The sequence below is a fragment of the Cupressus sempervirens genome, chromosome 4 (genome assembly GCF_028749045.1).
Source record: "Cupressus sempervirens isolate cs-2001-9-10 chromosome 4, ASM2874904v1, whole genome shotgun sequence".
NCBI classification, from domain to species: Eukaryota; Viridiplantae; Streptophyta; class Pinopsida; order Cupressales; family Cupressaceae; genus Cupressus; species Cupressus sempervirens.
The window spans coordinates 724,703,690-724,775,778 of record NC_143121.1 but is presented as its reverse complement, the minus strand read 5'-3'; the positions used below and the strand labels follow the sequence as shown (position 1 = coordinate 724,775,778).

Genomic DNA, 72,089 nt, shown 5'->3' with positions numbered 1-72,089 from the left:
TTTCTAAGACAATGCCAGTAATATATTAACTAATGGTCTACATAAGCTTCTAAACACTTGCAATTTACAATAAGGCAAGGACTCAAGCTCACTTACAACTCTTGTTATGATATTGTTAATAGAATCTAGTGATAGTTTTTGAGTCTAAGTTTAGTATTAGAGTAATAAGGTATTTTCTTATTAACTCTATTTTACTTAAGCTAAACTTTAGATGTATAATAATTAATTCTTTTATTAATTATTAGTATGCAACCTAGCATAGTTTCCTATTAGGGTTTTGATTTCCTATATAAAGATGGATCTATATTTGTAATTAATACTTTTTGACAAAATGACAATTTTTGTTTTGCACATCAAGAATGTCTCATCTATTATGGATTTGTGAGTTCCAACCTCCATAGCTTTGCTCCTCTCTTTTTGTGATAGGTGTTTGAGTGTAGGGGATTCTTGGGAGGTGTGGATTGAGCTTTCTTCAACTTATACATGGTGTTAGAGCTCTAGACTTTCATGCCCATGTTCTCTTCATGAGAGTTTTTGAATTGGTTTTCAAGTATGTGTTTTCAGCATAAAGTTTTGTGTTTGATCTAGGGGACCTTCATTTTGGGTCACTTTGAGCCTGAACGAACATCGTCATTGAGCTCAGAGTGCCTAGAAACCCCCATTTCCATATAAAATTTGCCCAATTTGGATAAAGTTGTAGTCCGAGACAATTTTTTTGCACATAGGTTGTACAACCTAGGCATACATACATCCCAAAATGATAATTTAATTATTTTTCAAAACAAAAAGAAATGAAAACAATATCGCACTTTATTCAATGCGTTGTTTTTTCATTTTTGGGGGGTTTAATTTTTTAATAAAAAAATACTCTAGTCATTAGATTTTAAGGAGAGCACATAAGTTTTGTTTGGAGGGTTGTACCTGTCTACAAGCTCCCCAAGTCTATTGTCCTCTCTGACAACAGGATTGACTTTTTTCCCTAGGGCCCCACCCCCAGCTGGTAATGGCTATGCAACCATTTATTTAAATAATGTACCAAGGGGCAATTAGTAAACTTAGTTTTTTTTTTTTAAAGCATCCCCTTTGTAAGTTATTTAAATAACTAGCTGCATAACCATTTCCCCTAGCCTTGGGTCATGTACAACCAGTGCCCAAAGATTAAACAAAAAAGGGAGCACTAAATTATTCTTGGTTTTTGGCATAGGCCCAATGTACCCTTCGCCCATTGTCTGTACAAGTCCACACACTCCTTAAAATGGTCATCGACGTTTGATGAAGCAATTTTTGTGGAGCAGGTGTTGGACTTGTGCTATGGCCCTCCTTGCTTTTTTATTGATCTATGTCAACATGTTTTTGGGGCACCACACTTAAGCTCTGTCGTGTTGCTCGACCCCCTTGTCATCCTTTTTTTTGCATGACCCACGTCATGGACCTCAGCCCCATCATTTACACATGACTAGAGGGGTGGAGCGCCTATTTTGGGGGAACACTTATTTTGGGTGTCATGTGCTTTGATGTTTTGTACAATGTACTTTCCTTGCAAGCACTTTTGGAGGTCCACATGTAGTTCACGTCAGCAGGTCTTATACCATACGCAAGCCCTTTTGGGAGCACCTGCAATGCTGGTTAATTTTTGACACGTGCATTTTTTATTGAGTGTTGTCTAGGTTGATTGGGGGTGCTTTTTTTCCAACCATAACCAATTCTGATTTTTATGCGCTTTGATTTTGCCACCTCATATTTTGGCCCCTATGAATTGCTCCGAAAATTAATCATATTTTTTTTTACAAAAGGAGGCATTGTTTGCATGATTTTTGATGGGACAAAAAAGTGGGGATTTAATACCCTGTACATGTGCCTTTATTTGGCCTCATGGGGTGATGTCACATGGGCCCCTACCTCCCATACAGGTATGAAGACTTGCCCATATTGGCCTCACATAGCAGACACTTTCTATTCCCACACAACCCCACTAGCCACTAATTGCTCTAGCGATTTTCAGGTGCACAAGCAATTTTGAGGGTACATTGGTGGTTTGGCAAATTGATTGATGGTTTTATGGGCTCATGGGTGATTTTTTGCCTGTCCACATGTGTTATTTAGCATTTAGGTTAGATGTTTTGCAACAATATTTTCTCTCATGCAAATTATTGTCCACTAGATTTTTTTCTAGCCTCCAACCTACATTTTCCCGATGACCTAGTCTTTTTCCAGGCAATTTTTTTGACAAGGGTTATTTTTCAAGCATTTTTTTCCTCAATGGTCATTTGACTATCAAATTTGGGCCCATCACTTGCTGACATTAGTGCCTGCATCATTACACTTGCTTGCCCTTCTCACTCATTTTGACCTGCCTTCGAGTTTTGGCTCATATCTTGAGCATGCAAAATTCATTTTCTACAAATGAAATATCACTGAAAAGTTGGTTTCAAGCCTGTCAAACTAGTACAAGTATTTTTCAGTTTTGGTGTTTTTTGTGTCAGAGTTAGGGGTTCATTTTTGCACTCTAGGAAACATATCTTGAGCATCTAGTCTTTGATTTGGGAATTCTTTATATCATTGGAAAGGTCTTTCTATGCTCTTTCCACTGATGTTGGATGTTTTTCTAGACTCACTCTAGGTACATCCTATTCAATTGTTTACTTTTTGGCATTCTAGTGGATACCTTAGTCATTTTGGGTTCGAGGATCATTTTCATTGCTTCAGATTACTCCTCATGGGTTGCACTATCTATTTTACTAGCCTTGTGTCTCTTCTAGTCTTTTTCGACATCTATTGTATGCATTTTTGCAAACACATTGAGATAAAGTGTCATATTCCTTATGTATTTTTGTTTCAGCTATTCTATCTTCTAATTCGTGTAGTGTCATCTGAGGACACTAATGTAGATTATTGTATTCTCAAGATCCACCATATCTTGTGCCTTATTGTACATGCACTACTCTGATTAAGTTCCATGGGGGGTCAATGTTTTGCCTTTGTTTGCCATCTATCTTTGTCCAGTAAGTTTCCCCTTTGCAACATTAGCCTCATGTCATGTCCAAGATTGATCACCTCAATATGTTATTATGCATTTATATGTGCATCTTGATCATGGTTCCTTGACATGCAATTCTATTTGCCCACCTTTTCAGTTGCTTGTCACCTCAACCTTATGTGCATGGGGGGGGGGGGGGGTGTGGGGGTGTTCTTTTGTTGGTTCTTATGTATCCTTAGTTTGTTGGAGTGAGCTATGTATTTGGTATATGTTCCTATATACCATGCGGATGCACTCGCTGGGTATCTATGCATTTCAGTGAGATGAATCATTTACCAGGGACACTTTTTCTTTTCGTTCCTAGTTTGGATGCAACCTTTCATGTTTGATTGATCAACTATTCAGGCTTTGGTGTTTTATGTCATTTGTATCTTTAATTTAGTCATTTTCCTTTTTTTGCATCTTGATTCGAGTAGTGTCTCCTAGTGACACTCATGTAGTTTATAGTCTTCTCTACCTAGACAAGTTTTATTCCAATGGAGGTTATTCATATCGATAGTTACTTTTTGATAGATGTTTTGCTTCTTCTATATGCTTCAATAGTGTTCTTCATGATCACTCTTTTGATCTTATCTTCAAGGGCATTCTATAGTTTAAAGGCTTATGTAATCTTTCACTAGTTTTTTCAGCATTCTTTTCATCTCTTCTTGGAGTAGGGTTTTTCCCATGTGGTTTCATCTATTTCTCCTCTTTATAGAGATTTGGTTGTGATTGGGTACCTTTTCAGTCCTTGTTGTCAGTACTAAAATTTACTTTTAGTAGTAGTTTCTAATTTTTTAGCTACTCCCTAAGTTTATCTTAAGAGGGGGTGTTAGAGTAATAAGGTGTTTTCTTATTAACTCTATTTTGCTTAAGCTAAACTTTAGGCATATAATTATTAATTATTATCATGCAACTTAGGTTAGTTTCCTATTAGGGTTCTGATATCCTTTATAAGGATGGATCCTTCTTTGTAATTAACATTTTTTAATTGAATATCAATTTCTATTTTGCACATTAAGAATGTCTCCTCTCTTATGGATTTGTCAATTCCAACGTCCAAAGCTTTGCTCCTCATTGCACACACACACACACACACACACACACACACACACACACACACATAGATATATAATTTGTAAAGATGATAGACATAAAGTTCTTAAAAGTCAAATATTATATGTATTTTACAATCACACTTACAAATGTTATGGTCATCTCTAATAAAGTTATTTTCTCTCAACACCAAATGGTTTTGTTAACCAAATCTTGCCCAAGCATCCCATCACAGAACCAAATATATCCATAAAGTATTATTATTTTTCAAATTAAAATATTCTCTAAATAAAAAGCATAAAAAGTAGAATATCCAAAAAATGGTCACTGCCTCCTTTATTATTTTTTCATGTAGCACATTTAAAGATGTGAGCTTCACAAATCAAAACATCAAAATAAAAGGACAAAAAATAAGCAATGTGGGCCATATAGACATTTAACCAAGTCAATGATTTTCAAGTTTCTTGTAAGAAAAATAGTCAATAATGTCTATTCAATAGAAGAGGACATAAATAATTGTCCCCTATTGATATTATCAATTCAATTTTTTGAAAATCCATTAAATTCATTCATATATCTCATTTCAATCAAGCATTGATTTCAAGCATGGATTTCATTTCGTATTGTTTTGTCTATTTTGTCTCTTGTTCTATATTATACTAGTCACAACAACATAAGAATATGCAGCAACAGAATATTAGCAACAGAAGATTGCCAGTATAGATCTGTGATTCTGTTCTTTTTGAAGGGCATTCCTGCTGAAAGTGATTTCTTTAAATGGGCAAAGTTAAATTGGGAAAGCAAAGGGTGGGAAATTGAAGCCATGAGAGGGCTGGGTAAGGGTTACATTTCTTGCAAATTTAAATCTGTTGATGCTGCTCAAGCAATTCTTCAATATGGGACATAGGTAATATGTGGACAGATTTGTTATTTACAGGCTTGGACCTTAGATTTTCATCCCGAAGGCCATTCTAGATCAAAATACCCAATGTGGATTGAGTTACCATTCCTTAATCTAGCCTTCAGACCTTTTTTGAAAAATATAGTGGCCCAACTCGGGAGAGTTATCTGGTGCAAAAACAATGCTGATAAGTTTTCTAGCCTACGAGTACATCCAAGGGCTTGTGTTGAGATAGATTTGAATAACCAGTTGCCAGAAACTATTAAGCTCGTTGGGCCAGACTTTGAGTTTTCTCAACCAGTAGTCTACCTTAATAAACCCAATGCCTATTTTTTCTGTAGACAGGAAGGACACTTGATAAGAGACTGCCCAACCCGTAAAAGTAGAGTTAGTCTCCCCAAGGCCATAGCTCCAACCTCAAACCCTGAGTTACAATCTTCTCAACCTTTGGTAAGGTCAACTATAACTGCCCAACTAAATCAATCCAATCAGACTGCTAGTGAACCAGAGAGCCTAAATGACAATGTTACATCACCTACCTATAAAGAGGCCATAATGACATATAGTTGGAGGATGATTAGGAAAAGAAAAGACCATCCTGGGTCTGTTGCTGCACCTAATACAAGGTCTTCACCTTTTCATAATCATTCTTCACCGTCAACCAAAGCCAATGTCAAGAATAAGGAAACAGCCCTGTCTAGTCCTTCCACAAGGCATAGATCTCCTTCTCCTTCAAAGATAACCAACTCTGCTCAATCTGGAAGACATCGATCAAGGTCTCCTAGCCCTAAGATTAAGGATCAGGAGTATTCTGAGAAGTCTACTGTGCATGCAAACCGTTTTGATGTATTGCCACAGGAGGATGACTCTTCTACCTCCGTCTAACTATGAATTTTAAAACTGTGTCTTGGAATGTTAGAGGGTTATCCCTCTCGCACCGCAAATTGGAGGTTAAGAAAACCATTGTTAAATGGAAACCTGATGTTGTTTTCTTACAAGAGGTCAAGTTAAGTGGCCCCCGTCTTGCAGCTTCATTACTCAATGTTTGGAGAGAGGGAACTTTCTTCTATACATCGCATAGTGAAGGTAGGGGGGGGCAGTCTTGGGGCTGGCTTCTTGGATCAATAGGTTTGTCATTGATAGAGGGGAGAACCCTGCACATAACTGTGTGTGGGTCCTCTCTTTTATCAATGGCCAACCTATTGGTTTTTGTTCGATTTATGCCCCGAATAGTGCTAAAGAAAGATATGACTTATGGGATTGGTTGTCTAATAATTTACCTCAGGCTGACTGGGTTTTTGGAGGTGATTTTAATATGGTTGAACATCACTCAGATCGCAGTTGGTCCAACTGTGTAAAACTAAGCAATGATGAGTTTGATAAATGGCTTTTTTGTCGCAACATTGTTGGGGTCATAGATCCAATCAGTAAAAAATATTCCAGTCATCATCAAAATTGGTTTACTTGGACTAACTGTAGGATTGGAGCTGAACGGAAACTTAGCAGATTAGATAGATTCTACATCTCCCCAAACTTTCAACTTGTTGAAGGTCACATGGGTAACTTGGTTACTGTGGATTATTCTACCACTCTTTCGGATTACTTTCCTATTGTTTCCATCATTACTAAGGGGAATTTGAAAGTGGCTGAATCACAACTACCATTTAAACTTAACACCTCCCATCTAAAAATTCCATCCTGTGTTGATGCTTTGGTTGGGCTGTGGAAATCTTTTCCCAAGCCGAAAGAAGGAGAGTCCTATAGAGTGTGGTGGCATTTAGCTATCTCTAAATGTGCTGAGTTTCTGCGTGCATTTGGTAGAAGATTAGCATGGCAACAGAAAAGGAAAGAGAAATCTCTACAGGGCAAACTTGAACTACAACGAAAATTGTTGCATTCTGATCCAAGCAATGTAGTTATACAATCTTCCATAGCTTCCATTGAAACTCAACTTCGTAAGCTTGACTATTATAGAGGGCAAGGAGCCAAAATCAGAGCTAGATTACACTGGTTTAAAGAAGGCAATACAGGTTCTAAATACTTCTTTCAATATCTAAATTATAAGCATAAAAAGGAATTGATTGGGCCTATATTCGATGAGGATGGTCAAGTGCATTCTCATCCAGCAGACATCCAAAAAGTATTTCAGAGTTTTTATGAAAAACTTTTTAGGGAAGAGAAGCATATGTGGGATGTGCATTTGGTTTTAGAAGATATCCTTGAAGATGTTATCCCGAGGAAGGTGGACCCAGATTATGGTCATTATATTGATCGCAACCTTTCTATTGAGGACTTAGAACATGCTGTTTTTTCAATGACTCGTAACAAGAGTCCTAGGATTGATGGATTATCAATTGAGTTCTATCAAACCTTATGGGAGCATATTAAGGAAGACTTCTATTATGTGTACCTTGAAGCTATCAAAGAAGGATCCTTGGGTCCAAAGATTAATAGAGGCTTGATTAAGCTTTTGCCTAAAGGGAAAAATATAGACTTCATATCCGGTTGGCGCCCCATCACATTGCTGAACACATCTTACAAAATTATTGCAAAAGCTTTGGCATCTAGGATTAAACCAGTGACCCAAATGATAGTTCGACCTGAACAAACAGGGTTTCTTCGTGGCAGATTCATATTGGATAATCTTATGTTAGCATGGGAGGCATGTGAATGGGCTCGACAATCAGGACAAAATGCGTTGCTAGTTAAGTTGGACTTTGATAAAGCTTATGATAGAATGCGGTGGGCTTTTATTATAAGGATGCTACAGCTGTTGGGGTTTGGGCCCAATATTTGTAGGCATGTTAAGATGTTATTCAGCGATGCTAATGCTCAGTTAAGGGTCAATAATTCATTGTCTAAGCCATTTCCTTTACAACGCTCTATAAGGCAAGGATGTCCATTGTCTCCATTCTTGTATGTTTTAGCTGCGGATGCTCTTGGATATCTTTTGCATAAATACAACCAAATGGGTCTTATTAAGGGCATATCTATTCCCAATAATTCAGTGGTAATCAATTCTCATTTTGCTGATGACAGCCTGTTGTTTCTTCAGAACTCTGAGTCTGAAATTGAGCATGTGATGGAGGTGTTGGACCTATATTGTTATGTGTCAGGCTCTCAACTTGCACAACACAAAACAGAGTTCTTGATGATTCAGTCTGATCCTGTACCTCCTTGGATTCCTAATCAATGGAAGATTATTAAACATGGACAAAATACCCATTACCTCGGTATTCCCTTTGGTTTGGGGGTCACTCTTCGTGACATGTGGAGCTAGTTCCTTACTAAATTGAAGAACAAACTCTTTAATTGGGGCAACAAATATCTTTCCTTAGCGGGGAAAATACAGGTGATTAATCGAATATTTTTAGCTTCACACGTGTATTCTTCTTCTTGCTGGATGCCATCTAACAAATGTTATGATGATCTTACTAAGCTTATCCGCCAATTCTTGTGGGCTAAGTGGGATGGCAAGGCAGGTTTTAGGGCTGCCTCATGGCTTTATTGTATTCAGCCTAAACAAAGAGGTGGATTGGGAATATTAGATCCTAAGACGCAGGGGGTTTGTTTATCTGCCAAATGGATAGTTAGAGTTGTTTCAGGTGATGAACCATGGAAGATCCTGGTACGTAATAAAATTTCTTTTGCTGATATGAATAAGAGGTGGCACTCTGTGGGTTGGTTGGATAAACTTCTACTTGCTCCTTTTTTCCGTATCAGAGGTTCTCCGCCTTTGCAATCCATTTGGCAGGCCTGGCAGCGAGTCTGTAGTTGTTTGGAATGGAGAAAAAGCTCCTTACAACATGGTTTTAGCTTTGCTGGTTCCTCAATTTGGTGGAATAGGCTTGTTCAATATCATGGACAACCCTTAGCGTTATGTTTCCCTAAGCAAGCTCGATATCTTTTCAGCAAAGGTATTAAACATTTTAGTGATATTTGGGATTTTAATACTCTTGGCTGGGCAGATTGGACAGATATCAAGGTATGCTATGGTTTACTTAACAAGTTTGAAGGATTCGTAATTTTTATCAGGTCGCTTGTGCCCCAAGATCTCCTAATAAAGATGTGTACTCCCTTGCAATGTAACGTTCTCAAGGATTGGTGGTGGTTGGAGAAATTTCCGTTTTGCAGCTTCCCCCTAAAAAAAATATACCTTCAAATTCTCCCAGCCTTAAATTTGAACCCTCGTCTTAACAATAAGTGGAATTGTAAGTTTTCAGAGAAGACATGGATCAACTTAAGTTCGCAAATTTGGAAATCCAAAGCGGAGGCAAATGCTCAGATTTTTTTGTGGAAAGTGTTACATCAGAAATTACCAATTGGTGACAAATTAAGATTCCTGTCCGTGAAAGCCAATTCTTGCCCTTTTTGCCATCAACCTGAAAATTTGAAACATATCCTTTGGAGCTGTCCTAGAGTAAGAAAGAAATGGAATGTTATATTTCAGCGTTTTCCTGCTATTTTTTATCATATTTTGAAATGGAAGGAGGCAATCTTCGGGATTGGTTTTCATAAGAACATAGTTGCAGATTCTATGCGGCAATGCATTTTGTTACATATATGGAAAAGTAGATGTCGAGCACTTTTTACTAATCATTGTTTGCATCAGGAAATAGATATTCTAGTGTTTTACTCAGACATGTTGTTTGAACTAGTTTATCTATGTTCATAGCTGAAGATTAAGCGTAAAGATGGAGCACGATATCAGAGACAGCTGGATGAAATTAAATATCAGTTTTTGCAGCTACAAGAAGGTGAAATATAATGTTCCAGGCAGCTTCAGCAATTTCTTAGTTTCAGAGTTTAATTGCTCCTTTATTTGTCTCAGTGAGCTACTGTTCTAAGCCTTGTGGCTGGTTATGTTGCATGGTTATTTGTCTTAGGAAGCTGATGTTCTAAGCCTTGTGGCTGGTGTAAGTTATGATGGTTCAGCATGTTTTGTCTTAGAGTTTCATAACTATGACTATTTATTGTAATTCTTTTAGCTTTCTTCAATAAAAAAAAATAATTCATACTCTTCTAAATTTACCATAATTTATTTTATATAATGTGTCTATTTTAATGTTGTAGCAATTTCTTTTTCTTTTTTTTTGGCAAAAATGACAAAGCCATTATACTTTTTATAAGTTGTAGCAACTTATGTTGTACATACACATCATTTTTTTCCGTTATTTTGTATATGTTCTTCTATTTTATAGGATGTAAGTGTTCTAGGGCCACTATATTATATGTTTTCTTAATCATTTTGTTAGTGTCTATTTGAACTTCATAGTTATATTGTCAATGTCTAAATGTTGTTCTTTGTTTTACTATAAATGCATTTCTTTTGTAGGATGTAAATGCTATAGTCGTCGAAGCCAGTTTTGTATATTGCATATTCATTATATGATGTAAATGCATATTAGTTAAACACTCGCCAAAATAATTTCCCATTTTGACATTTGAATTATTGAAGTGGCAAGATAAATATTATTATCTTTGATCTAAGTGAAACCCCGTACAAACCCCAAATGCTAGGCCACTCTACAATGACTTTTAATTTTACTACTAATTCCCATCTCTTATTGTTGTTAATATCTTTTTGTTTTATAAGACAAATGTTGTAGCCAACATTTTGCAAGTGCATACATGGGGTTTTAGTTGTATTAGTAATTATCTATTTAAAACTATTAATACTCATATGTTATGTATGGTGTAAATATAAGTTCATATACGAGATATTTAGTTTTAACATTTTTTTCTACTTATTATACATTGTTAATTTTCATTTTAAATTTATGATGTAGAGCTTACATATACTATATTTGAAGTGTGTACATGAGGTTTTTAAATCTCTCTCTCTCTGTGTGTGTGTGTGTGTGTGTGTGTGTGTGTGTGTGTGTGCGCGCGCGCGCGCCCCTAATCACTCTCTCTCATTCTTTCCCCTTCCTCATTTCATAATTATCTCTATCTCTCACCCCATTTCCCCTTCCCCCTGTCTCTATATATATGCCCATAATATCTCTCTCATTCTTTCCCCTCCCTCATTTCATAATTATCTCTATCTCTCACCCCATTTTCCCTTCCCTCTCTCTATATATATGCCCCTAATCTCTCTCTCTCTCTCTCTCTCTCTCTCTCTCTCTCTCTCTCTCTCTCTCAATTTATTCTTTAAGATGTGTTTTTATAGTCCCTATTTTGTAAGTACATTTATAAGGTTTTTAGTTTACTATTAAAAGCATATGTTATCATTTCTTCATCATGAAAACGAAAAATAATCAATATGTAAATACCAATGCAAGAAGATGTTAAAAACAATTGTTAATATTTTATACAATAATATTGTCGAATTGTATATGTAAATTTCAAAACAAAAGTTTAATTTGAGCATCATTATTATTGATCTTTTGTTCAAGCATTAATGTGAACTACTATAATCAACTTACAAACAAAAAATTGTCATCGATGATGAAATTGTATAACTTAAAGATATAGTTTTCTAAATATACTAAAAAATCAATCCCATTTCTCATTATATAATAACCACAATAATATATTATGGAATTTCAAAATAAATTCTTGAGACCATTTGTTTCCTTCACTTTCTTTGAAAAAGTTTGAAAGATTTCAAAATTTAAACAACTTGTTCAATGTTGTATATTATCCTTTATAAGCGAAGACCATATCTCAAAAGAGGAGATAACATGTCATAAGAAGGTGTATAGTCTTAAAATGGAAGCACTTCTATGTTAAGAGTGTTTAGTGCTCCGAGTAAGTGGTCTGGGGTCATGTCAAGCACCTTGAATGGGTCTTTGCATGGATATGGTTGTTTTCCCCCTATTCTGCCTCTCTCTCTCTCTCTCTCTCTCTCTCTCTCTCTCTCTCTCTCTCTCTCTCTCTCTCTCTCTCTCTCTCTCTCTCTCTCTCTCTCTCTCCATTTCTGGCTTATTTCTGAAAAACTACTCTATGAAACTGAAGATTTTGACTTTTGGGTTAAGGACAACCTGGTGAGTCAAGGTTGACCTCGACCCTAACCTAGGTCAAGGACGACCTCGACCCTATCCTAGGGTAGGGTCGACCTCGTCCCTGACCCTAGGTTCATTTTTCAATTTTCTAGGAGTTTCGAGACATCAAGCTTCAGAAAGTTACTTTTTCCCACTTCTGGGTCAGCTGTTTCGGGTTTCAGAATGGTAGACTCTTAAATTGCATTTAATCTAGGTCTATTCCTAGGGGTTAAGGTTAAATGAGATTTAATACTCCTCTGTCACCCTTCTCTAGGAGTTAATGCCCTAGATCACTATATAAGGAAGCCTTCTTCCCTCATTTTGACATCTACAATCTATCTACTTTCCATCCATAATTTGATGATCGCATTCACCTACATGAAGTGAAGACCTACTATCTATCAAGCATTCAAGCATTCAAGTGTTCAAGCATCCAATTGATCAAGGAGATCCATTGTTAGCCATTGAATGATTCAATCTCTATGGAGCCCACTTGTTGAAGATTTCTCCATCCATATTCATTCAAGCTTTTTCCTATGCAAAGATACATTCAAGATTGGCGTTGAAGATCTAATGCCATTATTTCAGACATCCTACATACATTTAGAGCGTTCGTACTTGTGGATTCAAGGATTCGAATCCTCCACAAGGATTTCAATATAAGTAAGGTGAATTGTTTCATTTACTTTATTTATTTATATTACAATTTCAATTCAATTTCAAGGTTAATTCCAAAATGGGGTTTGCCTTGGTCAAACCCCCCATCCAAACAAACAAACCATTTTTCTTGCAGATACATGTTTGGAATAACAAATTCAAGAATAGATTCAGATACCCTTTTTGTCAAACTTGCGAGATTCACAAACATAAATTTTGTCAGAGTAGTGCACGTCAAGGTCGACTTTTCGGGGTACAATTGTACCCCAGGGTAGGATTGTGCCCCACTATTAGGGTGAAGGTTGACCTCCCTTCAAAAAGACAAGATTTATGGGTTTTCTCTGTCTTGACATTTCCAGTCCAGAACGAATTGCAGATTTTTCCAAAAACTGCATACAGACATAAAAAAATATCACTCCAGATTCAAGGTTAGTATTTTTCTTTTATCATAAGCACGTACTTCGTCATAATAGAAAGATCATATAATTCCCTCTCTCCCTATTTTCCATCACATGATCCATTTTTGCATTGATCACTTTCTTGTGCTTAAGCAATTTGGATCATCACAAAGAAATTAGGGTTAGGAGAGGAAAACCTTATTTTCTTGCTATTCAGAAGGTTAAAGACAACCACATGCTTCCAAATAAAAAGGTAGTTGCAATCAGAATAAATTAAGAAGTTGGTGTTTATGCAAATAACATTCTATAGCCAATTCATATTGTAGTTCAAGTTAGTGCACATACAAGAATGGAGAATAAATATCACTAGAATAAGAGTGGATAGAACATAAATTGGAAGGAGCTCTTCAAATTGTCAAGGATAGCAAGGCTTCCACAAGGAGAACAAAGAAACAAGGAATCTTGATGGTCACTATTACCAATTGGTTACTTGAGATAAAACATCAAAGGAGGATCCTCCAAGTATGTTAACAACAACTGATGACAATTTAGTTGTGGAATGATTATAAAAGAGTGGGATGAACCTAGAAAATATCAATCTCAAGATAGAGGTAGGCTAAATATATCAAACTAGGTCAAACCCATTTAATTGGATGGGTTATAGGTTAGTCCTAGAAGATTGGGTTTTCATGGACAAAACTCGTCTTAAGAGTTATTGAAGGCCTTGAAAAACATATGACAACCTCAACCTTGTCGTTACCTCTATTTTCTACTTGAAATTATTGAAAGCATATTACACAAATACATATGGAGCTTAATGAATTTGGAATTATCAAGAAACTAGTATTTGGGCAAGAAGAAACAATGCCATGAAGATGATGGTAAAAGGAGTGTGTCTATTCAAGGGTCGAGAATGGATAACTATTATGTCTTGTACTAATGATGTTGGAAAAAGCATACCAATATTTTATTTCCTTAAGGGTAGAAGACAACTTAGACATTACATTACTAATTATGAATTAGGTGCTTTCATGATAGTCCAACTATCCACATAGGGGTATGTGCACTAAGATGGTGAACGTATAAGTAGTCACCTAAATAACACAAAAACATCGATTACTCTTTTGTCAAATAACACAATATTTTACAACTAAAAAAATCCAAGCCTTCATATTTTTTGAGAAAATTATATTATGATTTTATCTTTAATCAAATTCTCAATTACTCTGATATGAGTGAGATCTAAGCTTTGTCTGGGATAGTCAAGGAGCTTATAAACTTGTATCAATCTTACTTTACCAAGTATATCCCTACTCACAATTTGGCCATGATACAAATCCTCCACCTCATCGATATAGTAGGACTCTTGATCATTAGAGGGCACTACCATTTGTAGAATGTCTACCAACGTAAAACAAAAGACATGATGCAATTTTGACAATTCAATAATAGAGAAATTATAGTTCAATGCTAATTTTAAAATTGTAAATTATTTTTACATAATTTAATTTATTGTTTCAATTACTCTTGTACAACCATCTATAAAGCCATGAAATGCTTCAAAGAGGCTTAGTTTGAGGATCCACCATAACTATACAAGTTTTTAGAGACATAATGTTAATTGTGGTCATTCAAGGGTTGATTTAAATATAGCTATTTGACATTTTTATTGTATACTAATATTGGGATGACATATGCCACTTAACATTTTGTTGAGTTATAATATATGCCATGTTTGTATATATACATACACAATTATTGTACATTTCAATATGTAAAAGATAATATTCAATCTAAACTGTTCCTGGTGCCCATGCCTGAACCTACTTTGAAATTTAAAGTTTGAATGTATATTTAGTTAAGAATGGTTAAATATGAACTATAGCATGTTATGGATTAGTAGTATTGCTCTTCAAAAAAAACTTATGAATTACAGTTGGTATTCACTCTAAGTTCAATGTGTTAATTTTAGTTTACATAGTCAACTTCACCTAATTCTATGATATTTTTTTATTGATATTGATCATAACATTGATACTTTGTAATGATGGACAACAAATAATTGAGATTCGACTTAGTTTTATGTTTTGCCTCCTTTACTCTTTGACATATTAAACATATAAACACATTGTTGACATGATTTCTTATGACTTAATTTATGTTAATGTAATTAGCATGGTAAATTATACCAATTTTTTGTTGAATGTGAATAAGATTTAAACTTATAAACACATTATCAGTTTCTAACTCCGTTGCTCTTTATAAATTGCCATCACATGATCTAACATATTACAAGCAAGGTTATGACTAAACAAATTACTCGCTAATTTAATGCTCACACTCAAGTTTGCATAAGTAAATAGGATACCTAAGAGAGGACCACGACTATGACTACGTCAAGGTTCAGTATGAACTTGTTACCCTTTATCTTTCCATTAATCCTTGTTTTCATATAACTTAGGTTCATTGTGAATGACTAAGATTCATTAGGGGTTTCATAGATTCATCACAAACCTGTTGGGCTCAGTAGGTTTGTCAAATAATGTCAAAAGTTTCAAGAAATGCAGTATCAAATTATTAATTTACTAAATTTATCAAAATAATATTGATTTATTAAACTTAATAAATTATTTTAATTAAATCACTATTCATCAAAAATATCTAAGCATATATCATAGATATTCTTATCACTAATATATTAACACCTATACATTTTGTTAAGTATCTTATTTTCTGATTGGTATTGTAGAATTAAGACAAGGATTTTTACAAGTGTGTGACCTAAATAATCACAACTGTTGACCAGAGAAATTTCGAAACACAAATATTTTGAACTAATTTGGGAACTCCGAGTTTGCTCTCAAACAGCTCAAATTTACAGTGACAAGAGAGATAAGTTCCAATAAATGCAGCCTCTTAATTTACTGGTTCAAGCAAATTTTTTAGCACTGATGAGCGGCTGAGTGGCTGAGCAGCTGTGTAAATGGTGTTCTGCCGGCCTTAGTATGTAAATCGTGCTGTTTCTCACAGACCTCAACTTCAAAATGTTTAAAAACAATTGATTTCCGGGAAGAAATGTTCTACAACAATTGAATTCCAGGAATCTCATTATGGTTTGGCAGCCTGAGATAGCTTTCAATTGTAGACTGGCAAGTCCACAAACAAAAGCCTATTGGCTAATTACATTGACATAACCATAAACTAGCACTATCTACATTACAAAGAAAAATAACTATATAATGACTTATTGAAGCATTGAAGAAGCCAAAGAATCAAGCATTTGTGAAGATATGTTTCTTTAAGACAAGATAAACGTTGAAAGCATTGTCAAGGAGACAAAAAATGGATTTAAATTCTTCAACCTGTTGTACTGGTGAACTCTCCTCAAGCAAAATGAATACTCCTAGTACCATGAGTCCATTGTAAATAAGGTGTGATAGTTGTCCTTAACCAACGAATAGTTGAGATTATGGAATAAGTTGTGAGGAAAGTCATCATTCCCATGCTTTTCCTATTGATGAGGATCTACTTGAGATTACCATCCCAAAAAAATCCTTGCTACCGAGAACAATAGTTAGTTGTGTAGAGATACAATTTTTTGACATTTCACACTCCTCAGCGTATCACAAGTTTCTTTAATATTCCTAGTTTCTCTGATTCAGGTTTTCCACTTTACTAAGTACTTTTGAATCAGTGTCATGTGTGCATGCTAATTTGTCTATGTATGTTATTGGTTATTAACTGTGCTTCTTGTAGTGCCAAATATTATTGGCTAATTGTAATGACATATTTACCTCGCAATTTTTGGAGAAGATTCCATGTAGGTAAGATAGTACTTTGAACCTAACCATATATACCTATTTATGATTTCAGATTTTGAATCACACTGAAGTTGGTAGTTTGATAATAGAACCCTTTACATGCTAAAAAGGGTTGTGACACCAGCTTCTAGTACCTGCCAAAATATTGGGAAAAAATGGATGATGCAATGCCCTATGATCTCTCTGACAGTAAATATTAACAAATAAGGCATCAACCCAGAATAAGTTAACGAGTTTCAAAGATCTATGCCCATAACCAGATTTTGATAAAAACTCACGATTTAAAATAATCAGGCATGGCAGATCTGCTAAGCCTTGGCAAACTTCCTGAGTGCTGGCATATCTGCCACAAGTCTGAATCAACAATTCAACTTGGATCACTTGGTATGGAGACTCAACCAGAATGTCTCAACTAGCCTTAACCAAGTCCTATGGCTATGTTTTGAACTTGCTAGCGTCTAAACTGCTAAGTAATATGTCCTCAGATATTTACAAAGAAGAGTTCCTTACATGTCTCAGTTGGCCCTGTTTATTTATCAGTAGTTGATTACATAGATATCTTCAGTGTGCACGCATGATGAACCCTGCTTTGTAATCTCGTGACCAGTTCCCACCAATCATAGGTGATTTCCATGGACACAAAGCATCATTAAAGCTCTGATAAAGAGTCTCTGTCCTCAACAGTTTCTGTGTATGATGCGTACGATTCAATGATTGCTTCATATATTTTGATTCCTTTCAAATATTCAGCTTCATTTAAGAACTGTATGCATTAAATTGCACAATATTTAGTAAGCAATTCCAATTCTCAAATGATATGAAGGAAAAATAACATATAGACATAATAGGGTCATGCTGATTCAAACCTCATTATGGTCATGAAGCAAGATGGGAGTATTTGCCATAGGAGAGAATCCAAATGCAGGAATCCCACGCCTTCTCACAAAGCGGGCATCTGTTGCAGCTGGGAAAATCTCAGGCTTATGAAGCTTCCCTCCAACTTTCAAGATGCCGGCCTCTAGCAATGTCCACCATGGGTTTGAATGGTTTGCAACTGTCACAAGTGGGACCCCTAGCTCGTTTCTGATAGGTTCTTTTTCCTTGAACTGAACCGAAAAACAATAATTATATCCCTAATATTGAATTATCCCTCTCATATGACACAATTTCTTGTAGACATTAAGGGCATCAGACTCTCTTAACATTTACAATTAACTGCATGCTAAAGAATACACTTAGCAAACAGCTCAAAAATTGTTTCTGTAAAAAATGCAGCACATAGATACAATTATAGGTGTAAGTGAATCACAAACGCATCTCTAGACCAACCTAATATTTTCAATTTTGTAACATGAACCTTACAACCATCTAATCATGCATAAAAGGATGCCTTTTGAATACCTTGGAATAAAAGGATACCTAAACAAGGAGAAATTGCAATTCAAAAGACTTAAGTGATACTGCACAAAGACCATCAATCAAGATTACTTCTTCCATATCACTGGAAAGGAAGAGACCACTTCAATGAACGAAAGAATCATTTATGGTGTTGAAAACGAAGTTGGAAACCTCATAGAAAGCCACAGTATGCTGTGAGATATCACAATATACACCCTTCATTGAATGGTTTTGAATGTGTGAACAACACAAAGAGAGCATAATCTGCATGCATATCTGCCACTTGCAATAATAAAAGTTCATGGGGAAAAAACAGCAGAACAAGGAATACGGAGTGATTACAATCTACATTATGTAGGCCAGCAATCTGAATTCACAAAGAAACTTGGTGACAATCGTCTGATGGCATGTGGTGCAATGATAGGGTTGGTGAATATCAAGATGTCCCCAAGGTTTGATTCTTGTGGCCTATGACCAAAAGAGTGAACTTGGATACACTAAAAGTGACACAAAGAAAAAGAAAAATCATCCCAAAAACTCTCATCAATATCAGTGGTCCATCATGGTCATAAAGCAAAGAGAGATGCTAAGACATCTTTCCTATGCTTGACTGTAATACCAAGGATAATGATAATCCAACACAAAAGGTCAAAAATACCAATGTAACCCCAGAACTTGGGTACGTCGGGACGTTGAGACAAGTTTCCAAGATGGGGGGAAAATGGGCCTCATTTCGGGGATGGCAGGGGATGGCGGCAAGGGGAGGATAGGGCAGGGAGGGGTGTCATATAGTATACATATAGAACTTGAAATGCTTGTAATGAAACGATGTTTCAGTAGAAATACAAAATTAAAATACTTGAACATAGCAAAATTGCAACATGAACTAGAACTATTCAACATGCAACATAGTAACATATTACATACCCAATAGTAACATTCAAAAATCAAAATTCAAATAGAAATTCAAGTACCCATCCCAGCGGCAGCATGGTTGTGGAATGGCAGAGGTGAGGGTACTTGGGTATGCAAGTACCTGGGGTGGGAACGTCTCGGGGACAGGTGCTTCGAGATTTGGGAAGAGGGAGGGAATGAGTCCCCGTGTTACACTGAAAAGTACTAATAGCATGACACTGGTTGCATTTATAAAACATGTCAAACATGAACTCTTCAAAAAATGTTTGGTAACTAGTCACAAAATACATGAGCTTGCAGGTCAGACAGCTGTAGATATGTATGGCTACAGTAATGATACGAGAGACTACATCTTATTCACCCTTGGAACTGTCAAGAATGACTCCTTAGCTTAGCAAATAAAGGTTGTTAGAAACTATCTGATAAGATCCAAAACAAAAAAAACCTGCATGATGCAAGTATGCCAATTCCTAAATCCATGACAATAATACCAGGACAATATATCTTTAATGAAAAGAAAGTAAAAGCAATAACAAAACTGACAAATAAGGAAGAAAAAACTATCCAACAGAAAAGTTTGTAACTGGTAAAATCCAAAGCAAAAAAACTGCATGATAAAGTTTTGGTTATAGTATGGTGACTCCTAAATCCTCTACACTAATGCTAGGACAATATGAAGTATGATTACCAAGATGGAGTAGGAGTCATAACCGGATTGATAAGAAAGATAACAAAGTTGATGAACAAGGAAGATAAAGACCTAATAATGCTTCAAACCAAGTTCCAAGAGACAGGATACACCTGCTAGCTTGCATGCTACTATCTTTTAAGACTACAGCAAAAGGACTCTAGTTGCATGATGTAATAATGGTAACATCGCATATGATGCTCAATAGAAAAGAAAGAAAGAACCGCAAAAGGGATTTAAAGTATAGCAAGTTACAACAGCTAATCAGGAGTGCAAAGGGAATTTCAGAACAAAATATGAAGCATCTAAAACTAAATTGAAAAGTGATAAAACTAGGACAAGTCAGTATGTATCCACAGAAGAATAGATTAAAAACAAAACATATAATAAAATAATCTTGAGCAAGGAATCTCATTGTTTAAGTGAGCAGCCAACAGTGTCAACATGATGGAGCTAACAGAAACGAAGGCTTTAGTCTGTATCACAGATAGTTGCATCCCCAGTCAATCATATAAAAAAGGCCAACATAGCATCTGATAATGGCCAGAATGATTTGGGTTTAAGTGTGATAAAAAGACCAATTCTTGACAACAAAGGTAATCCCTCCAGTGGTTCTCCTATCCAAGGCTGACAATGCTTCAGAAAATAAAATTATTAATGTTCGGTTTTCTTTACTAACCCAGGCTATGAATGAGGGAAATTGACCCTCATTGCCAAGTGCAAGAACCAGGGGCCTACCAAAGTGTCAACCTGCTTGGTGATGCAACATCTCATGGATCTATCAGCTACTGATTTAGCAATTACACTAATCGATGGGTGCTTGACAACCCCAATGGCTAAAGAGATGAAGAAAGGAAGTAATCAAGATAGTGGTCGTGGAAGTCCACATTAAAACTCAATGTACGAAAGGAGCTAATTCCTGAAAATAATGGAACAAAAAATGTGCATTGGACTGAGGAAAGGGCAATGCCAATAAGTTATTGCAAACAAACACTCAGAGATCAAGCATTACTCCAAACTTGTTAGATGACAATGTTCAACTTCAAAGCATGGCTTGGAGAAATGTACTTGCTATTGATAAGACTGTTCCAATGTCCCTGAGATTATACCAAATCTCTGGGGGAACTGTTCCTGCCAGTGGACACCAAAAAGCTCCAACATCAAGCGCCCATACAAAGAATGTATATACTCAAGAAATCCTAAGAGGCAGTGACTGTTTGTTAGTACACGCTCCCTATGCTCTGCAAGGTTGCGAAACTATCAATTGTTTTGCACCATATGAATTATTTAGGAGAGGCTTTGGGAAAAGGTCCATACCCTGCTACCATGAGCTAAAAGACTTGAACTTTAACTGTTTCATAAATCACATTGAATATCCCTTCTTCAATTAAATGCAGAGAATTTTTTTTTGCATTTTGATTTAATAAACCATGTCTTTGATTAACCCTTTATACTTGAGACGCATATTGCTTTGTTTTTCCATGGTTTCAGAAAATAATATTTTGCTGCAAAATAACCTCACCATAAGAACAGAGTTATTTAACTGTCACTGACAAAACTTTATCTCAGGCCTAAACATAAAAATACATCAAAATTAGACATAACACATTAAAGAGTGAAGGCAATATTGATAGATATCTTCAAACCTGAAATGTCATATTGCGTGAAGCAGGTGCCCATTCTTCTGCAATTTTTTTTTCCACATATTCAGCATTACTACCTAGTGAAAGACGGATGTCAAAACCTGCTTCAGCCTCAGATGGTTGAAGATTCATGACAAATCCCTACAAGAAAAAAACATATGTTTTAGTGGATTTTGTCAAGATATCAGTCCTTAAATCTGTTAAAGATCAAAAGTAAGCCATATCACACAATCTACAGGAGTGCAGGACTAGGACTGATAGCCAGATACAAAAGTTATCATAATTACAGTATTACAAACATATCTAAAACTGGATAATGGAAGATGATCAAGATGATCAAGATAGTAGATCTTAAATAGATCACCATCATTTCATCAAACAGATGGTCCTAGTTCAATGCCCTGAAGAAGTAGACCCAGCTTCCACGACCCAATGCAAGTGTCAGGTTAATATATGAATTGTACATGACAAGATAGATCCGGATTATCTTATCTATGAGCTAAGAATGACCCTGACATACATCTTCAGAAAAATAATCGACTGTGTTTTCGACTGCAGGAGTGCACCCTACATTGAAAGACAGAATTTCCATAACATTTAAAGTATGGCCTGAAGACACAATCCTTATATAGGATGGAATCATAGCAGGAAAAACATAAAAGTGATTATGGGCATAAGATTACAAATGTATCAGATGCATCAAAATGAAAACTCACCATTAGAATCTGACTTCTTGACAAATTTGAATCGAAACTACTTACACTAGTAGATATTTGAAAATGGTGAATAAGACAATGAAAATGCCCAAATGATTAAATCCAGAAGATCACTTGCAGAAGATAATGCCTGTGGCAGCCAATGTCAAAGACTCACATTGACATTAGCAGGTGCAGGCGTAACACATTTAGACTTGGAGAGGAAATGAGAGTTGTCAGGCAGAAACAAAAGCAACTGACATGAAACCAAAGATCTGAAGAAGCAAAAAAAAAAAAACGTTGAAACTAGAAGACATGGGTGGCAGAATTAAACAGTTGAGGTAATAAAAGACTTCGCCAACAAGTAAACACAGAAATCGGTGCCCACTTGTTGATGTGAATTTTATTTCACTACAACATACAGAATCAAAAATTCAATGTTTTGGAGTGAAATATCAAACACTCAATCCTCTCCCTTGAAGGTCATCTCTCATGCTAAGCTTGCAAGGTGAGATCTTGAAATGACTTCAAGGTTCCTTCTATCGTGGACACTTGCTCAGTGAAATAATGTGATATGTTGGTACACACTTGGGGATTTTTACGATGTTTCTCAAGATTTGACAATGCACTTCTAAGGATTAGGCTTCAAAATGTGCAATGAAAATATTGTTTTTGGTTTCCAAAATCTTTGACTTCTCAACTTAAACCTAATTTCCACTTCTACTCCTAGTCTTGAATGCAAGGACTTGTGAATGGCTTGGACTTAACTAGGTCTAGCTTAATCAGCAACTCTACTCACCTAGTGTGTGCTTCCAAGGCATTCTTAAGGATTTTCAAATCAATACTTCCTCCTTAATGCCATGAAATAGATGCAAACTAAAGATTCAATACCAATTGAAGTTAAGTTCTATCATTCATTGGCTAACCACACAAAGCATTATTACAATCCGCAAGAAGCTAGTGGCATAGATTTCTTTGAGTCATGTAAGTGAACGTACACAAGTACTTTCATTCAACTAGACTACTTGAAGCAAATTCTACTCTACTTTACCTCAAATTGGAATGAAAAGCAACTTGAAATGAAATCTATTATAAGTAAGGATGAAGATAACCATGCAATAAGTCAAACTTGATCACAACTATCACCATGCAAAACACATCAATGACAAGTAGAGCAAATTTGGCATTAGTTTGCAACAATTTTACAACAAGGTTTACAAATGAGAGGAGCAGTCCTTATATAGGGAGCTCAAATACAATGGACGACCAAGATTAAATCAGAATCAATGGCCTGAATTGAAACCTACAACGCATAATTAGGGTTCCCACCCCATTAGCCAATGAGATTCAAGTATCCCAAAAAGAGACAAATAGCAAAATTATATGAAAGTAGCAACCAATGAAATGATACCACAAAGTTGGGTTAATCAAAATTAAGCACCTAGACAACCAACCAATGAGAAAATAATTTGCCACATAGGCTTACATCAAATTATCATCAAAAATAATATTTCCGTTATCACTTTCTTTCTTTGCCAATTTGATGGACTTGGACACCATGTTGTTGATCTCCATTTCAGTTCAGGCTGCAACAATTGTTTTCTCCCACTCAGATGCATTGCCTCCTACTAAAGTCATGAGAAGTCTACGAGATGAGAGACTTTCCAAGAGCTCACTTCAAATGATACCATTTTCTCCACGATTGTAATATCTCAATCTTTCACATAGGATTTGCAAGTTCGTGCTTTCTTCACTCAGCTCTTCAAAGTTGAGGCAATTGCAGTTACAGTCAAAGTGTTTGCAATTATATTGTAAACAGAAACACCAAAATGAACAATCTTATTGCTTATCTTTTCCAAAACTTCTAGCCCGTGAACTAGAGAAAAGTACCATGCCTCTATTTTGTCCACTCCTCCCACCTTAATCACCTTACCTTTTATCAACAATCACTTAGGAGTATCGGCCATAGCCTGTAGTTGGGGTATACTTCTATCTTTGAAGCAAAAACTCATTCCAAAGATTGATGAAAGCATGAAATTTGCCCATAAGTGCGTGAGTGCCTAAAAGAACTAAACAAATCTTGGAAGGAATGCTAATCCTTCCTGGACAACTCTATCCACCCAAGATCAAGTCTCCTAAAGTGTAATCCTATCACTCTCTATACTGTCAATATCTTCTCTATCAAGGGCAAGTAGTTGTGTAATTGTGTGATCTATCTACTGGATGGGTTTGTAGGCATTCTTGTAATATGCTATCAACCTCTAGTTTTCCTCTCTATACTTGTTCTTCTCCACAATTTCTTTATCCACTCTCCTCTGTATGGCTCTAAGAGCATCTTAGCCCTCCTCATATTCCATCTCTTTTGTAGTGGTTACCAACTCAAGCTCCACTATCTCATACTCTTTGATCTGAATGTTATCTCTAGTTTTATTCACCTTAGGGATAGCAATTTGGACTTTGCAAGTCCTGGAATCATCTATGATCACCTTACCCCCTCTTCTTACAAGTGGACTCTCCTCTTCGTGTTGTTTAAGATCTTCAATATTATCAATCAGTCTTGCCTCAACACTCACCCTGCATCATAGACCATAACCAATCAACTGTTGTGCATTCTCCTAACTCTAGATTAGGCCCTTTTCTCTTTTGACTCTCAACTAGGAGGATTACAACCTCTTTACTAGACCCTTCATTAGAAGATGGTATTTGTCCATCTCGAGGAGAATCCTTGATATCAACCATCACATCATTAATGTCATTTAGTGAGGGAGATGTTCCTTCAACTTTGGAGGCACTTAATGGAGAGTAACCTAAAGAACTCTAACTTGTGCTATCTTTGTTGAAGTTGATGAAAAATCAACCCCACAGTTCCCAAGAATCACCTGCATGCAAACACCTATCACAGAAAGAGAGAAGCAAAAGCTATGGAGGCTGAAATTTCCAGATCCACAGATGAGATATTCTTGATGAGCAAAAAGAGGAATTGCTATAATCAAAAGTGAATTGATTTTACAATGAGAGATCGTCCTTATAAAAGAGATTGAAACTCTAAAAAGGTCTAGCCTAGGTAGCATCATAATAATTACTAAAAGAATTAATCATTAGATGTGTAAAGTTTAGCTTAAGCAAACTAGAGTTAATTAGGAAATATCTAATTACTCTAACACCCCCCCTTAAGATAAACTTAGGGAGTAGCTAAGAACTTACAAACTACTACAAAAAGTAGATTTGGGTCCCAGGAAACAAAGGCCTGATGAGGTACCCAAGCACCACCAAATCTCCATAAAGAGGAGAAATAGAGAAAATGACACGAGAAAAATTCTACTCTAAAAAGAGATGGAAAACATGCTGAAAGAAACTAGTGAAGGATTGAAGAAGCCTCCAAACTAGGGAATCTCCTAGAAAATAGGAACAAAAAATGATCATGAAGAACATCAGTGAAGCATGTAGAAGGTGCAAATCTCTGTAAAAATTAATTGTTGATCTGAAGAACCTCTACTGAAATAGAACTTGACCAAGTAGAGAAGACTATAATCTGCATTGAATTAGGAGGCACACAAAGGCAAACAACTAAACTTGAAGATACAGATGGCATAAAACACCAAAGCCTGAAGAGCTGATCAATCAAACATGGAAGGCTGCAACCAAAGTAGGAACGAAAAGAAGAGTGTCTATGGTAAATGATCCATCTTACCAAAATGCATAGGTACCCCAGCCACTGCATCCACCTAGTACATAGGAACAAATATTGAATACAAAGCTCACTCCATTGAACCAAGGAAGCATGAGAAACAAGAGAAGAACCCCCCTAATATAGACAAGCATGAGGTGACAGGCAACTGGAAAAGTGGGCCAAAAGTACTGCATGCCAAGGAACCATGATCAAGATGCACAAAAGAGTACATATGTGTGTATTGAGGTGATCAATCTCAGACACATCATGAGGCTAATGTCACGAAAGGGAAACTCATTGGACAAATGAAGATGGCAAACAAAGGAAAAACATCAACCCCCCATGACACTTTAATCAAAGTAGTGCATGTACAATAAGGCGCAAGATACAGTGAATCCCAAGAATACAATAATCTGCATGAGTTTTTTCAGATGACACTACTCAAATCAAAAGACAAAACAAGGCAAAACTACTAAAATGAAAATACAGATGCAATATGGCACTTTATCTCAGTGTGTTTGCAAGAATGCATACAAATGATGTCTAAATAGACTAGAAGAGACATAAGGGTGATACAATAGATAGTACAACCCATGACGGATCATTTGAAGCAATGAAATCGATCTTTGGACCTGAAACAAATAAGATATCCACCAACATGCAAAAATGGAAAAGACTGAATAGATTGTGCTTGGAGCAGAATCTCAGAAAACAACAAGCATCACTAGAAAGAGCTTTGAAAGACCTTTCCAATGATATAAAGAATTCCTAAATCAGAGATTCGTTGCTCAAGATGTCTTCCAGAGTACAAAACTGAACACCTAACTTTGATAGCAGAAAAAGCCATCAAAAAAGCATCAAAACTGAAAATCACCTGCACCACTGTGATGGGCTCAGAACTAGCTTTCCAACGATATCTCGTTTTCGGAAAAGGGAGTCTGTATGCTAGAGATATGAGCAAAAAACTGAAGGTAGATCCAAATAGAGCATGAAGGAGTGACAGGAACACTGATGCAATGCTAACATGGCACTGCCGTCAACAATTGATGAGCCCAAATTTAATGGTCAAATGACTGTTGAGGCAAAAAAAAATAGTAAATGACCTTGATGTCGGAAAAAGAACATCCAGTATGTTGGGAAAAGATAGTTTGCCTGGAAAAAGAAGGGTTGATGTCGGAAGAAAAATATGGTGGCCAAAAATTTCAACATGTGCCAAAAAAAAATCTCCTCGCCATTTCAAATGTTCGCTTTAAAAAAAAATTGGAAACACTGCCACCATACAATAACTTGAGACCACCAAGAAATTCATGGCAAATCTACCTAAACAAAGCAAAAGAATAAACTTCCAATACTGCAAAAATACCAAAAAACCACCTTGGGCATGTGAAACCACCATGCAAACAACAGAGGGGTGCGACAATTAATAAAAGGCGGGTCCCACATAATCTGACATGGTGTACCTAGTGCTGACCGAAGACTAAGCTTCCAAGGGCTGAAAAACTCCAAAGAAGAGGGGCAAGCGCATGACAGTGATTTTAGCAAGGATTCCGCTGGTGGAGCCCATCATTGGTGGGTTGCAGATGCACATGGCAGAGGATTACCATTTGGAGCCCGCAAAAAAATAAAGAGCGCCAAAAACTGCACAATCATTCCAATATGTTCACCCAATCTCACTAGACAACCAATCAAGGAGAAAAAAAAATGCCAAGAAATGTCGAAATTGTTGAAGGTCAAAGGAGGCCGCCTTTCTTGGAGAAACTGCCAAAAATGCTTTGGTAACCCCAAAATTACTGTTGGTTAGGCAAAGGCCATGTGGCATGATAGTAGAAGGATGATGTGTGGGAAGACTCCCCTTAATAAAAGTCGCTTCCAAAAATCAAACCCACCAAAACACTTTGAGTCTGCACCATAGTCAGCGTCCACAAATCACAGAGGGTTGCTTTTATCCACAACCGCCACAAAATACATTTGCAAATGGGAAAGAGCCCAATAATTTCTATGAGTCAAGGTAGGAACCTGAAGTAGAGTCCGAGATCTGCTCATTACAGGCACAAGTCTCACATAGCCGCATTCAAAATGTGGATTGGACTATGATGGAGAGCTTGAGGTGTTGAGTCAGCACCGCATGGAGGAGGGCATGTGAAAAATTCCGCACAAGTGCAAAGTGCATGGAGAAAATTCAAGGCATGATGGGAAGAGTGCCAACAAAATAGGGAGTTCACTGGCTAGCAAAGTGCCAAAAAAAAAATGCATCAACAATTGCACAAAGATGCTTCCCAAGGCATTGACATAACCCAAGCATGAAAAAAACAAGTTGCGGTGCCACTTAGGCAGGGTAGGTATGAGCTTGGTAGACCTGCAAAAGCTGCTATCTTTGAAAAACACACTCCTCTTTTTAATAAAAAGTGCCTCCAAAAAGCATGTAAAAGATGTTTATTTTTTATAAAATCCTCCATGCATTTTTATCTTTTTAAAAAATGGCATGCAAGTTTTAATCATCAAATGCCATGCACACTTTAAAAAAATGCTTTCTCAATTTTTGGAATATTGTTGTCTCGTTTTTCGTGCCCAGGTCAATACGGCCTGGGTAGAAAAACATTTTTCCTTAGTCAACAGCATCCAAACTAGACATATTTTATATGGAAATGGGGGTTTTTGAGTGCTCTAAGCTCAATAGTGATGTCCAATTGGGCTCAAAGTGCTCCAAAAAATAGGTCCCCCCAAATCCAATACATAACACTTTTGAAAACTGAAACCCTGTGAAAGAGAAAACTCAGATCTAAAAATCAATTCGAAATCTCTCATGAACAAAACAGGGGCATGAAGATCTGAAGCTCTGATATCATGTTAAAGTTGATGAAAAATCAACCCCACAGCTCCCAAGAATCACCTGCATGCAAACACCTGTCACAAAAAAAGAGAAGCAAAAGCTATAGAGGCTGGAATTCCCAGATCCATAGATGAGACATTCTTGATGAGCAAAAAGAGAAATTGCTATAATCAAAAGTGAATTAATTTTATAATGAGAAATTGTCCTTATAAAGGAGATCAAAGCCCTTAAAAGGTCTAACCTAGGTTGCATCATAATAATTAATAAAATAATTAATTATTAGATGTCTAAAGTTTAGCTTAAGCAAACTAGAGTTGATTAGGAAATATCTAATTACTCTAACAATCTTCTGATTTTGAAGCAATCTCTTGATGCACCTCTTTGCTTTTAGATTACGTAGTTTTTCCTTGCTTTGAAGTGGTACTTTCTTTGGCTGGAGGAGTTGTCTGTCTTTGTCTCTTTGCTTGGGGCTCCTTGATTTTGATTCCCTTCTCGATCGAATTGTTGCTCGAAAAATCTCTCTTCTTGCTAGGTTCCTCCTACTACCCACTTGATGCTTGAGGCTACTCTGATGACTCCTCTTCTTCAACCGCTTCAAATAACTTCATTTTATCATATGTTAAAGGTACTTTACTTTAAACCAATTCCATGAATCTTTTGATCTAAACACTCCTAAATGTCAAGAGAAATGGGAATAATCAACGTGTCAAGACTAATCTTCATCTCATCTTGACAATTAATCATCTCCAACTCATGATTTGTGGAGGTTTTGAAGTCTCCTCTACTTTACCGTTATTCTCCAACTGATTGGGAATTTCTACTCCTTCCACTTGTGTTCTCTAATCTCATCTACAGTCAACCTCAAGAATATCCTCTTTTTGACTTCAAAATCATCACTCATATCTGACCAATAATCCTCCAAATATGGGATTTGGATATATCAATTCCCATGTGCCTTCTCAATTTTTTCCTTTGGGGTTGATATTTTGTCTTGACTCCTAGAATTCCAGTCCATACTACTCCACAGATGCATCTCCCAACTCAAATCCTACTAGAGATGGATCTCACCACTAAGATTGAGCAAGAACTTAACTCCTTGCTTGCTTTTTAGTCTTTGAATTTTGTCGTAGGAGATGAGTTATCTTGCTCTTGGATGATTATCTTTTTTGTTAGGTGCCTTGGGAAAAGTGTATTCCAAAGAATTCAAAGGTGTGAACTTGTTATTTTGGATGTTCCATGATTCATATTCATCAATCAAATTCTTTGCTTCCTTTGAAAGTCTTCCCCCTGAGGCCTCTCCTAGATGCCTTGAAACCTTCATAGTGAACACATCATTGAAAATCCTAAAGTCCTTGATATTTTGGAGGTGCAATTGTGGATAACATGTGGGCACTATGTACTCTACCTTCTCGATTCTACATCTTCCCAAAGGTTTCAATCCTGAAAGAATAGTCTAGCTATCATGTAGACAAGGTAGGATGTCATACCAAATGTCATGATGTCCTTTACTATTCCCAACTGATGATCAATGTTGACACTAATAATCTTTGCCTATGCAAACATCACTTCTCCTGATAGGATCTTGTCTATGACGTAAAACATCCATGGTTTGAATGTATTGCCCTGTGGCTCTCCCATCACCATGTTCAATGTCACAATGAGATTTCCAATATCTTGCTCGAAATCCAATATGGTTTATTTCATGTTGCCAACTTTCAGTCTATCCCTTTTAAGCTTTTAGTTGTTGGCATTCATTGCAATTTTGTCCAATTGCTTGTCGAGATAGCCTCTAGGTGACTCACTTCTCATCAAGTTTCCAAAACTCCCACTTTGCGTCTTTTCCAGGTTTCCCTTGCTTCACTTTTCCTTATTTCTCCATGAGGGATTCTTGTCATTCCAATGCATTTGGAGCTTAGGTGATTTAGGATTGGTTGGGATATGGTCTGAGCATCTTCCCGATGAGAAGTGAGTCCTTTTTTCCATGACATTTCTCTTGCTCCTGCATTCTCGTTTCCTTTGCATTCTAAATCATCCAACTAGCTACCATCAACAAGGAACCTGAAGATCAAAGTAATGATAGTAATCACAGATATACACCTGCTTGACTTATGATGAGAAGTTCTAGAAGAGTGAAAGTTATAGCTAAGAAAGTCTCGAGTCAAAGTTCCGAGGTCCAAATCCATTTCTATGCAAGGAAATGGGTCTGCATGTTTTTTGTTGCTCACCCGATGGAAATGAAATCGTCCAGTTCTGTTTCTGAAGCCAACAAGGCTCGTGCTCTATTCAAAGATTTTATGCATCAATGGGACCTAGGTGTGATGCTGAAAAGGAATAAATCTAAGCTCGTGATGGAGAACCCATGCTCGAAATTTCATCTCAAGGATATACAAGGTAACTAACCAAAACTAGGGAAAATGCTTAAAAGTGGTTCTTCCTCCGAAAAGTGTTCGTCTTAGAGGTGTTTTCCGTCCTTTGGAAAGATAAAAGGCTACTTCTCTGAAAGACTAGAAAAATAAAGAGCTATGCAAGTATAGTATGAGAATATTCCGCAGACATGCTAGAAAGATGCTTTCGGTAAAGTCAGTTGTAAAGGTGCATTTTTGATATAAAGGAGATCAAGTGTTTGGATACTCGATGCAGAGAATGAGAAAATGAAGTGCCCGAGGAATTGAAGGATTATTGCTTAGACTACGATCCCGAATCAAAGGAAAAATAAGCTTACAGAAAGATGGATGTACACTTTCTCCTCCGAATATAAAGAATTATCATGTGAATCCTTTTACAAGATTTTAAAGTAAATAAGGGACTTTCCACTAAACTGAAATCCCTTGGTTCAGTAAGTGGCTTTCCACACTACTATATCACTTTAAGAGAGTAATTTGGTTTCCGGTTTCATGGATCCTTACATGCATAGAAACAAAAAGTTTTTGAATTAGCCATTAATTATCAAATTTATTGCAAATCCTACCATTATGATTGTTGGTTGTGTTTAATTTCATTCGTGTGGCGCCAACGTTTAGATTTCTACATCTATTTGATCGGATTTGCCTCAAACTTGCTTCCTCATTGTTTTAACAGCTATTTATCGAGCAGATTCCCCCCCCCCCCCCCTCTTTGAAATTATAAGCAAATGGCAATCAGAGCAGCAGGTTATGATAGACTCATAGGCTTGGAAAGTGAATTGAAGGATCTCTCTGATACTTCATTCAAATTCTATGACTTAGGTGACCTCTGTAGGAGGCTTAACTCTCGGCCCATATATCCAATTACCCAGAAGTTGAAGGAAAGCGGAATGGTGGAAGCTGCTGGATTTCCCATGGTTGTGCAGGCTCCAGAACTAGGAAGAGAGTGTATCGAGAGATATAATCTAGAAACAAAGCAGATCTTGCTTCCTGATCAATCTATCCTTCTCTCGATAAATAAGGTCTTGATGCAATCTGCATTCGGCGTGCCAGTAAAGGAAGAATACTGTGACATTGATTTTGGGTCCTTTGCATCTATGTTTAATGAAAAGAAGACTTTGAGAAGAGAGGATATGCATAGAACCTAGTTCCAAACACCTTGTTCAAAGAAGAGCAAAATGTCGAAAACTCTTTTTGGAACCAATTTGAAAAGAGAAATTGTCGACATCTTGGCACTATTGCTGAGATTGAAAGGAAAGGAAGAAGTTCTGGATTTCATTGAGCATCACTTCTTGGTGCAAGCCATATGTGCCGAAGGACTGCTGATCGACTGGGCCAAAATCATATGTGATGAGCTCGCCTCGTGGTTAAATTCAGCTAAGGCATTCAAGCAATTCTATATGTCCTCATATTTAATATGTCTTAGCCACGTGTCACTTGTGGCCGGGTCTTCCTAGAATCGAAGACTATGATGAGAATACGAGGGTGTATGAGTTCTACTCTCGCCTTCAGCTGCAGAGGAGCTTCGAAGAGTACGTGAAAGAGAATGATGCCTTCACTCTAAGATTAAGCCAGGAATCGCAAGGCTGCCCTAAGCGAAGATTTTCACTAGAAGCTATTTCGGCTATAGCCTAGTTCGGATGCTCTTTCATCCAATTCCCACACTTCTACCTACAAATTGGTGCTTTTTTGATGGGTTTCCCAAAGGCTCCCTAGGTACCCTGAGGACAAGGTTGTTCTTGTTGAATTATGTTGACAAATACTAGAAGTGAACACCTTGTGTTCTAAAGTAAAGAAAATAGCCAAAATTTCCTTCCCAATAGTAGTTGGACCCTATTCTTGTGCTTCTAGATTTGATGACCAGAATCTAGTTAAAAGTTTTGAGAGCAAGATCAAAATGGTTGATTATGAGGTACTCAAGCCTCAATATGACCTAGTGAACTTCGTGAGAGATCATTTGGAGCTGGGATATGATCACAGATATGTTCCAGACATTGAAGATTATTGGGTTGGATGTCATAATGAATACCAAACCAGGGAGAGGTATTGGTCCAGGCTAACAATTGATAATATTAAGTTATATAATAACTCTGTTGATGTTTCTGATATTGCAGATGATGGCTCCTATATGCATCCCTCATCGTTCGAGTAGATCAAGGGAACTCCCATTGTGTCAATCCTGCCTAAAGGTCCTATTATCGATACAATGGAGGTCTTAATTCATGGGATTATCAAAAGGATGGAGAAATGGGTGGAGTGGACCAAGGCGAGAAAGAAAAGAACGAGAAGTACAAGCTCTACTAGTGGAGTAGCTTCCGAAAATGCTTAGTCAACTGCAGCTACTTCCTCCACTACTGCCACTTCAACATTAGCAGGTCCAACACACTCCATCAGTCGGGGCGAAGATCAACCTCCGAAGAAAAAATGTCCAGATTAGCCCTACTTGTGGAAGAGGATCTCTCCCGAACATAGGAAAAGTTGGGGATAAGGGGAAGGATAAAGAGCAAGAGCAAGAGAAATTAGTGGCCAAGCCTTACTCCCCTATCCAAGTCATCAATCTTGATGGTGACACCAATCCCATGGATGGTCAAGAGCAAGACACATCCCGGCATGATGATACCTTGGCCCTCTCAGTTACTAAAGTGACTACTTTCCCCACTACCACTCAAAGCAAGGAGACACCCCTAGTGGCAAGGAAGCTCTTCGATCCTACAACCCTTCAGTCAGCGATTGATGTCCTCTCAACCGAGTCATGGTTGGAAGAGACCATTGATAAAAAAAAGTGAAGATATGAGGAAGCTGCCCCATCCAAGGACCTCATCACGCAAGCAACTTCCTCTCAGCTAAAATCAAAGAAGACAAAGAAGCAGAAGTCTATAGCAACACTAGCCACTGATCCCTCTACTAGTCATATGTTGATGGAGATAGCAAAACCTTAGAAAGAGGGCAAGTTCCATGAGCTCACTATTAATGACTTTCATATCAGAATGGTCAACATTGGTATTCCCATGCATGATTTATATGGTTATTATATGGAAATTAACCAATGAAAAGATAAGAGGACAAACTAGAAGAATTAAGGGTGGAGAAAGAGGTACTCAAGGCCTTGAATAAAGAACTAAGGGCCTATATCAAAGCTGCACTTAGGAGCACTTCTACTGTCTATTACGGTTTCTGTCTGTGCTTTTCAAGATAGTGCTAGGTTCTCTTTGTTCCAGGGTTTGTTGTGACTAGATATTAATCATCCTACTACAACCACTCTCCAGTCTGCAGATGATCATCTCTACTATGACCAAGGTGTTTGGTTTTTCTTTGAGCGCTTCCAATTTGTGCTTAGACATCATTTCATGTGATTGGTGTCTTCTGCATTCGGATTTCACAGCTTTGTGCTCTTTCCTTAGTGTGAGTTCCACTCATTTTTCTGCTACTGATGACGACTACAACTGGTAATATGTCATAGCCACAACCTCTAACCTATCAGAGGCTTTGTGATCGGGTCTTTAAGCTAGAATTTGATAATCAGGTGCTCTTCGATCCTACTACCCTCAGAGCAAGGAGACACCCCCAGTGGCAAGGAAGCTCTTTGATCTTACAACCCTCAGTCAGCGGTCGATGTCCTCTCAACCAAGTCATATTTGGAAGAGACCATTGACCAAAAAAAGCAAAGATATGAGGAAGTTGCCCCATCCAAGTACCTCATCATGCAAGCAACTTCCTCTCAGCCACAATCAAAGAAGACGAAGAAGCAGAAGTCTGTAGCATCATTGGCCACTGATCCCTCTATTGGTCATATGTTGATGGAGATAGCATAACCTTAGAAAGAGGGCAAGTTCCATGAGCTCATTGCCAATGACTTTTAGAGCAAAATGGTCGACATCGGTATTCCTGTGCATGATTCCATGGTTAATATATGGAAATTAAGCAATGAAAAGATAGAGGACAGACTAGAAGAATTAAGGGCGGAGAAAGAGGTACTCAAGGCCTTGAACAAAGAACTAAGGGCCTACATCAGAGCTGCACTTGGGAGCACTTCTACTGTCTATTGCGGTTTCTATCTGTGCTTTTCAAGACAGTGCTAGGTTCTCTTTGTTCTAGGGTTTGTTGCAACCAGAGTTTGCTACGACCAGAGTTTGTTGCAACTAGAGATTAAGCATCCTACTATGACCAGTCTCCAATCTGTGGATGATATTCTTTGCTACGACCAAGGTGTTTGGTTTTTCTTTGAGCGCTTCCAGTCTGTGGTTAGACATCATTTCACGTGATTGGTGTCTTTTGCATTCGGATTCCACAGTTTTGTGCTCCTTCCTTAGTGTGAGTTCCACTCATTTTGCTACTACTGATGATGACTGCAATTGATAATATGTCATAGCCACAACCTCTAACCTATCAGAGGCTCTGTGATCGAGTCTCAAAGCTAGAATCTAAAAATCAAGTGCTAAGAGAACAAATTCTATCTCTGAATGAGACCATCATTGAACTCAAACATGCTATAGGATCATATACCTCTCAGATTAAGCATTTATCTAATACCTTCACTTCTGAAACAACAGGGTTAAAATCAAATCTGGAATCCATTATAGAACAATTTGAGGGGCTAGATCCAATTAAAATACAACAATCAGAAATGGGAGCAAAACACTCCTCTCTCATTTCAGAAACTGAACAAAGAGTTAAATCTTGGGCTTCTATCTGCAATGCCTCAGTTATTGTTGCACCTTCTCTGAATCTGGATAAGATTATTCAAGGGAAGATTGAGGATGAGCATGTGAGATGTGCTTGTGAGCTCAACCTACGAGTCTATGGTCTCCCTCCCACTTCCAATCCTCTCTTTGTTGGACGCTCTTTCCTTACCAATCAGCTTGGTCTCTCTGACATTGCTTTGGACAAATGTTGGATTGGTTACGGTGACACCCTCTTCATTCGGTTTTTCAACTCTTCGAATAGGCTTCGTGCTCTCTGAGAAAAGAGGAAGTTATTCTCTCTCCCTTCAAAGATCTTTCTAGATGAAGATCTCCCAAAGGCTCAGGTGGCAAAGCTGAAATATGCTCGTGGCATTGTTGCGGAGGCTAGACATGTTGAGAAATGGACAGTTATTAGGAATCTCAAGGCAATTGTTCAAGATTTTCCCCCCAGTGGTTGGGAAGCGAGACAGGCTAAGACCAAATGACAGTCTCGCCAGTAGTCAGACAAGAGGGAGACTCCCATTTGCTCTCTTCTTGTTAACTGCTAGAATGGTAATGGTTCTTTATGGTCATTACCTAGTATTTTACATGATGTAGTGGGGTCTATTGATATACTTGTCATCACTGAGACCCACAAGAGTCCTGTGTGTCCTCTTCCGGGGCTTACAGGGTATCAGTGGTTATTTGTTTGTAGAGATGAAGTACATGCTTTTGGTGGGGTCCGTGGGTCTGGTGGCATTGCATGTTTGGTCAGAGATTATATTTTTAGTAGCACTTCTATTGTCCACTCAAATACATTTGTCAAGTTCATGTGGGTCCGTATTGATCGTAAGTGTCACTGATAGAGATTTTTTTATTGCTTTTTGTTATTTCCTGCTAGCTTCTTCCAATTATGCTATCCATGGTATCGAGGATGGAGACCCTTTTGTTGACCTCAGTGAGAGTTTCTCTTAGTTTGCTTCTTTAGGTGACATCATCATTCTTGGGGATTTCAATGCGAGGACCAGAGAACTCTAGACTCCAATATATGACCATGGCTCTGATTCCATCTATTCCACTAAGATTGATCCGACTGCTATGGGTCTTCAGTGTATTTCTAAGGATGTTCTTGGACCAATTTCCTGTTATGGTCGCCATCTTTTGTAGCTTTGTGAATCCTCTGGGCTTGTGATATTGAACGGTCTCTCCTACTTTCCTGGTTTGGAGCTCTTTACTTGCTGGCCTCATTGTGGGGGTGCTAGTGTTGTTGAGTATGCCCTCACCTCTCCCTCCTTCATTTCCTTCATTCACAGCTTCACCATCTTGCGCCTCCCTCTTGTCAACCATGCTCTCCTTAGTATTCATATTCATATTTCTCTACTTTCTTCACCTTCTCCTCAATCGCCTCATCTCTTCTCCTCCATTGCCCATCCCCCTGCTTGCTTTTGCTTCCTTGATGGTGATAGTGAGCTTTTTCCCTTTCATCTTTCTAGACTCCTCAATCTTGAGTGTTTTACTGATTCTTGTGAGGCCTCCTCCATGTTTGATATGCTTGCTTTGGCCATTTGGAAATCTGCCATCCTTTCCATACCTCACCATCCTTCACTCTCCCTCCCTCGCAAGCATCATAGCACTTGTCCTATGAACCAATGATTTGATGATGATTGTAAAGCTTCTCATCGTTTTGTGTGTGCCACTTTTGAGGCTCACTCCCCCGACTTTGCTCACCTTTGGTTGTCTTATCTTCGTCTTCTTCGCTACAAGAAACATTCCTTTATTGCTTCCCAGTGAAAATCCCTTTGCTCCATGTCGATCCGCAATCCCTTGGCGCACCCTTTTCCCTCGCTGTACTCCTCCATCTTCCATTCTTGACTTTCGCTCTCTAACCTCTCACACCAAGACTCTTTATGACATTCCTGGACAGCCTTCTTGTCATCACATCCCACCTTTCTCTCACTTGTTCACCCCTTTTCACATTTATGAGGCCATCAGATCTATGAGATGCAGCAAAGCAACAGATGAGGAGGGGTTCCAAGCTGAAATCTTCAAGTTTGGTGCCTCCATTCTAGGCCCCTATCTCTTTGTTCTCTTTAATAAGGTGATTTGTATTGGTTTTTCAATTTCCTGGTCCAAACATCTTATCTACCCAATCCATAAGACCGGTCCTATTTCTGACCCTGGGAATTATAGGACCATTATGATCGGACACACATTTGCCAAACAGTATGCTACAACCCTCAATGCTATGTTATCTAGAGAGCTTGACATTAAAGGTTGCACAACTAGAGGTCAAGCTAGTTTCCAAGTAGATTACCAGACCATGGATCATATTTTCACTTTACGAGCTATTATTTTGGAGGCTAGACACAAATCAGAGAAAGTTTACTACTGCTTTGTTGATTTTTGCAAGGCCTTTGACTCTGTTACTAGGATGGCTTTATTTCAGAGGCTTCGGGAGATTGGGACTACTGAGATGTTACTAACTACTATCATGAGATTATACGAAACTGTGGTGGGAAGATTCAGGACTCCTGAAGGTTTCTTAGTTTCGATCCATAGCACCATTGGCGTTAAGCAGGGATATCCTCTCTCCCCCACTTTGTTCAGTTTGTACATTGATGAGCTTGAGGATTTCCTTTTGAAATCTTCACTCCCTGGTGATCGTTGCTACTTACACCAAGTCTTGATCTCCATTCTTTTCCCAGGTGATGTGATTCTTCTTGCTTCTTCTCCAAAGAGTTTACAGAGACTTATGGATGGTTTGGCTTCTTTTTGTGTTCAGAGACAGCTTGCAATTAACTTGGGTAAGGCTCGTGTTATGGTCTTTAATTGCTTAAAGACTTCTCATCTTTGCTTCTCTTTTCAGGGATAGGAGATTGAGATCACTTCGTCTTATATGTATCTTGGAGTGAAGTTTTCTAGGCCCCGCTTCAATTTGAGGCCAGCGATTCAGTCCAGAGTTAGTAAGGGCATGGGTTCTCTTGCTATGCTTGAGAAACAATGTTTCAAACACCATTTCCAGGACACCTCATCCAAGTTATCCCTCTTAGACTCCTTTGTTCGACCAATTGTTCTTTATGGTTCTGTGGTTTGGGGACCTTCTCTCCTTGGTTCCGATTAGACCTCGATCGAGTGGGTTAGTACTTTGCTTCTTCGACACATCATCATGTCATAGGTTCACTCCTCATAGTATTATTTTTACCGAGTTTGGTGCTCATCTTTTTAGTCTTGTGGCCATATTTGATCTGATTTGGCTCCTTCATTGCCTACGTGGTTTTGCAGATTTAGTTGGTGAACATGATAGATACTCCTATCTGGCATATTGCTCCTCTGTTGCCAATGTGAGTTCTAATACTAGCTCTCGAGCTCATTGCTGGTATGTTCAGGCATCTTCTTTGCTGAGCTCGATTGGAATTGATATTGATCGCCTTCCTCATCAATTCTCATTTAATGCTCCTGCTCATCTCCTCCCATCTCAACAGCAATTGACGAGCGTGTCAGACTTGATATTTATAGATAATATATTACCACTACCTGCACTAACCCTCATGGTGGTTTAGGTCTGAGGATGGCCTTCCATGCGGAGCATTTTTTGGAGATTATTGATGGGATTATTGTTCGTCCTAATTATCTTTCTTGACGGTGGAGCCATGCCCTGCATATCTCTTTGGGGTCATTCAGAGTTGGTTCTCACCTTCTTCGTGCTCAGACTGATCATCATATTGATAGAGGGGAACGTATCTGTAAGTTGTGTACTCTTAATGAGATTGAGACAAAGACTCACTTTATCTTCTGCTGTCCTATCTTTTATGAGATCAGAGGGAGATTTTATTGTTTGTTCTGTGATTGTTGTTCTCTCTCAGCCTTCTTCCACTATTGTGACCAGTGATGTCTTGCTCTTTATCTTCAGGAGGCCACTTTTTTTCATGCTAGTACTTTACAGTCACCACTTCCTCACAGGCATACATCTGATCAACTTATTACTACCTTTTTCAGATCCTTATCTCCTCTATGGGGTGTGAAAAGGCTGTCTAGTTCTACCAATTCTACTGCCCATTCTAGATCTATCAGGCCCCACAACGGTTATTTACGTCAATGACATTCTTCCACGAGTTCACTGCGACAGTCCAGGGCTCCTATCTATTCACAATCTTATCATTCTATGACTAACTTCTTTTTACCAAGGAAGGACTCCTAGTCTTTCACTTGGCCTCTCTCTCTTTTCTTGTTTCTATTTAGCTTTTCTCACACACTGTTTGGTGCCCTTGCTGTTGATAGCTTTATGGTTGTAACTCTCAGTCCCATAGACCCTTCGTGGTCTTTTGTTGGACACTAATAATCTTATCTTATCTTATCTACTAGTACATTTGATCCTAATGCAGAAGAGAACAAGAACTTGCTTTTAAAGCTACAACAAGAAAGGCAATTCGGTCAAATTGGCTGCTCATAGATTGATCAAATGAAGGTCCAAGGTCCCCCTCTCATCGAGAATCTTGGAAATCTATTGTTAGATACTAACAAGTTGAGGGAAGCAGTGTCTAATCGTGAAACTACCATACACAAAGCATCAGATAGACTGACGGAGCAATTGGCCTTGTTGCTAGAGGTGATTGATATGAAGACTAACATCGCCATGACCCACGGGATCCTCAAAATAGGTTAAGAACCATTGCTTCATTGGAAGCAATTATTGGAGTTCATAGTGGAAAGCTCTGTAAGATCAGGAAATGAGCTTAAGAATGTGCATGGTTTTGTACAGAAGGTCATGGAAATTTTTTTTGAATACTTAAAGGTCTTGCATATGGAATCGTATGTATCCAGTAACGGTCAATTGGTGGACATCGAGCGAATGAAAGCCAAATTCCTAACAATTGTCGATGATGCCACTGATCCAGTTAACTTCCAGGTGTCAAAGATCCAGGAGTTTCCATCAGCAGATTCCATCTTATGAGGTCGTTAGAGTGGAAGAGCTGACTTGATAACATCATAATCCTAGGTGTGACGAACTGGATAAAGTAATCGATGCAATAAAATCATATAGAGCTAAGGCTGTGACCCCAAAGAAAGTTTGATGCTCTGATATTCTCTCAGACAACTGTCACTCTCTCTTCTTTTCTCAATTTCTCTTTTGTAACCATTTTAGGTAGTAGGCTTAAACTCTATAGTGGTCGATGACCAATCAAGTCCTATTTTTAGCTTCCTTTGTTCAAAGATTCTCTTCAATGTAATTTTTCTAGAGAGGCCTATATATGCAACTTTTGGTGAAATTAATAAGATCAGCAAATTATTTTCTGGGCGAACCCCTGTAGCTGGGACTACCATGTGACTCTGAGTCTACATTTTAATTTTGTTGTTCATTTAGTTGTATAGTACTTTGGATGAACATGCTGTAAATGAAAACTGAAAGATTGCAAATAAACTTGGTTTTGTTTCTTTCATCTTAGTGGATTGTAAGCTTTACTTTCCTCAGTATAAGTATTACTTTATTCCCTTGTGTTGTGCACATTAGTTCGTGTGTATTTTATGGATTGTATGAGAAGCCCGAGATTTGATTAATGAAGTAGTTGAAAAGGGGACAATCCGGGTATTGTCAAATCTCAATTATTCTAGCAATTCGAGCATTGCTAAATTAATCACTCTCTCTCCTCATGCTGTGGTAGGTAGTCTTGCATGGTTTCAATTTTCCATCTAAGATAGAATAGATTGCATTTTAGGAGTTTAATTTGAAAGTCGCCTAGATTGTTTGAAGCTTTAGGCAATTTGGTTCTGCCTCTTCTGCTCTCTGGTTAAGAGCATACCCCAAAAACGTAAAACAAATTCATTGCAAATCTTGCATTTCAAGGGAGTCGTACCTTTCAATTCAAGGGTCTTTGATAGATTACTATACTGACCCATTCTGATGTTAGCTGCTTTGTTTTTCATTTACCATTGGGCACATTAAGAGTCAAGGTATAATCCATTGAAATTAAGGAAGATGTAATGTCCCCATTAATAGGGTTAGTTTGGCAAGTAATACTTGCAAAATAAATGTTAATCACAATAATAATAAAACTAAGTATATTATTCTACCCTCTAAGTTAACTCCAATCTTAAGGACATTTCCAGATCGGGCTTCTTAGCTCATAGTTACCTCGCCATCATCCCGAGAGCGCACCCCTTAAGATTCTTCTTGGATGGGCATCCTCTATCCAAGGCCAACGACATATGCATATGTTTGACAACATCAGAATATTCTGGCACATCGATTATCGGCCATGGTAGACAATCTTAATATCTCCATGCTCCATGCTTCGATATTGAATCTCAGCCATGGCGGAGAATGTAGATATTAATATCTCACATGCTCCATGCTTCGAGTTCACGTTGATTCTCAACCATGGCGGACAATGGAGATCTTAATATCTTACATGCTCCATGCTTTGAGTCTCATTAATATCCATGGTGTTAACCCCATGAGCTAACACAATATTATCCACAAGTATGGTTCATAAATAAATTCATAAACATAATTAAACAAATATAATTTATAAACATACCTTTCTTACCTTCTTTTCCAAGAGTCGCACCCTTTCATAATACAAATCTTTTGAAAAGTTACAACACTTCATAGTTATAATCCTTTCGAAAAGTCACAACTCTTCATAACTAAAATCCTTTGGAAAAGTCCCAATACTTTATAATCAAAATATTTTTGAAGAGTCACAACTGTTCATAATTATGACCCTTTCAAAGGTTCACATCCTTTTAACATCATTGAGACCTTTTCAAAAAGTCACTTCCTTATTTTCTTCATATTACTTTCCTCTTCCATTTTTCCTTTTGAACTCCTCTCCTCTTCTCTTTCTTTTCTCTCCTCTCTAAAATAAAGTCTCTTCCCTTTTATATCTTAATTTGAAGGAGTCATGTCTATTTGTTAAATCTTTCTTGACTTTTCATTAGATTTAGTTAATTTATATTATTCTATGTTATATTATTTATTTACTTATTTGTGTTTATTATTATTTATTATGAAATTCTATTTAGAAAGTCAACATACTTTCTACAATTTTTTTTTTGATCGGTAAACGGTCGAAGCCTTCTATTATACTGATAAAATTATAAATAATTACAAATTTTTTCCATTCTGACGGGCACTAGTAGGAAAGAATGGAGCAAGAAAACCTCCAGTCTAGCCCAGGGCCGAAGTCCTATATTATATAAAAAATAAAAGGGGCATACCCCAATAAAATTGATCAAATAATTTCAATTACTCTCTGCATACATTTATACTTCAGTTCTTTTAGTCTTGGCAATCCACCAGTGCTCCGAGAAATATAGTCTTGGATTTAAAATAATAGCCCTGATTTCATCAGAAACACCACAAGCTAACCACCAAACAAAGTTCATAGTTAATCCAAATTAGAATAAAATCAAAACCATCAGATTAATCCATGTAGGGAAATAATAGTTTTTGCCAAAGTTTTCCGATGAGTGATCCTCAATTGAAAGTAAGTGACTAGATTAGTGGTAACGAACTGCTCTTCTAAGTTTGTTCTTAAAAGTTAGAGTTTTGATAGTTTGATAGGTTTAATGCAGAAATTAAGGGTGAAGGTTTTCTGATGCAGATTTGAAGAGTATTCTTTCTAATGATAGTTATAATTGTTTACTTTATTATATTGTTGTCCCTATTTCAATTTAATATGAGATCTTTGAGTTTGATTATAGAATCTTACCTGCCCGTGCCACGTTTTAACTTTGAAGTTTGAAAATGGGGAAACACGTGATAAAAAGGCCAGCATCATGGAGGAGTAAAAGGAGAAAATTCGAAGAAAAAGATAGAGGCAGAAAGCTACATGTGAAACAATAACAAACATCAACATTGCTAATGAAATCAAAGCCATAAATCCAATCCGGAGCTGTTTGAGAAAGATACTAAATAAGTAAGACGAGTGTATTATATTGCTTAGGGCTGGATTTATAGAGGAAGCTGAATTACCTATTCAACGACCGTAAAAATATTAGTAATGTAGACTATATGACTACTTATAAAAATGCAGCCTTACATCATTCATTTGATAAAACCTACAAAACTACTTTAGGGCAAATGCAGCCAGGCTAAATCTAGCAAACTTAACTGAATTACAGAGAAGCTATACCCATGACTAGGAAAGGATCTGAACTAATTATCAAAATTGACCCGATATCCCTACTATGATTCTTAATTCTGTTTTTGTAAACCATAATAATTTCTGAGGCTTCATGGAGGTTTATAGCCTTTGAAGTCAGCGAAAATTCGTAGGCAGTCCTTCCTCGGCTGGATTTGTCGTAGTTTGGGAGGCAAAACTCCACTGCTTCCAAGTTCGAGAGATCTACCTCTAGATGGATGTATGCGTCAAAGGCCCAAAGATACTTCATAAGTCACTCTTTGTCTGGGTCCTCTATTATTCCTCTCCATCTTAGCAGGAAATGAATGCTTGCTTCCATCCTTAGCCATTCTCTAAAGAAGAGAATGTTGTCTCTAATGACCAAGCATGGGCGCCTAGGGCTTTTGGCAAGTTTTGGGCTACCCAATTCATGTTCCAAATAAGCTCCAAGCAGAAGGATTTTCAGCTTTGCATCAATGTTGGCCACAACCACCTCTAGACCTAACAACCAACATGGGTCAAACAGATTGTAGCTTAGCCTAACAATATCCCATTTCTCTACACCAGCCCTGGCAAGGCAACCTACCCAGAGCCCCAAGATGTCGCTATTGGTTCGCTACGAAAAATCGTAATTAAAGACCCCTTCCCCCAAGGCTCTACTGACTGCAATACGACTCATATCATCTATCGGCCTGAAAATCCTATTCCATCTTTATTGTTTTACTGGACCGCAGAATGCCATAGTATGATTTTCGTGGGCATGATACAAACAGATATTAGTATCCATAGGGAGATGTTATGACAGACCCGAAAACTACAGTGCAAGGTGGGAACGCCAAAGCTTAACTCTGCATAAATATAGAGCTTGGGGGGAAGAATCTAGAACAGGGTATGGTGACGCCATCACCCTAAATTCGTTTGATTACATCACTCGATTTCATGATTAAAGGGATACTTGAGACTAGGGAAAAAGATATTCATCATGTTCTGATATGTGAGCCCGAGTTTATGATTGATAGGAAATCATGATCCCATAAGTCTAGTTCGGAGGGAGTACTAAAAAGAGTTTAATGAATATTTATCCTGGCTAGCCTTGATTAAATAATAATTGATTTTCTCCATCTGTTCCTTTGTTTGCTAGGCTATCTTCTTCCATGTTACCTTCTCTGTAAATATGCAAGAATCTTACTTCAAATTTTTCTAATAGTTTTAAGGTTGCTTCTAGTCTAGAGTTTATAATCCAGTTTAGCGTTCCCCCTTTCCTGAGAGCGTTTAATATTATCTATGAGTCTCCTTTGATTATAATATTTTTAATGCTAAGGTTAATACAAATTTTTAAACCTTCTTCTACTGCTTCTAGTTTTGACATATTATTTGTTGTAATGTCCAATGACTTTGCTCTTTTTACTAGCCAGTTCCTTATTTCTTCCCTAATTATACAACCTATTCCTGCCTTACCTGGGTTGCCTCTAGAAGCCCCATTGAAATTCAGTTTTTTCCATCCAATCGATGGGGGTTCCCATTTGCATTCTTTTCTAGCTATATGATTTTTCATTTTATATGTGAGGGGTGGGTTAATGAGGTTTGACCATTGTTTTTTAATCTCTGCATCCCATTCTCTGAACGATCCTTCTTCTTTGGAGTTTTTTCTTTGATCACTATTCATTACTTCTGTAATGGCGGCTTCAATTTTGATGCAAATGGCTTGAGAGTTAAGTTCTTGATCTTGAAAAATGCATCTATTTCTTTCTTTCCAAATTTCCCAGATTAAGATAGCTGGAGTGATATTCCAGAGTTTCCCATATACTTTCTTGGTTGAATCTTTTGGCCTTCCTATTAATTGTTCTTGCTAACTACTTGATAGGGGGGCTATCCAGTTGAGTTTAGCTTTAAGCCATATCCAACATTTCTGTGCATATTTATAGAGATAAAGGAGATGTTTTGTTATTTCTGAACTTCTTTTTACAGAGTATGCATCTTGATGGACCTTCAAATCCCATTTTTTGGATTCTATCTATTGTTAGGATTCTCTTTGGACGGCTGCCCATAGAAATATGCCTGCTTTAGGAAGCCCTGTTGGGTCCCCAGCATAGATTTATTGGGAGGGTGCTTACTTCCCACCTTTGAGAATTGGTAATTTGTTTATAACCTTCTTTGACTTTATAAATCCCATCCTTTGAAGCTGCCCAAATGAGTCTATCCTCTTTCTTTTTAGCTGAGATCGGACAATTTTTAAGGATATTTTCTAAAATCTCTTGATCTGCTTGATTAAGCCCATAGTTGGCAAGAGATTTCCATTCCCAAGAAGTTTCTGTCTCGGAATGAGTTACTTATATAGAGTTTTTCACTTTAGAACCCCAAATAGTCTTTAGGTGTGTTTTAGCATCGAGGGTTGCCTCAGAGTGATCTATGGTGGGGTGCCCATTCCACTAGCTCTAGTTACTATACTTTTCCCACCATATTTTTTGTCTTTTTTTAATATAGCATCAAAGTCTTCTCCTATGATGATGGTCTCATTCGGTTTTGTATTGATGAATGAATTAATTTCATTCCAAACTGCTAATTTTTTTCTTGTTTGAGTAGGCCCGCAAACATTTATTACAGTCATCTATATATTTGACTTTGTGTTGATGACTTTGCTTCCCATCCAATTAGTGTGAGCGGATATGTCTCCTATATTGACTTTTCGAGTGTTCCATATGATTTCGAGTCCACCTGAGGCACCCTGTGATTGTTTAAACTTAGATTTCCATGTTCCCAGTTTCTAGCTTAATTTTATGCCTTCTTCTTTGCTTAACGTAGTTTCTTCAATTAAAATAATTTCTAAATCGAACAATACGAGATTATGCTTTAATAAGCGTTTCTTGCTAGGGGCATTTAGGCCCCTAGCATTCCATGTAGTGATTTTCATTATTCCTTGGGAAGGCTCTTCCCCTTCCCGCCTTGTAGAATTTTGAGGATCTTGGTTTGTTTCTTTACTTGTCCTGCTGCCTCCCTCAATTCTTTTAGTGATTTTCTTCCTCGCTTCTATTTGGGTTTTCCATAGTTAGGTGCCTTTATTCCTTCCTAATTTATTAATAGACCTATATTTTCCATCTATTTTGTTCTTTTATAACTTTCCCGACTATGTCTGATTCTTCTCTTACCTAGATGTCTTCTGTTAGTATTTCTTTGAGTAGCACTTTATTCATTTGGTAATCTTTTGCTTCTAAGGTTTGCTCTTTTTCTTCTAATCTTATTTCTTTGATTCCATTTCCCCTGCTAGGACTTTCCCCCAAAGCTCCGAAGTCATCCCATATTGCTTGCTCTTCATTTTGATTTTGCAAATTTGTTTGTTCTCTAACTTGCTTTGTTTCTGAGGTTGTTTTCCTCGATTCTGTTTCTGTTCCTCTTCCTTCTTTGTTTTGGTTAAATATGTCCTTACCATTGCTAGGAGTTTGCCAAAATTTGTAACTCTTCTTTTTTGCTTTTTTCTTGATAGTGATATTGCTCCATTGAGCTGAATCTGCCGGTGGGATACTTAGTTTTTGTTCTGATATCTCCAATGTTTGGGCTTCTCCTTGATTCCTTTCTTGCTTAGGTTCCTTTTCTCTATGGTTCTCTTGTTCCATCTGTTTATTACCATGCTTTCCCTCTTGGGCTGCTGGTGTCCCTTCTTCTAGTTCTTTGATCTGGCTATTTTTTCTATTTTTTGATGTCTCCTTTGTATCTATTATCAACATCCTTTTTCCTTTATGCTCTAGGTGAACAGCTTCTGCTAGAATACTTTGATCTATCAGATCATTTTGTAGTAACAAGATCTCATGTGATAGCTTATTCATTTTTTTGATATTGAGTTCCATTTCTTCTATTGTTTCTTTTTCCATTTGGCAATGCTTACACTTTTTGAGTTTATCTAATGAGTGTTGATAGCTCATGTTAGTCATCCATCCATTTTTCTCCTCACCTTCTCTTTCCAAACTTTCCTGCTGATGCTCCTTGACTGTCTTTGTATTTCCCATATTTTGATTTTTGTTCTTTTCTGATGCTCCTTAATTGTCTCTGTTGTCCTTCTTTGATGTTCTTTTTGCCATGGTTTTTTCCTTTCCCTTGTCTATTCTTTTCCTTATCCTTTGACTTCCTTTTAGATTGTTCTTGATATGCATATTGTTAAAGTTTGTATCCTTAATTTTTCCTATTTCTCCTATATATTCTCTAAAAGTTAAGTTGTATATCGATCTATTTGTTATGATTATCCTAGTTACTATATTGCTTAGATCCGTTTTCACCAAGACTCTAATTTTGCTGTCTTCGATTCCTATGAGGAATCCTAGAGATTTGCCTATTCTTTTAATGATGTTATTCTCCATTAGTTCCAGTGGTATGTCTGTACATTCCATCCATTTGATTGCATGTTTATCTTTATTATTGTTTTCATTGAAGTTAGGTTGCCATGCTATGAAATTAATGTGATGCCCTTTATAGAAACAGTTTGATAAACTTAATATTTCATGTTTTGATTCTATATTCTGGCATTATATAAACCAATGTTTATCAGCATAGGGGGTTATGTTACTTACCTTCTTGCCCCATCTCTTGGCTAGATTTTGTTCCAACTTACTTCTAAATTCCATTGGCCCATTCCAGTGCGCGTAAATTTCCTTCTCGGTGCATTCCAACCATCTAGCTTTGCTGTGAGTATTGCTGATGATTATAGTGTCGTTGTTCTTGATTTCGGCTGGGTGCCCTAGATTAGGGCTCCTTCCTTTGCTTAGAGTAATTGCTTCTTGATTTTTCTTCTAGTGCAGGGGGGGTATATACCCCCTTTGCTAGATGGTTTGCTCCCTTCTCTACATTATTTTTGGAGATGATTACTTCAAAATCATATTTTCCAGTTCGTGCCTGTATGCTGATATGCTGATCGATGATGGGCCTAATGGTATTCTGTTGGACTTAGAAATCGATTTAGGCTGATCCATTTGCTTTTTGTAGCTGATCTTCACCGATCTAGGATTTAGGTCTTCCAAAATTGAATATTTCGTTCTAATGAAGAAATCCTTTTGAATCTGCATTCTCTGAGCCATATTGTCTTCCTTGATATGTGATGACAAGCATCGTTTACGCCTGTTCTTGTTTTGAGCAATCTGCCATCCATTTTCGTTATTGCTATTTTGGATTTCTTGGATGACTGTGTTTCGTTCCGCATGGAGTTGAATTAGGTTTTCAAAGCTGTTTGTTTTAGGTTTGCAAATTCGCTTATCCTATTGATTCGAGGAGAGAACTTCGAATTGGTTTCGTGTTTGCAGAGAGCCAAATTCTTTCTTTTGGTGCAGATTCGCCTGATGGAGAGGGGCGAATTTATTTCCGTGACTATGTTTGAGTGAGTTTTCCTTCAGGAGATTCACAGATTTTGTCATTTTGCAGAGCAGAGCTTTTTTTTTTTGTGAGGGCATATTTTTGTACATACTTTCTACAATATCGTCTCTTCTATTTAATTTTATTTCTTTATTTACTTTTTGAAAATTTATTATTTTTAAATTATTTAAAATATCATACTAAATATTATTTTATTAATAATATAGATTAGATAATTATTATTTCTTAGTTTTGTAAATATAATTTTATTATCTTTATTTATTTAATAATATTTTATTATCTAATTATTATTAAAATTCTATATTAAAATGGGGATATGACAGTCCGCCCTTCCTCAAATTGCTTGTCCTCAAGCAATTATATAACTTCTTCTGTTGAGTTGAACTTTATATTTCTTTTAGCCCAAATTCTTAGGCTGCTATCATGGATATGTTTGAATCATTTCTAATAGTCATTAAATTTCTACATTAGTCTTTCTTATAAATCATTTTTCTAAATCCCCTTTAACCCTACAAAATGGCAAGATCATGCTCCGATACCACTGTAATGTCCCCACTAATAGGGTTAGTTTGGCAAGTAATACTCGGAAAATAATTGTTAGAATCACAATAATAATAAAACTAACTATATTATTCTACCCTCTAAGTTAACTCCAATCTTAAGGACATCTCCAGATCGGGCTTCTTAGCTCATAGCTACCTCACCGTCATCCCGAGAGTGCACCCCTTAAGATTTCTTCTTGGACGTGCATCCTCTATCCAAGGCCAACGATATATGCATATGTTTGACAACATAAGAATATTCTGGCACATCGATTATCAGCCATGGCAGACAATGGAGATCTTAATATCTCCATGCTCCAAGCTTCGATATCGAATCTCGGCCATGGCGGGCAATGTAGCTATTAATATCTCACATGCTCCATGCTTCGAGTTCACAGTGATTCTCATCCATGGCAGACAATGGAGGATCTTAATATCTCACATGCTCCATGCTTCAAGTCATTAATATCGATGGTGTTAAGCCCATGAGCTAACACAATATTATCCACAAGTATGGTTCATAAATAAATTCATAAACATAATTAAACAAATATAATTCATAAACATACCTTTCTTACCTTCTTCTTTTCCAAGAGTCGTACCCTTTTATAATACAAATCCTTTGAAAAGTCACAACACTTCATGTTATAATCCTTTCGAAAAGTCACAACTCTTCATAACTAATTTCCTTTGGAAAAGTCCCAATACTTTATAATTAAAATATTTTTGAAGAGTCACAAATGTTCATAAGTATGACGCTTTCAAAGGTTCGCATCCTTTCAATATCATTGATATCTTTTCAAAAAGTCACTTCCTTATTTTTTTCATATTACTTTCCTTTTGCATTTTTCCTTTTGAACTCCTCTCCTCTTCTCTTTCTTTTCTCTCCTCCTTAAAATAAACTCTCCTCCTTTTTATACCTTAATTTGAAGGAGTCATGCCTATTTGTTAAATCTCTCTTGACTTTTCATTAGATTTAGTTAATTTATATTATTCTATGTTATATTATTTATTTACTTACTTATTTGTGTTTATTATTATTTATTATGAAATTCTATTTAGAAAGTTAACATACTTTCTATAATATTGTCTCTCGTATTTAATTTTATTTCTTTATTTACTTTTTGAAAATTTATTATTTTTTAATTATTTAAAATATCATACTAAATATTATTTCATTAATAATATAGATTAAATAATTATTATTTCCTAGTTCTACAACTATAACTTTATTATCATTATTTATTTAATAATATTTTATTATCTAATTATTATTAAAATTCTATCTTAAAATGGGGATATGACAGAAGACAAACTGTTAACCAACACTTCCCAACTTCAAGATCTTGGAGTGGTGGTTCCAAGGCTCAGTCATCCACTCCCCATTCATTCTCTTTGCACATGCATCTACATAATCAGAATACTACTTAGAGGCCTCCTCTATGGTGATAAAGACTTCTCCTTTGTGAGATGGTATATTGAATGCCATCACAATAGCCTTCATTGATGGCACAATTATAATCTTCTTCTCCCCACATTCAACTACTTTCTTTTGAGCATTGCAGTTCTTTGCACATTTGAGGACCAATTCAATACACTGCATAGTAGGAGGGAAGGCATGTATCTACTATTCCATGTTTCACTATCAATTCACAATTCTCAAGTTGAACTCTCTTGTTATCCTTTGTCTTACTTGAACCAAATCGAGGGGTCCCAAGTTAGTGTCTCCAATCTTATGTTTTGAAGTGAAAAGTGACTTTGGCGTCATTTCCTCGGTGTCTCTCTTCATTTGAACTGGTCTTTCCTTCTTGGTGTTTCTAGATTTAGCTCCTAGCACGATCCTGCCTACCACACGACATCATCAATTATACTCTCTAGTTTAAAATTCCAATTAGCAAGCCAAGGAGCATACTCAAGTCAAAATTGATGAACTAAGCACCATTTGAATTCCAAAAATTCCTTTTCTTTGCCTTACCGAAAATCTTAGTGCCCAAAACTCAAAAGCTTATTATTTTCTCTAATTAAATAAAATAATTTTAAAATAAAACTCTAACATTTAATCCTTGGCAATAAGATTAGTTCAGTACCTTTTCATCCAATTATGACATATTAGCTTTCCCAAAGCTTCTAGTCAGGTTTTCAATTTGCTCCAATCAAATCCAAAGTTGAAATTGAAGCATTCATATGGAGAAAAATAGAGATTTGGCCTCAAGCAATTAAGATATGCCCTACTAATAATGAAAGAGATTAAATCATGAGGATAATGGAAATTCATGTACAAATGTTCAGATTCAACTATCTCACTATCTCTAATCTTGCAATTTCCCTCAACAATCTTCTCAGACTCACTCCAAAATAAATGCTTCTAGATTTGGAAAAAGAAAAACAAGCTCTCTTGCCTCCATTTTAAATGTGATGTCCAATGGACCTCTTTTGCAAGCAATAGTTTCTACTACTTCCTCTTCCACTCCTGGTATAGGTACTTGCAAGAATGGGTGTATGGAGGATACAATTGGTTTCGTGGGTAATTGCATTGTTTTCTTTGAGGATGGAGTTTAATAAAACTTTGTTTTGATCTTTTTAGCAATTTATCAGAAGCTTCTTGTTCTTTTACAAATGAACCTATTTGTGCATTAGTCAACCCCTTCCCATCTATGCCTTTCCACATTGCAAATGCTTTACCAATAGGGCCCATAAAATGAAGTTTGACTTGAAAATATGAGCTATTGAATGCTTTGCTTTTGTTACTTTGACAATAATTACACTTCCAAATATATGAGCCACCTCTGGAAACCTATGAGATTCTAGCAGTATGTCTCTATAAAGGAGGTCCTATATCAATTTTAAAACATCATATCCTTGCCCTCCCATTGAACTTTGACTACTAGTGGCAGCCATTCTTGCACAATACAATCTAATTTCTTGCTATGCATACAGTAAGAAATTAAATAAATTTAAATTTGAAAAAAACTATGAACATCAAGCATGGAAGTGAAAAAAAATGATAGAAAACTACTAAAATAGATTTCTTTACTTTTATTTTTATTTATTTTTAACTGAAAAAAACTTGAAAATTCGTCTGAATCTCAAAAAAAATCATTAAACACAAGAATGGGATCGAATACTCTCGTTAGATGCTTAAAACTCCTTTGTGGAAGCTATCTTTTGCCTAACAAATGATCCTCTTCAAAAATAATCAACTTGCCTTAAAAATGCCAAAATGGAGACCAAATGAGAAAAGAGTCTAGCTACAAACAAAATGAGATGAATAGTGATTGAATGACCTCTTTTAGGGCCATTTTAGGTTTAGGAACAAAATATTGGTTTAAAAGGTCTTTTCTACATGTGCTAAATGAATGTTTAAGTGCCAAAAAAAGTACTTTTTGTTGCGCATGGGCCCACATAGGCTTTTGGAGGCACTCAATTGCTTGTGGAAGCCAGTTGTAAGTGCCTCCTAGGCATTTGAAGGTGAGTGTAAGCAATTGACAAGCTTCCACTTGCCTCCGTCTCAAAATCTTCCTCTGCATCCTAGGCTAGGAAGATCCATCAGCATCTAAGCCTTTAACTATGACATTCCTAGTTGTCAAGGTCTTCAACCTTAAGCCTTTTAAATTGCAACTTGATGAGATGTGGGATCAAGAGCAACTTCCAAGCTAGGGAGGGACTCTAGCAATCCTTCAATAAATAGGTGTGTGAGCCTTCCTTCGTCAACACCTAAAACCATGATAGAAATCCTTGGCCATTCTGCCACATAATTTTTTACTGAAGGCTACTATTTTAATTGTGTCAATTCTTTGAAATGTCTTTCAAGATGCTTTTGATCAAATTGCTCTATAAATCTTTTTATAAATTGATCATATGTCATGATTTGTTGTTACCTTGCATGACAAATCTGTGGTGCCACCAGTTGTGGACAATCCCCTCTATATGAAGAATAGAAAATTTGATAGCTTCCTCTTTTATCCATGGGATAAGTAATATATATGTATCTAATTTTTGGACCCATGCTTGTAGAATAACCTTCCCTTTATCATCGAAGGTGGGAAGAGACATCTTGCTATATGTCATAAATCTTTGTTGGGCATCTTCCTTTCTCTCTTAGCGACATTTCTTTTCCTTGCATCACAATATTGAATATTGTCTAAATTGTTAATTCTTGAATATGCATATCTACATATTTGCCAAGGTCATTTGTGGCAATGTTGGGTTCTTTTCTTGACTTCTTTTCTCTAGGTAAGAAGGTAGATCTTTTTAGTCTAGGTAATGATCATAGTGGAGTTCTATTGTTTTTTGGATGGTTGGAATTAGCCTCTCTTCCATCAATTTTCTTAGGCCTAAGAGTATTGATTAAATTGTTAATGTTTTGGAGTGTTTGGAGGATCAATTGTATTGTCTTCTCATGGTGTTTCATACAAGATCTCAATTCATTTCCTAGGTTATTATCAAGATCCACCCACTGTATTACCTCTAATCAGGATGCTACTTGACTTAAGGTTTTTTTTTTTCCTCTCTTGCCAGGGCTCTTTAAGCTCTTTGGTTTAATTGCACATACTTCTCTTATTGATCCTTAGGCTGCCATGATCTAAGCCTTGATACCATTTGTAGTATTTTCTTTTGAAAAATTCTCCATTTCTTCACCTTGAGCAATAATTCTTACTTCAGAGAGCCAGCTATAGACCTACCATCAGTTGTGCTAACGTAATATTCACTATATAATTTCACAAAGTCATCTATAGACCTGATGTGAGGTTTTCACACCATCAATCCATTGCAAATAAAGACACCCTCTTTTTGTTTTAGCAGAAGTGGTAGTTGTCTTGGGTGGTTTTTGTTGGTAACGTTTTCATGTCTCCAAGTCCAAGAATGATTTTGAGCAATTTCAATCTGCTAGAAATTAATGTCTGTCTGGGGAGCGAGCAAGAGTTGAACAAAGTCTGTCAAGAATATGGAATTGAAACCAAAGGATTTGGGATGAAATGAGTTAAAACTTAAAACCTTTGGAAAATCCTTGTTCTAGCTTCAATTTCTCGTAGAAAGACAGATAGGTCTCGGGGGCTAGAGTGCTGAAGGCATGTTGAATCTTGAAATTTGGCCGACTTTGGAAATTTTCAAAAAACCCCAAAATCTAGAATTTGAATCTTAACTCCTATGAAGCTGAAACCTATCTCAAACATCCTGACAATATTTATAGAAATATAACATAAAATATAAGATAAATGTAACTAATACTTAAAAGTTATATTTGTATAAATCTTCCCACACCGAAATTTACTACATGTTGAATTGCAAAGTAGACTTGCAAGCAAATTGCCCAAACCAGGTTGGAACCTGACCCTCTTTGGGCATTATTTCCCAGTATGGGAAAACTTTTGCCCCCTTCAATCAAGCCTCCAACATGTGACATGATGAAAATTTTCTGATTTGGATTGAGAATAATGTGGGAGAAGGGCAGATTTAAGGGTTTTAAAACTTAAAATTGAGTTGCTGGCTGAGATTGCAAAAATTGGGTTGGAATCCAACCCTCTTTGGGCATTTATGCCTGGACTTGGATAATTCTGCCCCTCACCTTCTTAGCAAGGCCTTTGATGCCATTGATATTTGTCTAAAAACATAGCGCATTTGATGGAAAAAGATTTGAGAGGGATGAAATTGGGTGTTTTTTGGACTTAGAAATTTTATGTTGTTGGCTGGGAATGACCAAAACAAGTCGGAATCTGACCTTTTTCAGCATATTTACCCAACATTCCCAGATTTCTGATCTTCTATTTTGACTTAAATCATTAGTGCCTTTCAGAACTGCCTTTAAAACTTAGCAAATTTGGTGAGTAAATGTCTTGAAGAAATGAAATTTTGGGTGGGTTTGATAGAGTTTTGACTCAGATTGCCCATGACAGGTTGGAATCCGACCTTTTATGGACATTGATGCCATAGATCATGGAATTTCTGACCCTCTATTATGCTTCCATCTGACCTTTTTAGGCATTAATGCCCAAGATCATGAAGTTTTTGACCCTCTATTATGCCTCCAATTTTTTATATCATGGTTCAAATGGTGAAAACTTAACGAATTTGATAAGGCGACGGCTTGAAAAATGTAAGTTTATAGATTTCGGGACAGTTTTTTTCTGATATAGGACTGACAATACCCAAAACCCCAAGATTTCCGACCTCCCTTTCTAGCCTAAAACACTAATATCTTTCGAAAATTGCCTTAGCTTTGGCAAATTTGGCGAGAGAACAACTTGGGGCATGAAAGTTTTGGGGGCTTGAGGGCTTAAAATTTTTTGTGTTTGGCTGGAATTGCCCAAAACAGGTCGGATTCCGACCTTGTTTGGGTTTTTTGTCCCAAAACTGAGTTTTCCAACCTTTTCATTTTGAACAATTCTTAGACTAAGGCCAAGAAACATAAAGTGTTTCGTGAATCCGGTTAAAATGACTTGAACAAATGAGGTTTTTAGGGGGTTTGTGGACTTGATGTTTTCTGATTGTGGCTGTGATTCCCCAAAACATGCTGGAATCCGACCATTTTTGGGCAGTTTTGCCCAAAATGTTGACATTTCCGACCAGCACTGGGAATGAGATTTAAATTATTTAAATCCATTTTTTTAAAGGCTAGGTCGGCCCTCTTTGGTGGATGCGCCATTTGGACCCAAAAATGCCTATAGAACAAGGTCAGACTAATTCAGTTCTCTATAAACTCAGACCATTTCTTGTCTGCTTTGCAAGGCAGCAAATTCCTCTTATTAGGCAGCAAATTTCTCAGTTTTAGCAGCAATTTTGATCTCAGAATCGGGCAGTGAACTTGATTATAAAATTTCAGACCCCAAACTCAGCGAGTTTCTCATCCTTAAGGCAGTAAATTGTTGGTAAGCAATGATTTTTTTGGCAAGTAGAAGCAGTCTTCTTTGAAGGAAATCACAGACAGTCAATAAGGGAACAAAAATGTGGTTGCGGTGTATTGGAAAGTCTGCTTATTTCCCAGATTTCTATATGGTTTTACTTCATTTTAGATTGTAAGGAAAGGATTCTCAAATTTGGAAGCAGTTTTTTGTGAATGAGAAGAATTCTATTTCCTTTCGCTTTGATGTTAATGCATTATGTCATGAAATGCTTTTGGATTTCTTCTCGTTCTTATACTCGTTAACTTTGCAAAGTTTATTGCCTTTCTTATCTTTTGTTTTGCAAGGTGAATGATCAAGATGGAAGCAAAGAGGCAGATTCAAGCGAGACCAAGTTCAAGGCATCACACTCATGGCTTTCAGATGGGAAGAGGGAGGCAAGATCAAGTGGAGTTCAACATTAAGTTCAAATGCAAGTTCAAATTCAAAGAACAAATCAAGTTCACCAATGCAACCAAGTTCCTAAATGCAATCAAGCCTACAAATTTAAGATGTAAGATTCAAGACCAGCTATTGGAAGATGCAAGTGCAAGTTCAAGTCATGACAATGGGAAACTTTTCAATAGTAAAAAACAAAGAAGATTTGAGAAGACGAAGCAATTTGAGAATCCTCAAGGAATTGATTTTCAGAAGAGTTTACCAAAGTTCAAAATTCTAACCATCAAGAGATATTTTCTCTCCATCAAAGGTTTACATAAGTTGACAAGACAAGGATGGTGAGTTGGCAATTGGTTGTCTCTTCCAATCAGAAAATTTCAGTTTTAAGTACAAGCAATCACATCATGCCAAGTGTCTAGTCTTCTCATTGCTTGGAAAGAGCTTTGTGATTTTCTTATTGGCACACAATGTGGTGCCCTCTTGTAATTGGTTGTAAATTTGGCAACCCTAGTTAGGGTTTGTGGGGATGAATCTCAGCCCTTGATCTCCAAGTGATCTTGGCCCTTCGTATTAATGGAAGTACCATCAAAGGCCAAGGCCTTCTTATTTGTAATGGGTTAAAAAGTTAGATTCATTAGAGAGCAAGTAGAAGCTAGAGACTTATTAGAATAGGAGCAGATTAGGCTAGCTAAGGGAGAGACTTGATCAAATTGTTGCTATGATGCTTTTGAAGTAATAAATAATTCATTGTTGGGTTTTCATGGTGGATTACTTAATATTGCTTTGAAGTGTTGCATGGTTTCCTCAATCTTTCAATTGGAGTAGTTTTCATTTCACGCTAAAGTAGTTTAGTTGGATGAAAGTGTTGTTGACTTTTACTTGCTTGACTCAAACAAATTCGGCCCACTAGCCTCTTGCTGATTGTAAGTGTGTCTTGTGTGCTAAGCTGATGATTGAATGTACTTAACTTCAATTGGAGTTGATCCTTTTGTTTGCATCCATTTGATGGGATTAGAAAGGAGATATTAATTTAAAAACCATTTGAGTGTTCCTCAGAAGCTTGCACTAGATGGGTGGAATCGCTGATAAAGCTACATCTAGTAAGAGTCCAAGTCATCCATGATTCCTTGTATTCATAGTTAAAAGTAGAAGCAAAAATAAGTTTAAGTTGAAAGCTGAAAAATCAAACTACATTTTAATTGCACTTGTGAAGCTAAATCTTTAGAAGTGCAAGAGTTAATATCCGTTGAATGAATAGTGTAAGTCCCCTGAGTGATTACCAGCAAATCACATCATTTCAGTGAGTGAGTATTGACAATTAAAGGATTCTTGAAGTCATTTCATGATCTTACATTGCGAGCTTAGTATGAGAGATGACCTTATTTCAAGAGAGGACTGAGTGTTTGGTGTTTCATTCTGAAACATCGAGTATTTGATTCTGCATGTTGTAGTGGAATAAAACTCACTTCAACAAGACCTAACACTGGTAATGCTGTAAACTTTGCTCAAATTAGATTTCTATGATCCATAAGTACACGTTGTAAAAGATCAACCAGAAAAGTTACCATTCAAATACAAACTATGGTAAAATCATGGACTCAAAAGAAGCAAATGCACAAATGAGCAGTATACATGGCAATATCACTGGATATCATAGCTGTGAGAGCTCCTAAACTGTAGCATATCTTTCAATTTTTCCATAACAAGGACCAACTCATCATACTGATATCATAACACATAACATGCTACCTGCGAGGATCTGAGTGCTTAGAATTATTGTCACTTTTTTGGAAGATGATAATCAAAATGTTATCTATATTGTCAAACACAAACTTCAGTGATTGGAAAATATAAAATAGCAGGCTGGTATTGTTTTAAACATTGTCAGAAGCAGCAATAGCTTAAAGAAAATATGTTTAAGTAAGAGATGGAGGAAACTCCCTGGTGTAAGTGCGCTTGTGTTGGAACAGTAGTGGGATGGTGACATCTTAGGAAGGCCCAATGCTCACTTCTTATGAGAGATGAGTTCTTGTTAATCACTAATTATGAAACATTGGTCAATGAATTTGAATCTAAAATTAACACTTACATCCTGATACCAATATCATAACAAGTTGAACTGTCAAGCCACTAACTTGCAAAGGCTGGCCCAAAAGCAATGATTCCCTGAAACTCAGGTATAAGTAATGCTCTATTTCATTACATATATCTAGCAATGATTCCCTGAAATAAGTATATGTAATGCTCTGTTTCATTACATATTTCTAGACTACATTGTAATGGTTTCTGGAAAATAAAAAACTAACTCCAATCTCTTATGAACTTTGCTGGCCACCAAGGCCATTTTGCCTCACACTCAACTGGGTAGGCCAAACCCCTATGACACATGTGCAGAGAGGAGACCTGTACGCCATTAATATTTGCAGGGATGAGGCGAACGTTCCTGTAATTACAGAAATACTAAGAACAAAAGAATATCTCACCTTGAGCAACACGTGTTTACTCTCTGCTGCAAAATGTTTTCGCATCCCAACCTTGAACTCAGGGCTTCCTGATAAGCATATATTATGTTTTGAAACCTGACTCATCAGCTAAAAATCAACCACCCCCTCCATCCTTACCCCTCTTTCCCCAACATCCCCATACATACATAAACCAACAAAAAATACCTGTACAATTTCCCACAAGAAACCTACTCAGTGACATCTGCACTTTACATATAGAGATTTAAAAGTTTACTCGTAACGTGTGGGTTTCCAATTCAAAGCCCAACGATTCTAGTGCCTTAAATTAGTAATTAAAAACAATGATAAGAAGAAGAAAAAGACTCTTCCCACGGCCAATTCTAACCAGCCACTCATAACAAGTTATAATAAATAATATTATCCCATTCAGAAAATCACCCAAACGATAAATTCAATAAGCATACCGTGGGAGTTGGAGTCCCTGCTTTCAGGAAAACCGGATTGACAGAAATCACGTCCTCCTCAGCTGCCAATCCCGCCTTGACAAGATCAAACTGGGCAGCTCTAAACCTCATTATAATCTCTACACTCTTCAACAAGTTCTCCATTGCACTGTTATCATACAACTTTGAGCCATGACCAGGTGCTCCCACCGCCTTTACGACCAGCCACCAGGGAGCACTCCTCTCCCCATAGAAAACTCTATAGTTCTCATCAGGAGAAGCAAGTCCTTCATCCAGAGCAACTCCGACATTCAAACTCTCAAAATCCTTGGAACCCACAAACACTTCTGCGCCATCATGGCCCAGGATCTCTTCGTCAGGAACAAAAGAAACGTGAATAGTCCTAGTTGGAACAAAACCTCTAACTTTTAGATTTCTAAGGGCCTCAAGATATTGCAACCCTACACACTTCATGTCTTGTGAGCCCCTGGCATAGATATTGCCATCGGAATCCTTGTGTGCTGAGAAGGGATCATGAACCCATTTCTCCTTCTCTGCAGGCACAACATCTGTGTGGGAATTGAGAAGTATGGAGGGCAGGGACTTCGCTTTTCCTTGCCAAGTGAGGAGTATGACTGGTTTTGAGTTGACATATTCAAGGACTTGGAGATCTAGGCCAATGGATTTGGCCTGCGACAGTATAAAATCTGCTGCTGCCTTGTAGTTGGGATTGGGCTGTGCCGTGTTTATTTGAAGATATTGTTGGAATCTGTCGATTAGCTCTGTGTGTTGTGATTCCGACTTAGTTGCATATGACAAGGCTACAAGAACAATAGTGAGTGTGGAGATTAATATCTTTAAGGAATTTGTGTCTGCCATTTTGAGGCGAGTTCTAAGGTTCTAATCTGGTCTTTCTGTGAATCGATGGTTTCCAATTTGGCACCTTTGAAGTGCCTAAAACATGGCTCAGCATACAGTGCATGCCCATTTTGGGGTCTTCACAAGAATCTCTTATGCGAATATTACATACACCCTGCAATACAGTGTAAAGGCCAAAATTTATTTGTAAGATAGCATACGTCATTATATAAGCATTTTACCAGTTGTATTTTCTGTTGTAGCTTGTACAAATTGCAGTTATTTGGTTGATTGTCTTTTAACTCGAGGGCTTTTAGCAATTGCTTGCAGGCAAATACTTATGAGGATTTCTTGACAGTTGATAAACTGCAGTGTGCGACGGTGTCGATAGAGGTTTGGAAATCTGAAATTTAAAGGATAACATACTTTGAGATGTCTAACAAGTGCCATATGGCTTAGTACTTGTAGTTAGTTACGTCAGCGTACTATAGTGAAGTTCTCCAATTTAAGAATTGCATCGACGGTTTGTATTTGCTAAGAAGCAATGCAAGATGATTAAAATGTTATTGATCGCCCGATATTTTAAGTCCTTTTTGTTAAGGTTATTAATATTTTAGAAACACCACACCCTTTTTGCGGCACTGTCTTCGTCAGAAGTGACAAGAAGCAATTTGGGGAAGAAGACAGCGAGCTGCTTCCATCGGAGCGAACGACGATTGTTGACACACGAATGCTTTCAAAAGGCACCACTTTCTCCACATAGCGAATTTTTGATACAAATGAGACTCTTCACTTTTACAACTGGATTGGAGTGACTTGTGATTCAACAAGACAAAGAGTCCAAATGCTTGAGTTGGCTGGTAGGAAACTGGAGGGCTCCATCTCCTCTTCAATCGATAATCTCTCATTCCTCACATGACTCGATCTCCTAAACAACAGTTTCGTAGGCCGAGTTCCACAGGAAACAGGGAGAATTTAGGGATTGAAGGTCCTCTACCTTTCGATCAATCAATTGGAGGCCTCCATTCCACAAAATCTTTCTTCCTGCAACGAGTTGAGGGAACTCTTACTAGTTGAAAACATATTTATTGGAGAAATTCCCGCAGAGTTGTGTATGCTCACGAATCTCCAATTCCTTTCGTTTGGATCCAACAATATTTTTGGCGGCATTCTTGTTAAAGTTGATGAGAGAGCAACTCCATAGCTTCCAAGAATCATGTGTATGCAAACACCTATCACAGAAAGAGATAAGCAAAAGCTATGGACGCTGGTATTGCCAATCCATAGATAAGACATTCTTGATAGGCAAAAAAGAGATTGTTATAATCAAAAGTGAATTGGTTAATAATTACAAAGAGAGATCGTCCTTGTAAAAGAGATCAAAACCCTAAAAAGGTCTAACCTAGGTTGTATCATAATAATTAATAAAAGAATTAATTATTAGATACCTAAAATTTTGCTTAAGTAGACTAGAGTTAATTAGAAAATATATAATTACTCTAACACCTGCCCTTAAGATAAACTTAAGGAGTAGCAAAAAACCTAGAAACTACTACTGAAAATAGAATTGGGTCTCGACAAACAAGGCCTAATGAGGTACCCAAACACAACCAAATCTATGGAAAAAGGAGAAATAGATAAAACCACATTGGAAAAACCCTACTCCAAAAAAGATGGAAAACGTGTTGAAAAGAAACTAATGAAGGAGTGAAGAAGCCTCTAAACTAGGGAATGTCGCAGAAGATAGGAACAAAAGATGATCATGAAGAACACCACTGAAGTATGTAAAAGTTGCAAAAATTTATCAAAAGGAACTGCTGATCTGAAAAACTTTCATTGAAATAGAACCTGACCAAGTAGAGAAGACTGTAATCTACATCAAATCAAGAGGTGCACAAAGACAAACAATTGAACTCGAAGATACAAATGGCATGAAACACCAAAGCTTGAAGAGTTGATCAATCAAACCAAAGAAGCATGAGAAAAAACAAAAGATCCCCCCCCACCTCTCACCCAATGCAGACAAGGGTGAGGTGATAGGCAATTGGAAAAGTGGGCCAAAAAAATTGGATGTCAAGGAACCACAATCAAAATGCACAAAAGAGTACATGTGTGTACTGAGGTGATCAATCTCAGACACGTCATGAGGCTAATGTCATGGAAGAGATACTCATTGAACAAAGGAAGATGGCAAATAAAGGAAAAACATCAACCCCCCATGACATTTTATCAGAGTAGTGCATGTACAATAAGGCACAAGATATGGTGAATCCCAAGAATATAATAATCTATATGAGTGTCCTCAGATGACACTGCTCGAATTAGAAGGCAAAATAAGGCAAAAATAACTGAAACTAAAATATAGATGTAGAATGACACTTTATCTTAGTGCATTTGCAAGAATGCATACAAATGATGTCTGAATAGACTAGAAGATACATAAGACAGATACAATAGATAGTACAAGTCATGATGAATCATCTGAAGCAATGAAATTGATCCTCAGACATAAAACAACTAAGATATCCACTAGAATGCAAAAATGTAAAAGACTGAATAGAATGTGCTTGGAGCAAAATCTAGAAAAATAACTAGCATCACTGGAGAGAGCTCAGAAAGAGCTTTCCAATGATATAAAGAATTCCCAAATCAGAGATCAGATGCTCAAGATATGTCTCCTAGAATGCAAAATTGTACCCTTGACTTTGATAGCAGAAAAGGCCATCAAAACAACATCGAAACTAAAAATAACTTGTAACCACTATGATGAGCTCGAAACCATCTTTTCAGTGATATCTCGTTTGCAAAAAATAGAGTTCGTATGCCTGAGATATGAGCAAAAAAGTGAAGGTAGGTCCAAACAGAGCCTGAGGAGGTGACAAGAACGTTGATGCAATGTTGATGTGGCACTGACGTCAGCAAGTGACGAGCCCAAATTTGACAAGCAAATAACTGTTAAGGTAAAAAAAAGCCAAAAAAAGACCCTTGACGTCAAAAAAAAATCTAGTCTGCCGAGAAAAAAAAATAGTTCCCTAGAAAACAAAGGGTTGGTGCTGGATTAAAAACCAGTGGCCAAAAAAAGATCATGTGTTTGAAATATTAAACACAACAAATTTTCATATAGCAAATGCATTAGTGTAGGGTGACTTGGCACAGGCCAAGGAGTACAGGAGCCAAGGACTATGCGTAGGGGTCCACAATCTAAGTGGAAAAAACAAAATTCTCAAACTCCCCACCTTAAAATCCCTTTTGGAGAAAAAGATCCACATGGTGGATGTCGCGTGGCCTACTAAAAGATGTTGACTCTAACTACGTGGATTGACCTAAAGCCATGCATGCACCAGTAAAGCACATTAATCAAATGCTATAAAACCAAGAAAACCATGAATCACCAAACCACTAAATTGCTAAATTCATGAGGCATAGAAAGGGCATGGATGAAGTTGAAATCACATAGGAGAGTCAACGCCTTAATAATCTCTCCTCTTCCAACCAAACCTCAAGCCAAACAAAATCATACTTGAGTTCCATCACATGCACTCCAAATGATGTCAAATTGCTTCGTAATATGTGCTCCCAACAAAAGGAAAGTTGTAGTCATAGATTGAAAGAAAACTGGCACTAACTAGGAGAGCTCAAGGCATGAGTTGAAGGAGAAGCTCGAGATAGGGAAAAAAATGCACTAAACCTCCAATACACCTTGTTCCATTGAGCTTGGGTAGACGATGGAGGGCCCAAAACACATGAAAATTGCTTCTCCACAAATTCACTTCCACCATATGCACAAGAGTCAAACCTGCAAGAAATTCTGCCCTTCTCAATAATTACCACAACAACAGTTATAGGTGTTCCATTGAAGATTGGTCGCAATCTTCCTATAGGATCACCTCTGCACTCTCATTGTCCTTTGGAATTTTTGATATTATCCCTTGGAAATACAACATCCATCTCATCTCGAGTTTTTTGGTGGCTAAGGGCATCGTGGGAATCACTAGTATTCCACAACAACACGACAACAAAAAACAAGCCTCGCTGGCTAGTGAGTGGGAAAACCGCTTTGCATGGAGATCTACTATGACTTTAACCAAAAACATAAAACAAGGGCCCAAAAAACAATTGACCGAGCATGAACTTTTGTGCGAGGAGTACTCTCCAGGACCACCATGAAAGGCCATGAATCGCTTCCCAACACATGCACTAAAAACACAGAAAAAATCACGTGTTTCTTCAAAAATGCTAACAAAGGGAGCGGGGACCAATGGGAATAGAGTATAACATGAGTTGGGAGCTCTTCCTTAGGGCGAGCACCATTGTCATTGTCCTGCAAAAAAACTTATGCATGAGGGTACTGCCTCCAATTTTTAAAAAGAAATTTAAAAAAACTTGCCTCCTTTTCAAAAAATACATGCACTTCTTTTCTCAATTGTACGAATTGATAGGGGAGTCACCTCGATTTGTGTGCCCAGGTCAAAATGGCCTGGGTGCAAAAATATTTTGCCTCAGATTTCAATAGCGTTCAAACTAGATGTATTTTATATGGAAATGGGCATTTTTGAGTGCTTTGAGCTCAACGCTAGTGTCCGCTTTTGCTCAAACTACCTCAAAAATCAGTGACCCCCAGATCCAATAAAAATCTGTTTAGTTCAGATCTGAAAAACAATGTCAAATCTCTCATAAACAGAACAAGGGCATGAAGATATGGAGCTCTGATACCATGTTGAAGTTGATGAAAGGTCAACCCCATAGCTCCCAAGTATCACCTGCATGCAAACACCTGTCACAAAAAGAGAGAAGCAAAATCTATAGAGGTTGGAATTGCCAGATCCCTAAATGAGACATTCTTGATGAGAAAAATAGAGATTGATATAATCAAAATCGAACTCATTAATAATTACAAAGAGAGATCGTCCTCATAAAGGAGATGAAAAACCTAAAAAGGTAATAATTCTAACAATTCCTCCCTCCTTAGGAAATCTCTCTTGCCTAAAATCGTTGCATATAGGAGATACTGACCTTGATGGTTACATTCCCCCTAAATTGGGCATGCTTTTTAGTTTGGGCTCAATCGTCTTGTTTGAGAACCGCTTAATGGGCCCCCTTCCCTCTGTAATCTCAAAATTAATTAGCCCTAGTAAAAATGCCCCTCTATAGAAACTAATTGACTGGTACAATCCCAACGGAACTGAGGAAGCTCTCTCACCTTGAAGTTCTATATATATGGGACAATCATCTTCAAGGAACCATCCCAATCACGATCGTCAATTGCACAAAACTATGAAGGCTTGATGTGGAGCTAAATCAATTGGCAAGTGCCCCTGGGGCTGAGAAAACTTTTGTATCTTCAATTCTTGAGTATTTCATCTAATCGACTTGTCAGTGACAACACTTTCACTATCCCCATTCTTGCCGCCCTCTAGAATTGCACCGCTCTTGATCAAGTTTGGTTTGATAACAATCATTTGATTGAATATCTGCCAGAGCATCTCCCTACAAATCTCTCTATCCTAAGACTAGATGACAATAAGATTATAGAAAGTATACCATCTCTTATTGCCAACATAACCAATCTGAGGGACCTTTATTTGTATTCCAATTTCCTTACTGGTTGCATCTCATCCTCTGTGAAAAGCCTATGGAATCTACAATACAAGAATTCCATGGACTCCAATTGCAGTCCTGCAAGCTCTGTGTGCTCCATGACAAATACAACTTGGAGTGGGTCTTATATGCGGTGACAAGTTCAAGGTTGGAGTGGTGCAGTTTGCTTTTTGACTTTGTTGTCTTTTTGGTGGGTATTTTCATCTATTGAATCTCTAGACTTGTACATAAATATAGTGCTCGAATTGAAAACTTTGATCAATGATAAAGAGGGGCTACAGAGAAAAAGCTTTTAGACTGAATTTAAACAAGTGCTTCTTTGTTTTGGCTAAATATGGGAAAAGAAGGTTTATAGGAATGTTTTTAAGAAAACCTAATTATTTTTAAAATTTAAACAAACCTTTTTTTGGAATTTCAAAAAGAAGATCAGTAGGAATCTCTAAGGAAAACACAAATTGCAATTAGGGGTGACCAAATTTATAAAAAAATATTTAAATGATTTTTTTTGGGTTGAATTTTATTATTATTTACACCTCTTCTTCCCAAAATAGAAGATTGAAAATTTTCACATACACAATGAGCGTCAAAAGAAAAAACTTTTGGTTGAAGTTAAACAAGATTTTTTTGGATGAATTCCATAAAGAAGATCGATTGGATTGACTATAAGGATAATCAAAATTTAGTTGAGTAGAACTTTTAATGGAATATTATATATAAGCTTTAGAATCAAATCTAAGTTATTGAAAAGATGGTTGTTGTCTTCTGCTATAGAAGCACAACTAGAGACACCTCTTCTACAGAATGTTACAAGCTTTTCAAAAATCAAACTCTAAATCTTCTATCCTTTGAAATAGGCCAGCCAAAAATTTTCCCTAGTTTACAAATTTTTAAAAAGAAAGATCTTATGTTATTAGTAAATCGATTTCACTATCTTGGACAATCATAAAGCAACACAAATCTTCTGAGAAAGATAACATTAAATACAATTTTGAAGGAAAAAATCTCGGGCATCGTAGAAATGAAGGATAGTGTAGAATATGAGATTATGGAAATATATGATGGTGATAATTTAAAAAAATTATATTTTTTTTGTGATAATATATAATGTTATTATCTCAAAATTTTATACCATAATGTATAAAATATAATTTACATTATTTATCTAAAAGTTACTTATTACTTTTTATTGTTATAAAATTCTAAATACTAACTAAATTATTTAATGTTCAAATAAATAATAAATAATAAGTTAATTATAAAAGCTAATTTATATTTACAAATCATTAAACCTCATTTATTTATAGCTATTTATCATCTTAAAATAGTAGTTAATGAGGAAATTATATTTTGGATTTTGATGAAATAAATTTCAACCACACAATGTTGCTTTTAAGTGATTATTGAAATCATGTACTTTTTTACTGTATCAATGAATTATACTAGTTTTTATAAGGGTCAGAATTAGTATTATGATAGTTACCATTTTATGGACAATTTGCTTTTAGTGACACTTGTTGAAGTATAGCATCAATCGAAGTGATATACTCATTACATTGAGTATTTGTATTCATCATTTATATGAATATTGTTTTACATCTCATATTATTGATATGTGTGTGTGTGTGTGTGTAGATATATATTTATAAATTACTTAACTAATTGGGCTCTTATGATTAGAAGAGACTATTGTGTTATGAAGTTCTTAAATGTAATTGTTTCACCATCACATGTCTCCACGGGACATAACTTTGTTGTAGCCTCTATTGGATTGATTTTATTAAAGCTACATCATTGATGATAAATTGTTCTTAAGATAAGTATTATATATATATATATATATATATATATATATTATGCATTATATATCTTATATTATATATATGTATGTATGTAATATAATATGTATTATATATTATTATATTATATTATATTACATATATGATTAATATATTAATATTATATATATGTTAAATATGAGTTATACATATAGTTATTTATAAACTAAATGGTGATTAACTATAGAGACATGTCTCTTGACGAGACATGTCTCCTCCTCTCATATTTATATGAGATTCAAATATGCATTTGGAAATTATCAATTACAATGGCAACGATTATATATTTGTAGAAATAATCTTAGTTACTTTAACATGGTATCAGAGCACAACTGCAAATGTAAGAAAGACATTAAGGAGATGGAGAAAATAAAAGATATGGAAGCAGAGTCGTCACTGTTAAATCTGAGTGTTGATAATAGTGGAGTGCATGGATTTATAGGTGGGGATATGAGGTGAGAGGAGTTGGTGAGGGAAGAGCTACAGAGAAGAGAATTGCGTAGGGAAGAGTTGCGAAGAAGAGAGGAATTCGAGAGAGAGATGAGGAGGAAGGATATAATGGAAGAGAAGATGATGTGACTTATGAATGAGCGGATGAGAGAGCCATTGTGCAATGAGTATGAGGAACATGGTCATCATCATAGCCCTCAACCTCCACTATCTCCATGGGACGTTTGTAGTTATGGTGGTGGCAAAGATTTTTTTTTTCGCTTCTTGGCATCACTAATAACAAAATTAGATTAGACGCATTTAATGATTATGTTTATCATAAACACCAAACTTCACTATCTGCTTATGTGCCTGATCTAGTTATATTTGGAAGGTGCCTCTATAGGCATTATGGTAGCATCGATCATGGTCATGATCAACATCAACATAATCCTTATCAACATCAACAACAACATCTACATAATATTCCTCAGGCTCCTCAATCTAAAAATGGGCCTAGTCCACTTTGTAGGCACGATTTAATGGCGCTGATTTTCTTCATGAATATCTAGCTCTCCAACTGATGCTCTTGTACAGACTTGGACAAATCAATTCCAAACAATCCCAGATAGATTGGAGTAATTAAGCCAAAATGGGGTAGTGATAAGCAATTACTGTGCTTATTAAAAGCAAAAGAAATCTGGTTAATAAATGGCAAACTTTGATTGAGGAAAGTGATGCAAAATATCCATGGTGTAAAGCAAGGAATTGTGCGAATATGTATAACAAAATTCCTAATGCTCTCATGCATTCTAGAACAAATGAATTGACTGAAGATATGACAATCTAGTCTAAAGTGCGAGCAACATCCTTAGAATATCACTCGACAAATAAGTGCAAGGAGATTAGTGTTCTCAATGGTCAAAGTTTTTGCATCCATGGTGTTCTAGATATGTAATGAGAAAGAGTCATTTAAAAAGTATGAATAATCACCATGGAGGAGTAAATATGTTGATTACCCTCCTGTGAATCCACTCATCACTTTGATTTATGAGAGCAATGATTCTCTTTTTGCAAATATGGTTCGAACAGATATGGATTACGATGAAGAACAAATTCTTAATGGTGCCACAAAAGCTTTCTCACAACACAAATCATATATGGAAGGGAAAAATATATGTTCCAATTGCATCCATTAACAGGTGCTCCATGCTTATTGTAGGGTCCATAATAATTCATGAAGATGAGACCGAGTCAACTCTTGGTACGATCAATCTTTTGGGACATGTGTTAAGGGTGGAAGATTATTGGACACCACACATAGCTAAAAGGTAATTAATACAAGTAACTAATATTGATAGAGCCTTTCTTCACTTTATTAATTAATAATTCAAAAGGTATGTTTATGAATCTATTTTAGTTTTATAAACTTATGTTCATATAAATATGTAAAGATTTATACATAAATTTTAAAAGGATTATATACATATATCGTGATTATAAGGTATATACATTTTCTTATAAATATAAGTGAATATAAAATGAGATATTAATCATATAAGAAAATAATATGTTGGAAATATAGATTATAGTATGCATGTATAAAATTAATTAGATATTTACTATATTGGAATAGTAGGGATCATTCTAAAAGTAAATGAGTATCACATTAGTTTTTAATTATCTACATTTTGTTGGAAAGATCTTATATTAAATATAATCTAGGTCTCTCTCTTATTGTTAATATGTACTATAAGAGTTATGTGCTTTGATCTTTTCCTCCGAGATTGTTATTACAAAAAAGAGGAGATTGAGATGAGAGAGCTGAACATTTGACATCTCATCAATTGCAACCTTAAAAGAAAGGGAGCAGATAGAGGAAATGGTTTTGTCTACCATCAGTGATATCGATCATATTGATTTAGAGAGAGGGTATGTGCAGGATCATGGTGTGCCAAAAAGTGGCGATGTGAAAAAAAGAGAGTTTAAAGATGCCTAAAAGCGCTTCAAAATCTGCTCTGACTTTTTTTTACCTATCTAGGAACCAAACCTGGAAGGTTAAGCCGAGCCTTATCAGATATCCGATGTGATATCAGATATTCGATTTTCAATCAAATATGCGACTAATAATTATAATCATATAATAGTATGATATATTATTTAATAATATTATTATTATTTAATAATATTATTATTATTTAATATTAATATTTACTTAATGATATTATTATTATTTAATATGATATTATTATTTAATATATTATTATTATTAAATAATAATAAGATATAATAATAATATCATATTAACTAATAATAATAATAATAATATTATTATTATTATATTAAATAATAATAATAATATTAAATAATATATCATACTATTATATTATAATAATAATATTATTATTTAATATTATTATTATAATAATTATTATACTATAATATAATAATATTATTATTATTATATTATAATCGTATAATATTATACTATAATAATAATATTATAATGTATTATATTATAATAACATATTATATTATAATAATATAATATAATATTTCATATATTATAATATATAGTAATGTAATATAATATATATATATATATATATATATATATATATATATATATATATATAAGATATGATATAATATAATAATAATATTATTATATAATATAATATTTTATATTATAATATATAGTAAATTAATATAATATAAAAATATATAAAATGTAATATATATTATATATTATATGTTATAGTAGATATATTGTACTCATTTTATGTTATTGTGTCATATCAGATATCCGATGTTATATCGGATATCCGATACCTGTACATTGGATTAAATAAAATCACAGACCCGCGGGCCCTCATTTTACGTGAATTTGGGGCTAGTATTGCCATAGCGGATCGGATATCAGATACGAGATCGGATATCAGATATCAGGTATGTTTTTCCCCCCCTCCCGACTCATTTTTAACCTAAATTTAATAGATTTTAACATGGTTTTTTTTTGTTTTAGTTGAATCTAGGGTTTTTTTGACAAAAATGGTTAAAATTTAGATTTTTTTTAATATATATTACGTTTTACAATTCAATAGGAATGGCTGATCAAAATGATGACACTGAGGCAAGGAATAATATTCCTCGTAATCCACCACCAAATGATCTAGTATCCCCACAAAACCCTCCACCAAATGATCCTCTACCTCCTCAAAACCCTCCTCGAATCGAGGATTTGATAAATGAAAATCTCACTGAGTTGAGAGGTTTGCATAGAACATACAATAATGTACCTGCACTGGCTCCTATGTTATCCACGTTAAACACCATAGTGGATAACATTGAAACCCTTACAAACCAACAAAATGTCGCTCTTCGTTGGCATGATGAAATGCACCAGATGTTTGATGATGGTTTGGAT

General features: G+C 36.4%; 1 protein-coding gene across 2 annotated transcripts; it reads right to left on the bottom strand.

Annotated features, from left to right (window-relative positions):
* Positions 1-17,096: 17,096 nt before the first annotated feature.
* Positions 17,097-61,183, bottom strand: LOC149563321 (uncharacterized). Of its 2 annotated transcripts, none has more exons than XM_089826662.1 (4): positions 59,964-61,183; positions 21,483-21,620; positions 17,702-17,941; positions 17,097-17,598 (listed from the first exon to the last, which is right to left on the bottom strand). In XM_089826662.1, the coding sequence occupies exons 1-4, from the start codon at positions 60,819-60,821 to the stop codon at positions 17,485-17,487; spliced, it is 1,350 nt and encodes a 449-aa protein (XP_089682788.1). In that variant the 5' UTR covers positions 60,822-61,183; the 3' UTR covers positions 17,097-17,484. The 2 variants fall into 2 exon arrangements, with proteins under 2 accessions (XP_089682788.1, XP_089682789.1); XM_089826663.1 differs by having other exon boundaries at positions 17,702-17,935; positions 59,964-60,971.
* Between the last annotated feature and the right edge of the window lie 10,906 nt (positions 61,184-72,089).

What these genes read in the sequence shown, in the direction of transcription:
- LOC149563321 (XM_089826662.1), bottom strand. Translation starts at nt 60,821, where the DNA reads ATGGCAGACACAAATTCCTTAAAGATATTAATCTCCACACTCACTATT. An exon ending in CACGCAATATGACATTTCAG is followed by an intron (nt 17,942 to 21,482) that starts GTTTGAAGATAT and finishes TTTTCGGTTCAG; the next exon opens with TTCAAGGAAAAAGAACCTAT. An exon ending in TGCTTCATGACCATAATGAG is followed by an intron (nt 17,599 to 17,701) that starts GTTTGAATCAGC and finishes TAATGCATACAG; the next exon opens with TTCTTAAATGAAGCTGAATA.